Here is a 56868-nt window from a genome sequence, read left to right on the forward strand (position 1 = left end):
TTATCGAGGATAACAAAACTTCTTTAAAACTTTAAAAGTGGGTAGCATCCTTTCATTCCTTCTAGATAACTTTTATTATTTAATATAAGAACACAGGTAACTATAACTTAAGAAGTACCATGTAATATTTTATGACTTTTTACGTTACTACAGTGAATATTACTAATTTCTTAAACCTTATAACAAATTTTTTGACGTTTAATATGTAAACAATGGTAGTTTAAAGGACAAATATATGAGTTCTAGACATAAAACAGAAAGTATCAACTAAAAAAAACACAAACTAATTAACTAGTGTACAGCAAATACTGAGAATTTCCCGAATGTCTATTTAACTTTCTTAGAAGCTATGTAAGATGCAAGACTCTAGAGATAAATCTAATCACATTGGTGAATGGTTTTAATGTATATTTTTAAAATGTTCTTTCTACTGATTTCGTGTAAAGAATATACGTTTTTTTTTTCTTGTGGACCATACCGTTTGTCGTGAGATCACAAATGTATAAGTATATCACAATATTGCAAAACGTTCACATTAATATTCACGGTACTTATTTTTACAACGATAGAGTGACATAACAAAGTATTTAACACATTTTCTATTCTTTATATTGTATTAATGCTACAACCAGTGTCCTGTGTTGTTATATATCAGATGAAACATATAGTTTTTGTTTCATTGCATGATAGAAAATAGATTAATTCTCAAGTAGAAGTGGTTAATAAACAAAGGTCAGTAACACAATCTAACTTAATAGAAAAATATACAGAAAAATTTACACTAATTGTAACGTTCCAAAGTTGTGTGAAAGCTAATTTAGTCTTAGTAATCCAGTATTTATAACTCATGCATGTTTCAGTTTGTGTTATCTATAAATATCAAATATTATGTAGCTTTCAACTTATCGGAGGAAAATACCCTTGGATACATTTGAAAAACATAGCCTAGGTTTTAAAATAATGGGCAATACTGTTGTTTCTTAATCTTTCTAATTAAACACACCTTCAAAGAATTATGATACATATAGATCTTAGTGTACTATATTTTTAAAGTTATATTTAAATGAAAAATATATGAGTTCTAGATCAATAATATCAGAAAGTAGTATCCTACAAGTAGAGAATAATTTCCATCAAATATTGAGAATTTCATGAAGATACATTTAGCTTTCTGTTTTATGTTATGTAATGTGCTTGAATAGATAATTTTGTTTTACTGACTGTTAATTTCACTGACATACAAAATCCATTCTTCATTGTCAGAGAGCATAGTAAATATCAAAGTCCATTAAGAATGTGAACATGTTAGATTTAAAACATGTGAAAGGAAATGTGTGTATTTTCTTCTTTTTTGTCACAAGAAATTTGTAAGATATTGAAACAGAATTTATCATTTATCTGTCACTTTTTTTAGAAATAAATAAACTACTTGTTTTTTCTCAAGCAGCAATATTGCAACTAAAAAACAAAGGTGAAAGCATTTGTCACATTGTTTTATCCTTCCGCATCACTTCCCAGAGAGTTCCTTATATTACGTGTATAAAAGTATTAAATAAACTAACCTATATATATGAGTTACAAGTGTATACTTTGTAGTGAATATTTTTAAAATGTACAATCATGTGATCGTCATTTCCGTGCAATTCCTTTTGGTTAGTGTCTTGTTTATCTGGTTTATTTAGACAGTCGTATAACTGGACATTTAAATGTTCTTCAATTACTACTTTACTGGTCCATTTGTATTACACAAAATAAAAATATATTTCAAATGAAGATTCGTACTGAAGATAGTGGAAACGGCTGTTCTTCTGAAGAAAACGATTTTGTTTGATCAGGATCATCACATCATTAAAAAAAACAAACTATAATTGCACCCATAATTGGAAACTGATATTTATGAAACATAATTTATCGCAAAATACTGAGATAGTTTTGTTTACAATTGTTTCAGTAGGTGTGATAGTTAAGTCTGATAATTTTCTTAGTTTTGTGAATAAATGTCTCAGTACGTGTAACGAATGCTTCATTTTGAATTTGTGACTTTTCACTGAAACATTGATGAATATTTATACCATGTGATCAAAAGATTGTTAATACTTAAAAATAAAAATTAGAATGCTTGATGTAGACTGAACTTGCGGCCAAAAGTATGAACACTTCCCAGAAATTTGTAACTCAGTTATCATCCTTTGTTTAATGAAATACCACATATTTGGCATGTTTATGTCTGAGTAGATATTAAAAATATATTTTAACTGATCTTTCATTTGGAAAATTATTCTAAGCCAATAAAAATTGTCTGAACATTTGACTGATTGCTGTATATTAGGCACAGTATTGAGTAGAAAGTATGCAATAGTTTCATGCTAACTGAAATGTTTCGTCAAATATTGAGAAACAGAAGATTGTGAATGCACAATTAATGTTTTGTATCACCATGTAAAGTGAAAGAACAATGTTTACTGAATTTTGAATTCAGTGACATGCAAAAAGTTTAGTCAAAGTATGGTAAACGTCAAGTTTATCTAGAAAATATATCATTATATAGCGTTTAAATTCTTTTTCAATATTAAATATAAGATAAGGACATAAATAGCGACATTGTATTATAATTATCTCCTTCAACTGTTGTTTTCTAAAAACTTCCGCCATATTGGTCACTATTTTTTTCGTAAAACCGTGAGTTAGATAGCCCGATGTGGCTTTGCTGTAAGAAAAACACAAAGATTTTTCTAAAATTGATTTTCCATGCTGTGCATTTTCTAAAATCAAAGTTTATCGAGTAAGTCAGTGGTTCTGAATAGCAAACACGTGATTCGTATCATGACGTTACAGTATAGATAATATATAATGAGTTATTTGTTGTTTTTCTTAATTTCGCGAAAAGCTACACGAGGGCTATCTGCGCTAGCCGTATCTAATTTAGCAGTGTAAGACTAGAGAGAAGGCAGTTAGCTATCACTACCCACCGCCAACTCTTGAGCTACTATTTTACCAACGAATAGTGGGATTGATTGTCACATTATAACACCCCCACGGCTGAAAGGGCAAGCATGTTTGGTGTGATGGGGATTCGAACCCGCGACTCTCGGATTACGAGTCGAGTGCCTTAACCACCTGGTCATGCCGGGCCTTATGCTATCAATAAGAAACAAACCTCTACCAGACAGAAGTAACAAAAGTAAATGCTATTTATTTACATCGTTTAATCTCAAATGACATTTTAACATAAAAATAATATTCCTTTTCAGATATATCGATTGATACATAGCAACAACGATTTTAGTTGCTACCGTATCTTTGTCTCATAATTGTTAATTATTATTTTTCGAGTCTATTAAAATTATAAGAGGAGATAATTAAACTAAACTTTGACTGACTGTACATTATTGTTTATAAGATGTACGTAATGGAATGGACGTAATTTGTACAGAAGCTAATCCGGGAAATTATCAACTACGATGCTTATGGTAATTGAAGTTTTTATTAAGTATATATGATACTGTTTTTTTTCTGAAGTACCATACTATGCTTTAAATTAACTTGTTTTGTAGAAATCAAAATTATGTATATTCCTCATTCAATTTTTGGTATTTCAAATAAACTGGAAACAGTTACATTTCAAAACTAGTATGAACAAATGTTCAAAATTAGAATTTATCTTGATTGTACATAAACCCCCATATGTGAGAAAAATATGTGAGTACGAGTGTATATATATTCTAACGTAATTGTTTGTGTAATTGATATAAATCTAAGCAAACACAATTAAAACTGTTTTAATCATGTTACATGTTGCTTCCCTAGTTCAAAGCTATGCAATAGACAATCTACACCCTTTTCCCCTCTGGAAATCGAATCCTAGATTTTAGTGTGGAAGGTCCGTAAACATACTCTTGACCCAGCAGAAGATAACACGTTGCTCTTATAGCCCGAGCGCGTAAGACGTGCGACTCGTAATCCGAGGGTCGCGGGTTCGCGCTAAACATGCTCGCCCTCCCAGCCGTGGGGGTGTATAATGTGACGGTCAATTCCACTATTCGTTGGTAAAAGAGTGGCCCAAGAGTTGGCGGTGGGTAGTGATGACTAGCTGCCTTCCCTCTAGTCTTACACTGCTAAATTAGGGACGGCTAGCACAGATAGCCCTCGAGTAGCTTTGTGCGAAATTCCAAAAAAACAAACAAAACAATGCTCTTATAGATTTCTTGAATATGGCAAAAAATCCATTAGTATTAGCTTGGTTTGGAAAACAAACAGATGGCACAAATCCAATGGATGGCTTAAAACTGACTTGCTTTATATTTCTCACACCATTACTCAAGTTTTTGTAAGAACAACGTTTCTTCCTTTGAAGTTTAAGTTTAAACAGGGGCAAAGTATTAAATATATCGCACAGAAAATTTATTAGATTATCTAGTAAAAATAAAATTTAAAATATCTCGTTTATTTGAAAACTTTCATAATGTAAGTAAAACAATCAATTCCTTTTAAATATCCTTCATGAAACTTTGGTTCTCGAACATTTTTTAGTATTCCAGCTTTCTCAAATATTCCAAGATCGGTAGTGAAATTTCCTCCAACATATATTTCATTTTCTATCATGTCTGTTCTGATAGGAAATACTATAAAACCACCTAAATGCATAAAAAAATAAAAAATTAATATCTGGTAGTTGCATATTAGGGCAAACAGAAAAATAATTTTAAAACGTTAAAAAAAATTCAACTTCCAGAGCAACAGTTAAAATACAAATGTTTAAATAAAAAAGAAGACTCTTTGCTTTATAGAAAACGAAAGTATGTATATATATTAACAAGCTTGAGATAAAAAAACAGTTTTATTTAACGGATGTATGAAAAAAGTTTTAGATTTTCATTGCATTTACACATATAATAAATAAAAGTGCAGAAGTAATATTTAAAGCAATGGATAACTTTTCGATTTCATCCTATACTTTAATTTTTGTAGAGCGTACCAACACAGTAAGTTATCAGTCCGTTTGTCCACCAAGGTGAATCGAATCGTACGTAGACTTGGACGTTTTAAATCAGTAAAGTTAATGCTAAGCTTCTGGGGCTCTGATTCTAAATACAATTATTATTTATACTAACAGAGACATCCTTAACATTTACGGTCAAATTAATGTCTTTACTGTAAGAACTTTAAATACAGTGCGCAGACACCAAAATAATAGTCCAGTTATCCTAGGCCTAATATTAGTTAATTTTTTATTAAGTACAATATACAATCGATAAAGATATAATAAATACACAGCAGCTTCTGACTGTGTTTATTTTGACAAGTAAACAAACCAGCATGTCTTTGTTTTGAATTTCGCACAAAACTACTCGAGGGCTATCTGTGCTAGCCGTCCCTAATTTAGTAGTGTAAGACAAGAGGGAAGGCAGCTAGTCATCACCACCCACCGCCAACTGTTAGGCTACTCTTTTACAAACGAATAGTGGGATTGACTGTACATTATAACGTCCCCACGGCTGAAAGGGCGATCATGTTTGTTGCTACCGGGATTCGAACCCGCGACCCTCGGATTGCGAGTCGAACGCCTTGACACACTTGGCCATGCCGGGCCACCAGCATGTGATTCTGGATGACGAGAAACCCACTTGAAACAAAAATATGTCTGAGAACGGCTGGAATGGGTATTAACAGTTTTACTGCTAAGGAGAGAATAACGTTTAGACCTTCTTAAGCCATCTTTAGGTTAATAAGGAGAGAGTTTGCAACTGAACGTTGCCGAGCACATGTCATACCCGTTTACACTCTCGTCCCTAAGACATGTGCAAGGAAACGGTCAGTTGGAAACTCTCTCTTTGTTAACTTGATCTCGGAAAGTCGAAACTTTGTTTTCTGCTCATCAGCAAAACTGCAAAAGTGTTAATTCCCGTACTAACTGCTCTGATGTACATTTTTAAACCAGCACGTGACTTTTGACAAGCTTTCATAACCATCTGTGTACCTTCAAATCATTTCATATTACATTATTAGAAAATTTTTGTAACTTTATGAAATTATTACGATAATAGAACTTTGCAGTTGAAGCAAATAATTATCAATCACGCTATATTACTGTATTATTAGTAATACTATTATCAGTATCACCCAATAATTATATTTATAGGTCTACAAGTCTTGCATCATTTGCGGGAAAAGTTTTGGAAAGTGATAAAAGATACTTTGTAAAGTCATTTAACAAACTTAAAAAGTTTCATTTTGACGAATAGTCAGCATCGTTTCATGAAAGAAAAATCTCGCCTTACAAATTTTTTGGCTTTTTTTGAAAGGGTACTGCTTATGTTGTGAAGGGTAGGGGTGAAGATTTGGTGTGTCAGGATTTTCCGAAAGCATTTGGCTGCATTAAGATTGATACAATGCCAGAGCTAAGGCTATATTCATCAAGATTCAAACTATGATAACGTACATGCATTGTCTTACATTTATTATGAATGAAACCCATTTACCATTCATTCACTCATCTCACTAAACTATTAATTATCTAAATCTTTTTTTGTAAAGCAGTGCATTCTTCTCACACTAGGTTAATATCATCAGCAAACTTAAGTAAGTTATTGACCCTTCCTTCACCTTTGTAATTAATGTAAACAAAAAAGAGCAAGAGTCTTAAGACTTAGCCCTGAGGTATCTCACTTATGACTTTAATCCAGTATGACTGAACTCCACTTATAAGAACCTTCTGTTGTTGTTTTTTTCAGCCACTTTTCTATGCAAGTAGCTAACTTATCTCCCCCACCTATATATATTTTTTTTAAAATAAGCCTTTCATGTGGTACTTTGTCAAATGCTTCCTGAAAATCTAGATGCACTAAAGCTACATCCTTATCCTCATCTACATAAGCAATAACCCTCTCCTATGTTTGTATTTTATCCTGTTTTAAGTCCTAGGTACTGTAAATACATTCTGAAGCATAAACATAATAATATATAGATATAATGAGAACTAATTGCTGAAAGTTATACAGAATAGGTATATTCATATATAGCCAGATGTAAAGAAGTGGTTGTTCACTATAATGTTGGCCTAAACAGCTTCTATTTCTGCTGTAGTTATCCCATTTATTTTCTCAGATTATGAGTCTGGGTGTCTTAACCACCTGGCCATGTCAGGCCTCCAAAATTAAGGGAAACTAATAAAACTAAAATGTTATTATTAACTTTAAATATTCCCAGATGTTTTTAATAGGATTTATTTAGTATATTTGATTCCTTCAATATTGTTTTATAGAATATTTCATTAACTAACAAAGTGTTATTGAGAATTTGCATTTTCAGAAATATTCACCATAAAATTAAAATACATACTATCTTTAATGATGAACAGCAGAACAACAGCACCAACACTGAACATTTAACAGGTGTTCACAGTAACAAACATACAAACTTTATTGCAATCAAAAGTACATACAAAGTTATTCTCACCTGGCTTGCTGATCCGAATTAATTCTGGAAAACTATTTGAAGGATAAATATGGCCATAACCAATAGCTCCACTCATGATGATAACATCATATGTATCTAATACAGATATAAATCAAAAAATAATAATTTCCTGGACTTAACAACAGTGATGTTTAAAAACAAAAAAGGAATAATACGTGTGCATTGTTAGTTTCTTATATTAATTATTTACAGGGTTAATTACACTTTTATTAGAATGATTGACCTATGTTAACAGTAATAATAACATAGTGGCAGTTGCACTCTGCAGCACATTTAATGCTAGTTTATAGTAGATTCAACATTTCTTGACACCATTTAACTCCTATGGTAGCTAAATGCTAAAACTAAGTTTAAACAAATTGAAATGTTAATCCAGATAAAGTTATGAGGCCCAACATTTGGAAGGAAGGATACTTTCACCTGCTCTATAGAACTGGGAAAACTTGCACACCAATGTGATTAAGACAGAATGAGGCTCAAACACCAACCCCAACCTATTCCTGAGCAATACACTAACAAAAAGGAAAAGCCAAACAGGTAATCAATATCAGTTTTGGTGCTAAGTAGCTCTTCTAGTGTTCCTGTATTTACTTTTTTTATAAAAGTTTGATTGTGAGTAATGTCTTATATTAAAATATTTTTATTTCTATCTTAGAATACATTGGATTTATTAATTATACTACAAAAGAGCTATATTACCTTCCATAATTTTTACTGAGTTAAAAAAGAAAATCCTGTGTTACCAGTTTTCTTTATCTGGCATACAAACACGTTGTTTAGATTTAGTCACAAATGATAATTATTTGACACAAATACTTTTGTTCAAAGATAAGAGTGTTACTTACAAATTTATTCTTATTTTATGTGGTAGTGACATTATTTCATTTAAATATAAAAGTGACGATCCCACAAGTAATTTGGTGCATAAACAGTTATCAAAAAATGGATACCTTCAGAAATTCAGTAATGAAATTAGAAATGTTATTGTAACATTTAAAAAAAATTATATAGCATACAATAATAACAAAATAGTTTTGCATGATATCAGTAATTAAATAATGGTACAATAAAATTACCAGTTATCATAAAGGAAAGAAGTCATCTCATTTTCATACCATAAATTTGGATGATACAAAAATGGTTTGATAAGTGTACAGTTCAGGGAAACTAAATAGTAAAGAGAAGAAATATGTTTTTGTTAGTTAAAATGTTGACTGTTTTTTGTACCCTACATTTAAATAATGATTTAATTATTGCATCTCTATGTTTATAAATGTTAGTGCAACTGTCAAAAATTACTTTATTCTTAATTTTGGAAGTTTAAAGGTAATGTACCAGAAGACTTAAGAATTCAAAAAATGGGAGGAATTGTAGTTCATATTTTAATCCAGACGTTTCTAGAGGATTCTATCTTTGATTGGATAGGGGAAAGAGGGAAAGATTAGCATCACATATGATGAATTATTAGATTAATTCTGGATTTTCTCCAAAGTTTTAGAATCTACACCTATAAATAGTGATAAGAAGACCTCCAGAGAACTAAACAACATGTAGGCCATTTCTTTTCATCACAAGTCATTTTTTTACTTGTAACCAGATATCCAGGTATTATTTTTTGGAAAGAATAAAATCCTATTTCCATGCAGAAATGTGATACTTATGGTAGAGGTGGAAATGTATTGTAAGCAATGTGTCATAATAATGAACATAACAGATGTTTAAACTTCCAAACCAATGGCATAGTTGCTTTGACACTTAGACAAGTCAGATCATCAACCATGATGTAAGCAAACAACAAGCATCTGTAATTCCTGCTTATCAAAATCATGTGACACATGTTCTCACAACAAATAACATGTTTGCAGCATCAAATGGATGCCATTTTAGTTTAAAATCAGTTAAAATAGAGGTTATCCCAAATGTCCCATTCCTTCTGATAATAACTATTTTATTTTTCTCTTTTACTATCAATATGAAAATATTTCTGTTGTTTTATACCTTCTAAAACACTTTCAACTAACTGTTCTCTTTGTCAATTTTATTGAAGGACATATTTACTCAACATCTGATGCAATTTTTCTCAATTTATTTCTTTGTTAGAGTGTGGAATTCCATGTATCTCTACAAACATCAGTTTAAAGGTGACCATATGGGTAATATCAGTTATACTATTATGAAATAATGACAGTCAACTCTCCCCCTTTAATTGCCATGGAAATTACGTATCTCATTATGACTAGTCATTCAGCTTATGATAAATTAATAATAATTTATGATAATTCATGCTATTATGACATTAATTACAGTTTGAAGTTTTTAAATTCTGGATGAAATATAGCCAGTCATCAAAGAAGATATTTGGACTTTTGGTTCACTGTTTATATTGAATCAAGCTACTTTGAACTGGCTACAAGGGCATTACATTCTTATATTGTCATTAGTAGGATATAAAATTGTTTCCAAACCATTGCATAGTTGTTTGGAAACCAAAGCATGCTAGACAATCAACCACAATGTAAGCATATGGCTATTGTGTGTGATATTCTAGCTTGTCACAATCACAATAAACATGCTTTGAGACTGAATAAGATGTTTGCAGCTGCAAATAAATACCACATATGAGTACAATTAGTAAGGAACAGACTTCATAAAATTGGATTATACATCAAATGTTCAGTGAGGTGTAATACAGTCAAATGAAGACTAAAATCAGTTTAATTGCAGTCCTAAGAACACTTCCAGTGAATTAAGAACATGCAGGGATATATTATTTAAAGATGGGTTACTCTTCACTCTATAACCAGACATCAAAGTGTGCTTATTTGGAAAGAATCTAGAATCAGATACATCCCCATTTCTGTGTAAAAATGTGATGCTTATGATAGAGGTGGAAATGTAATGGAAGCAGGAGTAGATATTGGAAGACTTAGTGATCTGTATATTCTATGGAATGGTACATTATTAATTCTGCATATTAAGGGGCCTGCATTATACACCCTTTTGTGCTGTCATATGCTGATATAATCGGCTCCAACTTCAGTGTAAAGGATAATCATGCTTGCTCTGAGTATGCTATACTGCTTAACACATTCCTTGATGAAGAATTAAGGAGTTGATGAAATGGAGTGCCTGCAAAATCACTGGAATTCAATACTATTAAGAATACAAATAATATTCAAGGTAGATGCATTACATTCTGTTATTTGTCTCCAGACAATGAAAATATCTTGGAAACTGTTTCAGAAGGATGGTTACGATTATCTTGCCATCTCATCCACATTTTGATTTTAAGTGTAAAATACCAGTGCAGCTGCTTTTATTGTTTTTCATAGCATTCTAATGGATTTAATATTATTTTAATATCTATGTTTGTTTAAATTTAATGTGTATTTGGAAATGTTTGTAACTGAAATATGTATTGTGAAAGTACCATCTGTTCTCTAAATTTGTAGAAGATTTTTGAGGGTAAGAATCAACAACACATGTTTTATAAAAGCATATCCTCAAATATTGTTGCCAAGGCGCTTTTGAAAATGTTGCCTTAAAATTTATAAAATATAAAATCAGCACGCTGAGAAAGAGTTAGAAATAATATTGTTGATCTCCTACAGTCAGTGTACTATAAACCTTGGAAGCTATAATTGTGACAACACTTATTAACTGGAAAACTACAGATATTTGACCAGGAACATTTATAGATTTTGAATAATACAGACTTTTGTAAATTAACTTCAGACATTAGTATTTCTATAAAGACATAATATATTTCTCTTAGGAATAGAGCTAGCGAGCATTCCTGTCAAGTGAAGTTTATCTGTGTATAAATATAAAAGTAATTTATGCCATGTGAACCATTGAAAATGTATTGAGTTCCATACCAGATAGAGGAAAGTAATATTGTTTGTGAACAGTAAATAAAATATTCAGTTCCAGACCAGAAGAAAACCAAGTATTGTTTGTTAGTTTGTAAAACTTTTGTATATAAATTATTATGTGTAATAACTATTATTATAAATTGTATTGTTGTTTGTATATTAAAATATACTTGTGTTAAGAAAAAAAATTGTATGTATTATTCTTGTTGGCAAATATCATGAATTTGATAAATATTGACGCTCAATTAACTTATAAATTGAAGTTGAAATATCCAGTTATTTGAAGTCACAGTGCATAAAGTATGTAACATGATAAATCAGAGACCTAAATATAACAGGCACATGTTTGTACCTTTGAACAATCAACAGTGATGCAAATAAAGAAAACAACTGAGGCTACAATAATCATAAATTTGACTTCAGATACAGCTTTAAAATTTTTGGTTGAATGTTTTAAGAAATTTAAGTTATCTCTCATGTTTTCATTTAAAATAAATCAGTATAAGTCTCAATGATTATGAACTTTACAAATATATATATATATATAGATGTATATATCATGTTTAGCAATAACAAGGGATCTGTTGGTCCATCTCAGCTGTTCCATCATCTAAACTAAAGTTATTAAAAATAAATAAAAGATCTTAAAGCCAGACCTTATAATTCATATAGTTATCAAGTTTCTTATTAAACTCACTTAAATTTCTTGTCTCCACAATATCCAAAGGCAACGCATTCCAGAGGCCAAACACTCTGTTAGAGAAACAGAACTGCCTTAGCTGAAGATGACTCATACTTTTTTATTATTTTAAAATGCTGGTTACTGTTTGAAAAGGATTGTCTTCAGATATAATTGATGCAATTTATTTATGAGAGTTTAAAGCAAAGATTGATAAATATTTGAATAAAGTCCTGGCTTTGATAGTTAATTTATTTGCATGAATGGCATAAATAAAGGAATGGTTAACAGGCAAGTTTGCCAGTGGCATTAAAGTTTTTAGTGTTACTGGTTGTGAAGAGGATAAGGATTATTTGGTAAGTTGAGTGGATAAATAAATGGCAGATTATTTTTGATTACAATAAATGTAAGGTAATGCGTGTAGGATATAAAAGTTTGAATTATGCGTATAATTTTGATGGGAATGACCTTAACAGTGAAATGGAAGAAAGATACCCATTTTTGTGGTTCATCACTCTCTTAAGCCATCCAAGCAATGTGCTGTTACTAATGGCAGGGCAAATAAAAGTTTAGGTTTTATTTATAGCATTATTGAAAACAAGTCTAAAGAAGTATGAATAAAATTGTATATTTCATTGGTTAGGCCATGTTTGGAGTGTTGTGTTTAGTCTTGGTCTCCTAGTCTTAAGAAGATACATTGAATTGTTGGATAGGATTCAAAGGAAGGCTACTAGGATGAGTGGTAAGTGTTATATTGAAAAAAAAGGAGTTAGAATGGATTTGATTGAAATGTTTAAGGTTGTTAAGGGACTTGATAATGTTGATGTATCATCTTGGTTTTCATTTATAATGGTGAAAATTGCAAGTCTATGGGACAAAAATATAAATTTTGGCAGATAAGAAGTCATCGTCATGTAAAACAGCTTCATACTTCTAACATTGCAGATGGTCTCTGAAATGAGTTGACTTTAGATGTAGTTGTTATGCAGTTAACTTAAGTAAGTTTAAAATAAAACTTCATAAATATTTGATTGATAATGACTGGCTTTCTCCCTTTTTCCTTAAGATTTTAAGTGTATCTTAATAGATAATATAGCCCAGATGATTCAGAATGTTCTTTAATGTTATGTTATGGGTCATGAGAAAGTGAAATCTTTCCATCTCTGACAAACAAAAATTGGTAAAAGTGTAGTGAAAAGTTTACCTGACTCTAAAAGAAAGCCCAGTATTTATGTTTCAAAAACCTGAAGTTACCAAAAGGCACTTTTTTATTACAGGAAAGTCAAAACATTGTTATCCCACTGTCTTTCTTTCTCTTAACTTACTTTCATATGTCTTATGTTCAATATCTTTTAAAACAGTTTCAGTGCACTAACATGTTATAGTAGTATAATTTCATAAATCTTATTCCCCTAAAACCACATTTTAGTATGCCATTTTCTCCACATTTATTATTTATTGACCTAAGACAAAATGTTTCTTAGAGTTTCCTAAAAAAATGCAGTTTAGGATTGATCTTTTTAAGACTTGGGGAAAAAAGAACAATAACTTACTAACTCTATTATCTGCTAAATCCACACACAAGCATACAGAAAGTAGACTTTTGGCATTAAATGACATTAAAAGTTATTAGTGCAAACTACTTCAGGACATTCTAAAAGAATAATACAATACACAAGAAAAGAATGTTTAGTGACATAGAAATATAAGGTTTAAACAAATAGTAATGATAATGTAACAAAACTAAATAAAATAGTGAGAAGCTACTTATTAAAACTGAGGAAATAAAAATCATTAAGAAAATACTTATAAGAAGAGGTTTAAAAAGGTAAAAGGTTTAAGTTGGACAATTTTTAAAAACATAGAAGAAGTAATGAAAAATGAAACAAATTGTATTTACTTGATATGTAATTTATCAATACCAAAATGACTTATAGAGCCTATTATAAAAAATATTTATTTCACTTCTGATTCTTTGGTTTCTATTTGGGGAGGTTAACATGTCATATAGAACTATTTTAAGATAATAAATGGATTGGCCAGAAATACATTAATCAAAAGTGTGGAGTTTTTTTTATCTGAGCTTATGTAATAATAGAACCTCTATTTTATTACATTTCTTGAAGATGAACTGAATTTTAAAATTTGAAGGTAATTCAAATTAGGTAAAATTTGAACTAACATTTTGTAATTTTATGATTAGACATGAGTAACAGCTTTTAATAAGTTGTAAATGTATTATGCCCTTACTGTCTTGAATAGGTAAAGTACATCCTTCTCCCAACAATGAAACAAAATAGCGTTTATAAATTTTTTTCTCTTTAGCCTTTTCCAACATTTCAGCACAACCATCTAAACTGTCTATATTCTCATAACCAAACTTCTTTACCTAAAAGAAAGTGACAGATAATATTAAAGTTACCAGAACAGAATCAAAATGGTTTATATGACATAAAGAATAGTAACCAAACATTTTTGTTATAAATTATGTTAGATATTCTGGTATATATGTTCCTAAACATTTTCTTAAATAAGACATTATTTCACAAAGCATAACATTTGTAGAAGTGACAAAGAGGACCATGACATAGGATTAAAAACAGTATTATGACAAATCTAGCAGTTTAATTCCTTTTAACCCTGAGAAGATACAATATTTTCCATCAAAATATTTGTCTAAATTATAAATAGCATAATAAATGCATATAAGTTAACAAAAACTTATTTAAACAGACAAATGTTTCTACAAATTGTGAATAAAATGATACACTGACATTTCTTAGTTACTAATGGCAATTTTATAGTGTTAAATTACACACACACTGGTTACATGAAATTTCGTTTAGAACTGGAGTTCTTACTCATTATAATTTCAATATATTTCCTCAAAAAAAAAGTTTGTTTCAAAATATGAATGAAGTTATTGATGACATTTTTATAATAAATTAATAACGGAAGTATGCTGATGATTCACAAAGTTAAGTTTAAAGATAATCAACCTTTAACTGACAATTTTTCATATATTACATACATATTGAAATACTTTTATAGGTGCAGGTGAGCAATAAAACTGTCAATTAAAATTATTATAACCTCTTAAATTTAGTAGAGAACAAAGATAGTAAAATATTTTCATACTATTACCGAGAAAGACACAACTATCAACATTATGAAGAATAAAATAATTATAATACCATATCAAAAGCAGTTAATTACATAAATCATACTTAGTATTAATTTGTCCTTTATTTACATGAGATAAAGTTTTGATAATAAAAAAAGAGCATCCACACACCTCTATTCCAAGAAGTCCTGTTCCTGCTAAGAGATCCAGTATTCGAGAATGTTTAGCCAGTTGCAATTCCAGCAGTGCATCTCTAGTGTAGTAATGACCCATATATCCCCATGAGAGCATGTTCTGCCAAAAGAGTAAAATATCAGTCTCATTTGACCCTCAAGTATTTGATCAGTAATCTAGCTAAATATAAAAGGAGATAATATTCTTTATGAAAATTATTACTTTTCATGGTAATATTCCCTAAGAAACTGCAAAAGCCATTCTAAAATTATTGGTTTTAGCAATGATCACTATTCATATGCTTCCTTTGGCAATATATATAATTATTATACAAATAGACTTAGCTCTTCTATAAGAAAGCTTCAGTACCTCTGTAGACATGCTATAAATGTTCTATAAATGGGCTATTTTCCTCTTATGGACAATGTAGTCTTTCTTTGTAGAGTCTACACCCATTCTGTTGGTATGCTGTAGCTAGATCTGTATTTCTTCTTAATTTATTCTAAATGCAGGAAAGCATTTCATGCTAGGATAAATATTATGATCAAAAATAAAATGTAGATCCCCATGATTAGAACATAATCTCTTCAGTGTACAAACAATGATAAAGCTCATTCTGCTCATTATTTCCAGTGTCTAGTTCATCATAGTAAAAAAGAAATTAAAAGCTTTTAGACTAAAGACAATCTTTCTTGTCAGAAGTATTGCCTCTCAATCATTCTTCCCTTCAATCATTTCTCTCATGATTCCAAGACACAGTTTTAGCCATGCAGTAAGTATATCCCTGTTACAATTGAGACCTTATCAGAATTCAACTGGCACCTCTGTTATTGCTGGTCAAACAGTTGTTGAATAGTTTTACACAGGCTGTTAATGATCAGACACTTCTTCCTACTTTTCAGCCAGATTTTGCTTCCTTCATTGCAAATATTAAATGGTTATTTCCAAGCTACTTTCATTTCTGCAATAATTATAACTGTTGCAAAAGCACCTGTAAAATATCTTCATTATAAGACTTTGGAATCTCAGGATGTTCATAATATTCTCAACTCTCATGCAGCTCCTTATTGTGATTTCTCATCTTAAGGCTTTGCGGTGGAAGACACAAAGCCTACAGGCTCATAATGTGCAACTTAAATGGTATGTTAATATTAGAACCTTTCATTCTTTCATTCCTGAAACTGATTTGAACCTAATATTGTTTATCTTTTCTACTTTGTGTAATTTATCAACTCGATCACTTATTTCTTTCTACTTGCCCTTTATTTCTGCACCACTAAGTGGAATGTATTCATAATATGTTTTGTCAGAGACTTATCATGTGAAACATATGTTTCATTTTCATCAAATCATGTCACATTCACCATTCCATATGAACTACATGGGACCTTATCATGTAGGAAATTTTGTTTTCTTTTTTTTAATTTTATTATCTCAATGCAGGAAGTTTTGGATCAATCCATAATGAGATTGCTTACTCTACTCAGCCTTCTTCTTACAAATCCTTTCACCTTAAAGTTCCTTGGTGAGGTGCCAAATGTAATTAAGCTACACTAAAATGACAGGCTTTTCAGTCTACAAATCATCAATTTACAAAATGCTGCATTGAGGTCTTACCAGTGTATCAAAGTCAAAACTTAGAAACAAATTCAAAAACAAGGACACATCTGTTAGTTCATTGAAAAGTTCTTATAGTCTACATCCTTACCTCAGTAACTTGAGTTGGAAATATAAAATATTTATACTTGTTACAACTCATGAGATGAGCAATATTTATTCTACCTATTTGATTTTCCATTCTTATTGGCTGTTTTTCATATTACTTTCTTCACTACAGATGAGCTGTCTGAGACCATCCACAATGCTATTGGTGAAATATTTTCTGTTTTTTTTAACTCCATTTAGCACTTCAACTGAACTGGACTGGATAGTATAATTTATTCCACATCGGCTAATCTTGATTCATGAGCCAAACAGTTTTCATTAGATATATATATATATAAAGACTCTTGGATTCTTGTTGACCTATTTATTTTGTCTTCTAACATTTCACTACTCAGTGTATTTGTTATCTTAAATACTATGAACTTTTATATCCTCTTCAAGCTGGCTTTCACAAAGGAAAAGGTACTTTAGATTGCTTGTTACAATTGCAGAACTCTTATCAGCTAACCTCAAGCCAACCAGGGATATGGTGTTATCTTCCTACAGATCCAGTCCATGTCTGATTGGATTACAACTTGTGTCATTTTAAAATTGCATGCTTTAAGATAAAAAGTTCATTTTCTAAGATGGTTCAAAACTATTTGAATGGCCATTCCTTTATCAGTCAAAATCCTAGTTGTTTGATCAATGGTACAATCCTTCAGTTTTGGGTACCCCATGGATTAAAACTGAGTCCTTCTCTTTTTAATGCTATGCTTAGTTATTTCACAGTGAGGTCAACACAAGGCTGTATTTGCTGAGAATATTGCAATTTGAAAATAGGATCCTAATTTAACTTTCATTGACCATTCTCTTCAGGAGATATTGGATTGTGTCCAATGTTGGGTATACAATTAAAGATTTTCTTTTGACCTATTAAAAGCTGTATAAATGGAAATTACTAATATGAAATTAGAAACTATTCCACAACTTTATGTCAACAATATTAGTATTTCTTTGGCTTTTGAAACCTATCACCTAGGAGTGACAGTCATTGTATTTGGAAACCATGTTTGTTGTTTGGTTTCTACATATAAGAACCACTTGAGTTTTGTTTATGAGCAGTGTATAGCACTTATTGAGACTGATTAGCATACTTTGATGTTACTATACCATACTTTAATACATTCAATGTTGGATTGTGGTTATCATACTGCCCTTCCTATGTTCTTTATAAACTTGCATTCTTCAACATGCGCTGTCAGTTATCTATTTAAGAGCCAAAAATTGCACTTCATGCTGTGCTTTAGATATTTTGGTTAATTAAGTTTCTCTTAACCTTTGTAAGTGATATTGTTCTGGAAATTAGGGCATTAAACCGATCCTGTATGCCAGAAGTAGTATAGAATCTTTCTTGATAAATTCTTTTTCTACCTTAATTTTTAGGCCCAGCATGGCCAGGTAGTTAAGACGCTTGACTTGTAATCTGAGTGTTGTGGGTTCGAATTCCTGTCACACAAAAACACACTCTCTCTTTCAGCTATGGGGTGTTATAATGTGATGGTTAATCTCACTATTCATTGCTAAAATAGCAGCCCAAGAGTTGGCAGTGAGTAGTGATGATCTAGCTGCCCTCTCTCTAATCTTACATTGCTAAATGAGGGATGGTTAGCACAGATAGCTCTTGTGTACCTTTGTGCAAAATTCAAAACAAACAAAACTTTAATTTTTAATTATGGAACTTTTCCCATTTTTGAGTTTTAACAGAGATTTTGCTTCACGTTTTGTAGCTAACAGTCTTTCTCACTTTATACTGGATCTATAAGCTTTGTCACAATGTTAACATGCATGGCCTCTTGCTGAAGTTAATGTGGAGCCTTACATTGTAGAATTTTCTCATAAAATCAACCCTATTCATGATTGTTTATCTTATATATTCAAATTATGTGGTCTTTTTATGCATATACAAGTTGGTGTCTAAGGGCATTTTTGTTGTAAATATTGCATGTGCATTTTAAATTCTAATCTTGAATGTTTGCTTGTATTATTGTCTGCCAAACCTTATAAGCAGTTTTGGTGAAGAGCTCCTATGCCTTATCTTATTCTGTTTATCTAGTGTGGGAGCTTTAGTATATTCTTTTACAAATATTGGTATTTCTACTTACTCTTTCAGTAAAATCTCAAGATTTGGGAGTGCATGTTGGCTTACCTTGTGAATGTTTAATTCTTTACTACAACCTTTTGAAAGTGATCTTCAAATTTGCTGCATTTTGATTCTTAGCTACTGTTGCATCTCTAGGAATAAGTTGACAAATCAGGACATCTGAATTTGGTTAAATTCACTTCTGGATCATTATATGCATTCTTTGTTTTCATCACGAATGAAACTTTTAAGCAGGTGTTCCTTCACTGTCATTATATGCAGTTCTTGACACAGTTGAAAGTGACCTTTACATTAGAGTGTTTATTATGTGAACCTTCTGTTTCTATATCCAGTTGTTGTTTTTTATAATCACTTTCTTGCTTGCTTCCAGGTGTATCAGACCATGGTGTGCATAAATTCACACTAATTTTCACCATCATCCAACTAAAAACAAACAACATTAGAGAACTTTTTGTCAAGGTATTGGCATGATTTCTGAGTACTAACAGTTATAGTGCTTTGAGGATATATGTTGAGACAGTTAACAAACCATACATTGCAGGAACTAAAATTAAAAATTTATGGCCCTCCACAAATATGAAAATGTTCTTTCAACAACATAAAGAAGCACAGTTTTTAGGATTTAGAGGAAATATATTATATGGATGTACATCCAAAGTTTTTGATGGAGATTAAAGACAGAAAATTAGGTTACGATAAAAGCCAATTGAAAAATATATTACACTTTTGCCTTTATGAAAAACAAACATTAAGATAGTTGCACCAGTTTTCTGCTGCACAGTTACATAAAGCATGATAACGTGCTCTGTGCAAGCATGTATAAAACTTTCTCTAGTATACTGAATCAAATAGAAAGCAAAAATAGCAGTTCAGAATTTTTCATTTTATTTTTTAAAACAGAGTATTGTGGTACAATTACAAATTTGCTTATAATGCATTCCTTTATATTATTAATTTTTCAACTTAGGTAATAAAAAATGTGGAATGAATTTAAAGCTGCATGCATTTTTAATGTGATGGAAGGAAAGCCAATTGCACCTCACATTTTCAGTAGAATGTCATGTTCGTTATTTATTAAAATTTAATCTTAAATACTTTTACATCACTAGTTTCTAAACATTTTTGAAGAAATTTAAGGATATAATTGAATAAGAAATATCGTACTGCAAGTTCCATAACATACATAGAAGTATTATGCTACAATTAGAACAACTAGAAACAGGTACGCTGTTGGAATTATGGAGTCTCGTCTCGGAGAGATTTTACAAAATAAGTCGTTCATTAAGAAGATCCCAAATGGATGTCATTACATCTTCGCATCTGTTCAAATATCTCGATAAATTGGTATACGAAGTAGAACATTAATTTTCCGAATATGAGGAAAACAATGAACAACTGTCAAGATATGAGAATATAAAGGTCGAAAGATAAAGGAAAAGAAGAAAAAATATGTAAGTAGACGAAGGGAATGCTGAGGAGAGTGATTTTTCACTCTCTACTTAATAAAAAGTCCAAACTTTCTTAACAATAATTGACAAACTGTCATACTAGACAAGAGAATCGTGGCCTTCATAACTTCAGTTGTAAATTTCTGTTTTTATGAAACTTAGAGCCTATGCCTGCTAAGGACCTTTACAGTGCTGATTAGTACGTGTCCTATGGACTTAAAGAGTTGCATAAAGGAATAAACTGTTCATTTGTTGTTGTTTTGTTTTTTGCCCTCTGTAAGGCAAAGTTTATTGAAACGCCTCCTGAATCCAAGGACTAAAGTATGCCGAAAATGAGTGATATGAACCAGTCTCTGAAATCAACTTTCCCAAATATCTTTGCGCGAAATTCAAAACAAACCAAATAAAACTTTCCCAAACGTCCTTATAATCTTAAGGATGTACTTGTGCCTTATGTCACACACTTGCTCGGGAAGAAGATTATTTTCAATGCTTAAAAGGATAAAGAGCACACTTCTAACCACAACAAGTCAAAAAAGGCTTAATGCATTGGTACTTTTGTACATATAAAATGACACGTTAAAACTCCTTGAGACCAAATAGATCATAAATGCCTTTGCTACAAAAAGAGCTAGGAAGAAGACAGTTTACAGAAGGCCTCCAACTCTTGCACGTTTTTTCGAATGACGCTGATGAGCCCTGGTCTTCAACTCATGCCAAACGTTTTCAATTAGGTTGAGATCGGGTGACTGCGATGGTCACTCTAGAACGCTTATATGGTTCTTCTGTAACCAGGATTGCACATATTTTGATGTGTGCTTAGGGTCATTATCGTGCTGATGGATCCAACGACGCCCAGGCCGCAAGTTCCGAGCATCATTCTTGATATAAGTGCCTAATATATCAACGTACTCTTCTTTTTTCATGATTCCGTTGACGCGGTGAAGGCTGCCTACACCAGAAGAGCTGAAGGAACCCCATAGCATGATCGAGCCACCTCCGTGTTTAACTGTAGGGACGGTATTCTTTGGCAGATTTCGTTCCCCTTTCTTAGGGAAAATATAACGAACATCATTGTGGCCGAAAAGCTCGATTTGAGTCTCGTCTGACCCAAGAATATTCTTCCAATAGGTGAAGGGTTTATCTACATGTTTTCTTGCATACCTTAATCGTGCTTTTAAATGAACAGGCTTTAAATATGGAGTTCTACGAGGACGGCATGCTTTAAACGCAGAAGAGCGTAACATGTTCGTAACTGTAGAGATGCTTACTTCAATTCCAGTTTTTCTTACCAGTTTTTGTATGTCATTACGTGTTAAACGAGGGCTCCTACTAACATCTCTGAGAACCTTCCTCTTGGCTCTCTCTGGAATTTTGGTGGGGCGTCCGGAACGAGGGAGGTTATCAGTTGAATCTGTAAGCTTAAACTTGGCAATTATGTTTTGAACAGTAGATTTCGGCACATTAAGTTGTGTAGCAATACCGGAAGGAGACACACGAGACTTGTATTTTACAATAATTTGTTTTTTTAAATCACTGAACAATTGTTTCCTGTTCACCATGATGACCAAGCAAATAATGACGGAGATGGTGCTAAATTGCCGGAAGTACATTTTTTTGCTGGCTAAATTCCAATAATTATGAACCAAGTGTCTAATTTTGGAATGGTATAATGTAGTTTATTCGCCAAATAACACATTTTTCAGGGGAATATCAGTTTTTTCACACCTTCTGAAATGTACGAACACTTTCTGCTCCTCCTATATTTGGTTATTTCTTTATAAACAGTTTATGTGTCCTCTAATTTATATAAAAATTTATGTAGATGTGTGTTAGTATAATATTTATAATATATTACACTTCTATTAGCCTACTCGTGATACTTTATAATCTATGAGCAAAAAACCACTCGGGTCGCAGGGGTACGAACACTTTCTGTCGTAACTGTATATACTTGGTAGTATAAATGCAAATTTTCTCTGCGTTAAAGCACCGTTTCTTCTATTCAAAACAACTAGTGCTGTTTATTAATTTGTAGACGAGTTTTACAAATCAGTAGGTATTTGTTTTTCACTTTCTCCAAAAGTAAAACACATCTTGAAGTTTAATTTTTTCCTTAGTCTTTAGTGCTGATCATAACAGGTCTGTCTGACCCTCAATCTGCGTTCAGAAACAGGAGAAGCTTTTAATAAAGAATGTGTTCTTCAATCTTAGAACGAATTATATACTTCGTTTTACATTGCTCACATAATTAAAGTAATAATTTTGATATGGTACTCAACTTGACCTACGAAATTAGCTAGTATCATTCATTGCTGCCCTCTATACGTAAAATCTTTCTTTAGACATACCACAAGCCTCCTGCACACCAACAGTATCAGTGATTACCTGGTAGGAGTTCGATTTACCAATATTCTTCATCAATACCATCCTTTCCTAAATTATTATGGAGTCCTTCAAGTTTTATTGGAAGACTTTGTGATCTCATTTATTCCCCATTTTTCATGTTTCCTATGCCCATTTCCTTCCCTTTGCCTCGGAATCCAATGTCTATCAGAATCAGTTGAGAACTTATTATTTCAGTAGGCCACCATACATATTCTACATACTTTACCAGGTTTCGATTTCAAAGTTTGTGTTGTTTTTAAAAAACTGGAGACTGAAGGCTTGCCATTAGTTTGTCCCACTTCAAACAATTTGTTTAACTGTTCATGCAATTATTTATAGTGCTGAAGTGACAATTTTCTCAGTATTTGTGAATGAATAAGAAAGATGCCACCAGTGCTAATATACACATATTTATCTCCACGTGATCTCATTTGTATCTTCACTTGATCCATCAGGGTAGTTAACCAATTTTGCCCCTTATCTTTTGGATTTGCTTTTGTTCCTTAAGTTTTCTATTGGTTAGTCAGAGTCTTTGCTCACCATCTACATACTCTGGGGCTGCGATTTCACCATTATTTAGATGGCTGGCTTCTTCTGAACTGGAGTTGGACAGCATACTTCCGATCTCCTTTGAGTGACTGCTTAGGTGGGGTGATTAATCAAATTGCAAAAGTCTTTCCTTTGTCCTATCCAATATCTTGTTCAATTATTTTTATCTATTTTCTTCGACACACATTTCAGTCTGGCCCAGTCTTCTCTTCTGTGACTTGATTCAATGGAATTGTTAGTTTATCATACCCTTTCAACTCCCCCACTTTCTGCTCACAAGATTCTATCACTTTTGTTGATGCGGTTTTGAATGACATCACTGATCCTCTTCAGTCATGCACATATGCAAGCCATTCAGTGGTCTCTTCATGATCAATGAAACCTTGCTCGGAATTCTTTAGCAGTTTCGATTACCCTCACTCATACCCTGATGGACAATCTGCTTTGCTGGTTGGAAGAGGCCCATATGTCAGCAGACATCCCACTTCCTCCTCCTCACCTTTTCAGGGCTGGGATACGTGGATCAATCACCAAAAGGCTTTGGGCTACTGGTCTGTCAACAAGAAGTCCTTACACATCAACGTCCTCGAGCTTCTCACAGTTTGTCAGGCTTTGAATCGTATTCTTCTCGTTGCATGTCGTGTTTTATGTGCGTTTAATCTAGTAGTGGATAATCTATTCTATCTCAACAATGGTTATCTGACCAAGTGATATTTAGGTTCTGCATATTCTAGGGTCTTTGCTGTCTGTGAGGCTTCCCCACGTAAATGCATTTGCCAAAGCCCTCAATCACAAATTACCTCTCTTTTGTTCTGGCTATTGGTGCCTTTACTGGAATTGGTCTCATAAATTTCTTTATATTTATCCTCCTATTCACTTTCCTCATCAGTTAGTCTTTTTCATCCATACCACTCTGTGTTGGAGTCTTTCTGATCACTCCTTAATTGTGGTTTCCACGATTACAATACAACAACTTTTCACTCCAGTTTCCCTTCCCTTGCTTTTCTTCTTCCTTCACAAACCTCAGTTACTAGTTTTACACACAGCCGTTCACATTCTTTGTCTTTACGCCTAACTTTCATTTAGTTCTTGGAGAGGAGATAAAATTTATTCAATGAAGTAGCTTTTTGGTTCATTGCATACACTGTTTTTTAATTGAGGTGTATCAGTTTAAATGAAAAGTGTTTTACATTTGATCTGTAACTCAGGGATTCCCCACTGACTGGTCTACTGTGACTGGGTTTCTCACATAGCTTTTTGACTCAGGGTCTTTGATCTCCTTGCTCGAATACTATAATACTATATTCTTCCATATTCTTCATTTCTTTTCACAATACTATTGAGTTTTTGCTTCCCCTGTTCTTACAATATTAAAGCATTCTTTCCAGTTTTGTTGTTCCCTCATACAGCATAGTCCAGTGATAGCGAACCTATGGCATGCGTACCCAAGATGGCACGCGTAAATATTTTGCTGGCACGCAAAATATTAAGTGCTGCCTCCTCTTGGTTCTGTAAACTCTAACGCTAGCCCATATATATATATATATATCTTTATTGCCAAATAGAGCAGTGAATGCTTTTTCCAACCAGGGAGCAATGAGAATTATTTACAGAAGACGTTTCACGCCAGCTTTGTAGTTGCAGAAACGTGTGATATCGGATGACACGTTTTGAATTCCTTACAGGCCAGTGTATTTTATTCAGTACTTGGTATTGGCTTCGCTCTGCTTATATTTTTTTTCTGTTGTTTGTGAGTGAATACTGAATACTTAATGATAATAAAGATAAATATGCATTTAGTTTTTTGCAGTAAGTATATGAATTATATTGTTAAAATTATATTATTTGGTGTGGCATGCGTGTATTATTTAGCAGTTAGCTTGTTATAGATTTATTTTTATACCAATGACATAAATTTTCACCTGGTGTTATGTTGCGGTAAGTTAACTTATCGTATTTAAGTTAATTGGTGAGATATTTTTAAATTGTATTTACCCTTTTCACCTTGTCAGTATATCAGCTCAACCAGGAAAAGAAACAAAAATGTTCAAACGGAAGGAGCAGCAGCAGAGATTTTCAAGAATCGTGGACTAAAAGATTTGGTTTGATCAAAAAGGGTGATAGAGCATTATGTATCTTATGTTTTGAAACAGTGGTGTCCAGGACTTCCTCTGTAAAGTGGCATTATGAAACTTTATAAATGGATTTGTGATAAGAGTGAGCAAGAACAAAAAGAACACATTCTTCGAGAAGTCAGCAACAACAACATGCAGTCAAATGATTTGATGAAATTTGTTTCAAGTAGTTCCAACTTAGTTGCTGCTAGTTTTGGTATTTCAGAAATTATTGTTCAACATGGAGAAACCACTTAGCGATTTGGAGCATATTAAAGAATCATGGCTATCTTGTGCTTCTTTCCTTTTTGACGGTTTTCCAGAAAAAAAAAATCAACGCATTAAGGAATTGCGAGTGAGTAGAAACACAGTAAAAGATAGGATATTAAAGATGGAAATAAATATAGCAGAACAGCTAACAAAATATATTGGTTCATGTAAATTCCTTTCCATTTGTATTGATGAGAGCACTTATGTTACATAATCAGTTAGGCTAGCCATTATTGCTCGGTTTTGTAGGGGTAATGAAACATGCGAAGAACGGATTAACTTGTTAACATTTCCTGAACATACCATAGAGGCTGAAATATGTAACGCAGTAGCAAACGAATCATCCAGTCGACAGGCTGACATTTCAAAGAAAGTTTCCGTGACAACTGATGGTGAGCCCAGCATAATTGGTAAAGAGGCAGATTTTGTAAACCTGCTTGCAAAATGTGTTGGACATCCACTGGTAGACTTTCATTGTATTATACACGAAGAGGCTTTGTGTGCAAAAGCTGGCCAGAAACTTGAAAAAGTGATGGAAATTGTAACCAAATTAGTTAATTTTATTTATACACACGGTTTGAAAAAAGACAATTTCAGAATTTACTGAGAGAGGCGAATTCGATGTACACAGGACTATTTATGTATGATAATGTTCTTTGGCTAAGTAGAGGTTATGTCCTTAAACAATTAAATTAGTCTGTTTTTGACAAATTAAAAATTTTCTTGTCAAGAATTATTTGATGTTGTGTGAATTTGTAGAGTGATGTTTTTAATAGATTTCTCCTCACATTTAAACGACTTGAACACCCAATTACGGGGATCTAACAAAACACTTGATGTTATGTTTCATAACATAAAAGTTTTTGAAATTAAACTCAAAATTTTTAAATGTGATGTTACAATGGCACTTTTAAATATTTCCCAAACCTAACAAAAACACATGACAGATCTTGAAATTCATGAAAAAATATGTATTCGGAGCTTGTAAATGCAATTTTAAAGAATCATTAATTCGTGTTTTGAATAACTTTCTTTAAGATTTAACAAGTTTAGCTTATTTGAAGAAACTGAAAAATTCATAAAGTTTGCAGACAATGAAGTATTAGACAAACTGAACTTAGAAATGTTGCAGTGGATTGACTTGGATAATTTTGAGATGCAACCGACTGATTTGTAAAGCAGTTCAATTTGGAGGCAAAAAATTTGTCAACTTAAGAGCTGAACTAGAAAATACTGAAAGAGATCAGTTAGTAACTGGAATTACTCATAAATTTGCAGAAAATGAGATTCTGAAACTCTGGAATTCTATTCCTGAAATTTTGACTGTCTGAAAAATGTCTCAATTGCAGTATTAACAGTATTTTCATCTACATATTTATGCGAGTTATTATTTTCAGTGATGAACTTTGTAAAGTGTAATTATTGGAGAAGACATTACTGATGAAACAAGTGCTGTATACCCAGCTTTCAAAACAACCAAAAACAAGCCTGATATAAAACAATCTGTTATCGTTGGTGCAGCAGCAAAAGCTTCACTAATAGTAAAATATGCTTATTTTCCTTTCCTTGTTTTATATTTCATGTTACATAATATGAACCAAAACTTATTATTTCACGAAATGCTTTCAGTTAACAGTGAAACAATGAATAAATGTAAAAAAGCAAGAGTACTCCTTCTTTTTTCTTAAAATAATGGATTTCATTATTATTGATAATAATTAATTACTTTTATTTTTTGTGAATCACTATAATTATTAAAACACATAACTCCTATAGCTGTTTCATTTAAAATAATTCAGAATTATAATAAATGATAGCCTGCTGTTAAAAATTACCACAGGCGCGCGAGAGAATTTTTCAGAAGATTATTTCCAATTTGGGCACACATTCTCAAAAATGTTCGCCATTCTTGACCTAGTCTTTCACACTGTAATCTTAAAGGGTCCTCTATTCATTCCGTTTGAAACCATTTCGAATCACCATCACACCAAACATGCTCGCCCTTTCAGCCGTGGGGGCGTTATAATATGACGGTCAATCCCACTATTATCGTTGGCAATAGGTGGGGATGATGATGACTAGCTGCATTCCCCATAGTCTTACATTGTTTAATCAAAGACAGCTAGCGCACATAGCCCTGGTGCAGCTTTGCGCGAACTTGAAAATAAGGTAAAGGTACCTCGTACACTGGTAGAGGTTTTCTCAGGCTATAACTGAATATTTTATTGGTGGTCGTATAACTTCAGAATTTCACCTAGCAACACAGCTTTCAATTTACAAGTGGACGTGGGTGACCATAAACCTAGAAATATTAGAATGTAAAATCAACATCGAGAAGTTCTTGGAAGTGTTCACATATTAATAAAACGCACTTCAATTTTACCTTGGATCTTGGGATATTATTTTACTCTATTCTCACAATATCATGTGTAACAGCTTGTGACAGCATAGCCTGCAGTTTTAAAAGGCTTATATTTAAAAAAATGGAATAAAATGGCACAGTGGTATGTCTGCGGCCTTATGCTGCTAGAAACCAGGCTTCAAAATTAGTGGAGAGCAGAACACAAATATAATTTTGTATAGCTATGTACATAACAAACCAAACAAACAAACCAACACTGGACAATTTGAATTCCGGAAAGGGAAAAAAAAAGCATTTTAAAATTTCTCACAAGTCACGCAAGGCATTATATATTGCATATAAACAATACACACGGTACCTATAAAACGTTATATACTACATATAAAGAGTACATGCAGTACGCATAAAATATTATATATTACATATGAACGATTCACACCGTACACTGGAAGCATTATACTACACATAAACTTCCACTGGAAACAGTCCCCAGTTGGTACAACGGTAAGTGTATGGATTTGCAAAGCTAAAATCAGAGGTTGAATTCCCTCTCGGTGGACTCAGCAGATAGCCCGATCTGGCTTTCCTATAAGAAAGCACACACCCATTAGTAGCTAAACGTTTAATTGTAAAATATGCAAAATTATCTGTTGTTTGTTTCCTTCCAAAAGTTTTTGGTAATCTCATAGTCTCAACCTGTAGGTATCACAAATAATTAATTCTGATTGCTACAATTTGATTCTATTTCCCATTTCCTCTATTCATTGAAAACACCTAAGAAGTTCTGCAATAAATAACAACAAAAAAGTACGAATTTAAACTCAAAATCACATTCTAGTGTATTGATACTTAACATAGTTGTATACCGCCAATCCACATGACAATGGACTTGACTGAATGACCAAAACCACTACCTTAAAGAAAGCGATACCTTAGAACCGCCTAGAGAAACATTGAAATATTAACCAGCATTGTATACATCCACACCTTGAAAATATTATAAACACTACCTTGAAGAAAAGTGATATTCCAATTACATCTATTGACACCCCGTATCACGTTAGCGAAATTAATTTATTTATTAAATCTATTTTCTTTTCAAAACAAATCCTATGAACAAGTAAAGAGTGTAGCTATGAGAACCAAAACTGGAACCTCTTGTGCTGTCCTTTTGTTGGTTATACTGAAGACTGGACGTTTCGTAATTACATAGGTGCCCCCCTATCCTTATATTATAGGTATACTGATGATGTATGGTAAAGTTACCTTCACTGATGTCGAACTCGATTTTATCTTTCGTTTGTTAACTTCTTTCACCCATGCGTTCTGTACACGCTCTCTGCTTCCAACCAACCAGTCTCATTTTCTCACACAAACATTTCCACAACTAATAGCAACCGCCTCTCCAGACTTTTAATTTACAAATCGTTGGACACAAGAGTGCCAAGTCTACATGAAAAACTATATTCAATCTAAATATACGAAAACTTTCTTAAACAAAGTCTGAACATATAAGTTTACCACTGAGGGAGCTCCATAATTCCATCACTCAAGTTCGTGGATCTACGATGTAACCCTATAACATAAATAGTGCGTAACAGTAATTGTGTGTGTGTCTTGTTATCTGCTGCGTCCAGCGAGGGGAATCGAAACCCTGATTATAACGTTGTAATTACGAAATGTGGATTTGTTTATTAAGTAACTTTAAAATATGTGATAGTGTTTATAGTGTCTGTATTACTAATTAGATATAAATTATGATACTTACGTTTTCGTAAGAGTCTCTTGTATTGGCATATTTACTAACTGTTGTTTCAGAAGAAGATTCAACGGCGAATATTGAAAGGTCCGGATCCAGAAACTCTAAATTATAAGATACATTTCCTTCCATGCTATGTATTGATTCCTTAAACGCCTTAACAAAGAGGATAAAAAGTGCCGAAAATATGAAGTCTTCAAACACTTATAACACAGTGTTACGTTGCGTTTTCTTAACAAATGCTCGTCTCATTCCTAGCTCTTGCGGCTCAGTTTAATAAAATTCGTTTATTACAACCTAGCAACAGTTCAAAATGCAAGAAACAACCCCTAGTGAGTCAACAGTGGGAAAAAAATTACGACGTATAAGTACTCGGCATAAGGCGCGTGCGTGTAACTTGATAAGCCGGATGTTGACAGCATATGTGCATAGGCAAAATTCTCACGAATGTCACGTTCAGAATGCCCGTATCGATAAGTGTAACAGATGTTTTGGATTTTTTTTTGGAACAAAACTAGCTAAAATGTGTTTTTTTATAACTAAGTTACATAGGGCTATGTTCTGTGTCCACCAAGAGGAATTGAACCCCTGATTTTAGCGTTGTAAATTCGAAGACTTACAACTATCACACCGAGGAACTGAAACTAGCAAATCCGAAATAAATGGTAAATTTAAAATAGAAAAAAAATGTTTTTTATTCAACATCAACTGGCTTTGCCCTTTTCTGTTTTCATATTTTTTTATGTTTTAAGATAACCACTAAATCAGATAAATTACTCTGCTAAAACATTACTAGGTAGCATACCAAATAAATTGGAAGTATAATACTATATAATTTTTTTCCAAAAATAATAATATCATTCTACAATTTGCACTTGAAATAATAGTTCTTTTGTTTATTTAATTTTTTTTCTCTCTGATTAACTAAAGAAAGAACACATCTGTATTGTATGACGTCACCTCTGACATAACTACATGTGTGTGAGGCTACAGATGTTACTGGATTTTCAGTTTTTATCAGTGTAACCAACAACGAATCACCTGTATACACGGGAATATTAACAAAAAACTTTGAAATAATTTATAGTTTTCTGTTGCACGTTCCAGTTTCTAACCACAATCCTTGTTGTTATTGTTGATTTTTTTTTAAATACATATTTATTTAATTTGTTTGTTTGTTTTTTGGAATTTCGCACAAAGCTACTCGAGGGCTATCTGTGCTAGCCGTCCCTAATTTAGCAGTGTAAGATTAGAGGGAAGGCAGCTAGTCATCACCACCCACCGCCAACACTTGGGCTACTCTTTTACTACCGAAAAGTGGGATTGACCGTCACATTATAACGCCCTCACAGCTGGGAGGGCGAGCATGTTTGGCGCGACTCGGGCGCGAACCCGCGACCCTCAGATTACGAAGCGCACGCCTTAACGCGCTAGGCCATGCCATGCCCTATTTATTTAATCTTCACGAAATTATGTTTCCGAGGGAATCGATATTTCCAAGACTTATATATATATGTATATTCGACAATATTTAGTTGTTTTCTGTTGTGCTAATTAGTTATTAGTCAAATTACTAACTGTAATAGAAACATTTTTCCTTTTCATCGGCAATATAAAACTATTATTAAAAATATATATTTGAAAATCGGCTTTCGATACCCGTGATGAGTATATCACAGATAGTCTATTGTGCAAATTTGTATTTAATTGTAAACAAGCAAACAAATCTCCAAAAGTGTCAATTATCAACGTAGAAACACATTATATCGGCGATATTCAAAGCCTTTATCATATTTTATCATGTAATTCCTGAAAGTTAGTTGTAAAAATAACAAACATAACGCATGAGTAACTCACTTATAAAAACAATAAAACGAGCTCGAAAACAATGAGAACCAAAGCGCGTGTCACAACGTGGTCAGTTAGCTGATGCATATAAACATCCAGGTTTCACGGCAGAGAACACAGATGGCAGCACACACACAGTTTCTTTATTGTTTTTTTCCCAGGACTAGGGGGATATTCGTGATGACGTTCTTAAGATATTCGCCCGGCAACAGTCAGTTTCAAACTCTCTTTGTTAACCTAAGGATGATGTAAAAAGGTCGAAACGGTGTTCAATACTCTATTTTAATCAAAGTTTTAACACCCATACGCCGTCTTGAAAACTCAGTGGGGATATTTGTACATGTCGCAATAGAGGGTATTATATATATATGTAGCTGTGTGGTAAGTCCAAATTTCGCAGTAAGTGGGTATTAATGTTTATTCGGACATATCCGAAATGCGCAGTAAAAGTATTAAATCATATCAAAAGAGTAAATTTATTTCTTTCTCGAAAATACCCTCTAAACGACTCAGCTGTAAGTCTGAAGACATATAGTTGATGGCCCAACATGGCCAGGTGGTTAAGGCACTCGACTCGTAATCCGAGTGTTACGGGTTCGAATTCCCGTTACACCAAAACATACTAGCTTTTTCAGTTGTGGGGGCATTATAATGGGACGGTCAATACCACTATTCGTTGGTAAAAGATTAATCTAATAGTTATCGGTGGGTGGTGATGAGCGCTGGCTTCCCTCTAGTCCTACACTGCGCGAAATTCAAAACAACTAAACCATTAAAAACATTCATACTAAGGTGGATTAACTAAGAGTTCAATATAATTCAAGAAGAAGAATTGTTTAAAAAATGGTGTCGTCGTTATCGCACTGGAGACATCTGCAGGCATAAGAAATTTATTTTCTCTTTGAACCTAATTACGAGATTAATTCACGTTTACAGTTGAAAATGTAGAGCAAGTTCAGCTGTCTCACATCGTGAAGTATTTCCACCTGCAAGTTGACACTCTAGTTACTTTAATATTTTATTATTATTATTTATTTGATACGTAGTCATATTTTGCACAAAATTTTATGGAGGCAGTGTCGATATCTAACTAACTCCCAAACAATAGGAAATCTTCAAACGTCGTGACACTGGGAATGCTTTTTAGGCAGGTTTTGAATATATTAAGTTATGAGACCTTTTATTTTTATACGTTCTATTAGCTATACCTTTCAGCACAAGCAGTAACAAACGTGGGGTGCGCAAATACCCAATTCAATTTCATTATTCATCAGCATCTTTACAAACTAACCATGAAATTGAAATTATTTCAGAAAATATTAGAGTAAATTTATAATGAGACCGTGGTCGTGATCAAAGAAAACTATCGAAAGGGTTTGACGTCTGAATCGAAAAATATAAAATATTTCAAATTAGTCGAGAGATGACAGAGCTATAAATCAAAAAAATTATACTTGAAAAACACAGAGCCATTATAAAATCCGCTATTTCGCAGTTATAAAAACTAATTAGATAGACCTTAGTCCGGTTAGAATTTACAATTTGCACAACAAACCATGCTGATTTCCCTTTTACCACCTGACCTCACTAAACAACTTCCAAGTAGTGAGGATAATTATCTTATAATCTCCCAGTGGAATAACGGAAATTTTGCAGAGTTACAAAGTTAGAATTCAGATGCCCTTAGAGGGGAAATCACAGACAGCTCATTGTCTGTCTATTTTCTGAATTTCAAAATAAATAGGTCCGAAACAGCCAGGCGGTTAGTGTGCTGGACTCGCAATCTAATGGTCGTGGGTACGAATCTTCGTAACACCAAACAAGCTCCCTGCTTTAGCTGTAAGAGCGTTATAAAGAAATGGTCATTCCCACTATTGGATGGTAAAACAGTAGCCTCCGTATTCGCGGCATGTAACTGTGACTAACTGCCTTTACTCTTGTCTTATACTGTTAAATTAGTTCGTTAATATATGTAGTCCTTGTGCGGCTATGCAAAAAAATTGAAAACCTATTTTCTGCTATATGCTTACTTGTAAAAAGTCAACGATTTTATGGCCCGATTTTTCCACAAAAACGCCAAACTGCGAAAATCGCTTTACGGATTTCGATTCAGAAAAGAATATGCTGATAAATTTTATCTGAGGCGCTTTTACGAGTTAGAATGTCCGATGTATCCACATAGCTTGTAAGCGCGACAGTACTTTCAAGTAACGTTTTCCGGTACAGTGGCATGGTTGGGGACTTACGCTGCTAGAAACCAGGCTTCAAAATTAGTGGAGAGCAGAACACAAATAACCCTTTTTTGTACAGCTTTATACAGACCACACCAAATAAACAAACCAACACTGGACAATTTCAATTTGGAAGGAAAAAAAAGCACATTAAAAATTCTCACCGTTCAAGTAAGGCATTATATATTACATATAAAAATTCACACGGTACACATAGAGCATTATATACTACATATAAACAACACACACAGTATGCATCACATAATATATTCTACATACCAACGATTCGCATAGTACATTGAAAGCATTATACTACACATAAACTTCCATGAGAAATAGTGCTTTGCTGGTACAACAATAAATGTACACATTAACAATGCTAAAGTCAGAGGTTCAGTTCCCATCGGTGGACTCAGCAGATAACACGATCTAGCTTTGTTACGAGAAAACACGCACAAATTAGAAGCTAAACGTTTAATTGTAAAATATGTTCACATGTGAACAAGAAGGAAGCAATCTAATATCATTTCTTTACCTCAAAATTACAAGAACCGACACACAATTTAAAACAGAAATCCACCAAAAAAACACCCATACTGAACTATACATTCCTTGGGACTCAGCACATAAAACAAAACAAAAACTCCACATACTAAGAAACCAAATAAACAGAGCCATAAATCTATGCTCACCAGATAAAATTGACGACGAATTAGACAAAATAAAGCAATACTTCATCAACATCAATAAGTATCCTCCACAAACCGTATAAAACATTATACTCACATACTTAGACACAAAGCAAAGTCAACTAAGAAAAGTAAATATATCTCACGATTTAAAAAATCACGAAACCATATACTTCTGCATACCATATATTCCCGGCATCAACACAAAAATAACCAACATTTGGCAAAAACTAGTAACAAAATATGACATTAAATTAATACCAAATTTATTCAAAAACAAACTACACTAACAAACACCACACTTTGTTTTTGAATTTCGCACAAAGCTACTCCAGGGCTATCTGTGCTAGCCGTCCCTAATTTAGCAGTGTAAAACTAGGGGGAAGGCAGCTAGTCATCACCACCGACCGCCAACTCTTGGGCTACTCTTTTACCAAGGTATAGTGGGATTGTCCGTCACATTATAACGCCCACACGCCTGAAAGGGGCGAGCATGTTTGGCGCGACGGGGATGCGAAACCGCGCCCCTCAGATTACGAGTCGCACGCTTGGCCATGTCGGGCCAACATCACACTAACATTATTTATAAAATACAATATGATAACTACCACGACTTCTATATTGAAGAAACAAGTAGAAAAATGGTAACCAGATTCAAAGAACAAGAAAAAGTCATTTTCATATGTTTTCGAACACTGCAAATAAACACGACATTACCATAGAAAACACTCAAATACTAAATAGGAAACAAACATAGACAAACGCAAAATTAAAGAAAGCTTACTTATACAACAACTTAAGCCCAAAATAAGCCAATACAAAGGAACACCTTTATACCTATATTAATAAATATAATAAAACATCTAAGCACGCCCTCTACATTCCTACATTCAGTTACACAACCCCCTTCAAACAAGTGGTCAGCTATCGCTCAGTTACCTCTTTCTTTATTTGTGAACCTGACGATGATATAAGAATAATCGAATTTTATTACCTCCTAGCAACAGTGTAAAATGCAAGAAATAACCGCTAGTGAGACAAAAGAGGGAAACAAATTACGACGTAAAAGTACTAGACATAAGGCGCGTGCTTATTACTTTATGAGCCAGGTGTCGACAGCATATGTGCGATATTATAGTACATTAAAATTTTCACGAATGTCACGTTCAAGATGCCCGTATCGATAAGTGTAACAGATGTTTTGGATTTTTTTTTTTGAAACAAAAGTAGCTAAGGTGTGTTTTTCTATAACTAAGTTACATAGGGCTATGTTCTGTGTCCACCAAGAGGAATTGAACCCCTGATTTTAGCGTTGTAAATTCGAAGACTTACAACTGTAACACCGAGGAACTGAAACTAGCAAATCCGAAATAAATGGTAAATTTAAAATAGAAAAAAAAAATGTTTTTTATTCAACATCAACTGGCTTTGCCCTTTTCTGTTTTCATATTTTTTATGTTTTAAGATAACCACTAAATCAGATAAATTACTCTGCTAAAACATTACTAGGTGGCATACCAAATAAATTGGAAGTATAATACTATATATTTTTTTCCCAAAAATAATAATATCATTCTACAATTTGCACTTGAAATAATATTTCTTTTGTTTATTTAATTTTTTTCTCTCTGATTAACTAAAGAAAGAACACATCTGTATTGTATGATATAACTACATGTGTGTGAGGCTACAGATGTTACTGGATTTTCAGTTTTTATCAGTGTAACCAATAACGAATCACCTGTATACACGGGAATATTAACAAAAAACTTTGAAATAATTTATAGTTTTCTGTTCACGTTCCAGTTTCTAACCACAATCCTTGTTGTTATTGTTGGTTTTTAAATACAAGTTTATTTAATCTTCATGAAATTGTGTTTCTGAGAGAATCAATATTTCCAAGACTTATATATATATGTATTTTCGACAATATTTAGTTGTTTTCTGTTGTGCTAATTAGTTATTAGTCAAATTACTAACTGTAATAGAAACATTTTTCCTTTTCATCGGCAGTATAAAACTATTATTAGAAAAATATTAATTAACTTTAATCATTACACTGCGCAATTAATTTTCAGGCTCATTCCCCCAAAGTACCCTCCCCTTCAGTGTCACAGCGGTATGTGCGCGGATTCACACTGCTAAAAACCGGGTTTCATTGTGCATAGTGCACATAGCCTATCATGTAACTTTGGATTTAATTTTAAACAAACAATCAAATCCCCAAAGTGTCAATTATCAACGTAGAAACACATTATATCGGCGATATTCAAAGTTTCTATCATATTTTATTATGTTATTCCTGAAAGTTAGTTGTAAAAATAACAAACAAACGCATGAGTAACTCACTTATAAAAGCAATAAAACAATCTCGAAAACAATGAGAATTAAAGCGCGTGTCACACACAATGTGGTCAGTTAGCTGATGCATATAAACATCCAGGTTTCACGGCATAGAATACAGATGGCAGCACACACACAGTTTCTGTGTTGTTTTTTCCAGTACGCGAGGGTATACTCGTGATGACGTTATTTTAATTTAGTTTTAACATCCATATGGCGTCTTGAAAACTTAGTGGGGATATTCGTACATGTCGCAGCAGAGGGAAATTATATATATATATATACGTGTGGTAAGTCCAAATTTTGCAGTTAGTGGGTATTAATATTTATTTGGACACATACGGAATATGGAGCAAAAGAGCTAAATGATATCAAAACAGTAATTTTATTCCTTTCAGGAAAATACCCACTCATTGACTCAGCTGTAAGTCTGAAGACATATAGTGGATGACCCGGCATGGCCAGATGGTTAAGGCACTCGACTCGTAATTCGAGTGTTATGGGTTCGAATTCCCGTCACACCAAAACACACTCGCTCTTTCAGCCGTGGGGGGCATTATAATGGGACGGTCAATCCCACTATTCGGTTGTAAAAGAGTAGCCCAAGAGTTGGCATTTGGTGGTGATGACTAGCTGCCTTCCCTCTAGTCTTACACTGCTAAATTAGGGATGGCTAGCGCAGATATCCCTTGTGTAGCTTTGTGCGAAATTCAAAGCCAACCAAACTTTTTAGATAACATTTGACTGCTGTTAATAACTTACAGTCAAGTTAGGAAAGTTAATGAAAGTAGTAATTAGTATTATTTCAAGAGAATTTAAACATGTATTAAAGTACGAAGGATTTTCAAAACTGTAATTACAGTGTTGAATAACACTGAATTATATATTTTTAATATAGGAAGTATAAAAATTCTTCTGCTTGAAAATACTCTCACATGAACACATTAGTTGGGTGACTGAAATAGATCACACGTGCCACAAGCACCTGTTGTTTGACACAGCTGGCCCATGTGGTTTTGCTCAACAATAAGGCTGTATAAATACATCCTTTTGAACACAGTGCTTTTAATGGTCAGAAAGACCCGTTTAGTAATTCTAGGTAAATGTTATTTTGTGATTTCTAAGTATGAGATCCTTAGCTCATAACTATTTATTAATTTTGGGCTTATCTCTTTTAGTTCTGTTTTCAATCTTCGTCTACAACAGATTAGTGAAAGACAACCGAAATAACCTGATAACCACTTCATTCAAACCCAAGGATAAGAACTTCTCGTTGAATTCTTCTGCAAAACTAAAAAACGTTTTACAAGTAGCATCATCTTTAAGAGCGTCTGTTACAAACCGTAGTTACGTGATACTTACATGGATATATGAAAAAGAACTTGTCACAACTTTTCGTTCAGCTTTAAAACTGGACAGTTTCTACATGAAGGGACAGTTTAAAAATTGTACCTTCAAGAATTGCATCATAACGGAAAATATGTCAAGAATTGACGATAGTGATGCGCTACTGATTCCTTATCCGGAACTACAAACGCTACCTAAGATAACTCAACGACCTATTGGTCAAATCTGGGTGTTTTGGGCTAAAGACGGACCATTTATCCCTCGCCAGCACTCAGAGTGGAAAAGTAAAAGGATTATTAGTTTTTTTAACTGGACTATTAGTTATCGAAAGCAGTCGGATATCGTCTATAAAGGATATGGATATGCAAGAAAGAAAACTGATTTAAGTGGTCTCCCACGACATAATGAAATCAACTTCGCTTCTCGTAAAACTCGCTTGGTGGTGTGGCTTGTGTCAAATTGTCAAACAAAATCCCGAAGAGAAAAATTCGTAGCACTGCTCCAGAAGTATATACCGGTGGATATTGTCGGTAAATGTAATTATTCCAATGTAAACATTTCTGAATGTTCAACAAACTTTGGATTTAGGTGTTTCCAGTGGATAAGATGGCATTACAAATTTATTCTCTCCTTCGAAACTAAGATCTGTAAAGAATATATTACTGATACATTTTTTTATGCTCTGAAACAACATGTTGTACCAGTTCTAATGAGTGGAAAACCTGAACTTTTCGAAATTCCTCCAAAGTCGTTCATCAGTATACGAGATTATCAGACACCAGCCAAATTAGCACGGTATTTAATTCTTCTAGATAAAAATGATTATTTATATAACCAATATTTCAGATGGATAGACTATTATAACGTTATTGGACCAACAATCCAAGAGCACAATTATATGTGTGAGTTATGTATGCGCCTCAATCGTCAAACTATCTTTCGAAAAATCTATTTTGATATAAAACGTTGGTGGGAATACAATTCCTGTGAAAATCCTTGGTGGTGAATTTTTTAAACAATTGGATTTGTGGTGAAATATCTATTTCTTGTAAAAGAAACAAAACTGATAAATGATATTTTATATTCTCAAAATGTCTAATGACTAGAGTAGAAAAATTCATAAGTTCTTGTATAAGTACACTTAATAATAATTAGAATACTTTTTAATGGCTGTCCCGAAACTATTAAAAACATAATTGTGTATTACTATATGTAATTATATAAATATGTTTTAATATCCGTATAAACATGAATGTCTATTAATACGTGTATTAACTTAATCGTGTATAAATATGTGTAGAAACTTCAAACCTTTCTCTGGTTGTGAATGCGTATAGAATATATTAAGCCTAGTTTGAAGTTCCACAACCTTTACAAAATTCCTAACATCCAGAAGGTCTACTGATAAGATTCACTACTATATGGCCGACAAGTTATGAGGATTTAAAACATTTTTTTGTTGTTGTGGGGATTTAGGATTCCTCCTAACAGAACTGTGGTTTTGTTTACTGGTAAACGCTTAAGATGATACAACATTAGGATCGAAGTAAACCACACTTGTTCCGACATCTTCAGGGCAGTGTCTGCCTTAATATTCTTACACTGTGTATAACTTCGCTGCAATGTTCGACATTGTAAGCTCTTACACGTACCGAACACCCCCCCCCAGTAGCACAGAAGGATGTCTACGGATTCATACTGCTATAAACCGGGTTTCGATACCCGTGATGAGCAGAGCACAGATAGCCCATTGTGTAGCTTTGTGCTTAATTCCAAATAATCAATCAATCAACTTACCGAACAGATCGGTGTACACAAGTAACACACTCCACTCGTTTTAAGCTAACACAAAAAAAAAACAACGTATATTTTAAATGTTATTACCTCAGTCAAACATTTGTATGGGTTTTGTAGTCTAGTTGTAGGTCACCTGATGAGATGTATGTTCTTAAAATATATATTAACAGAAGATAGATACTTAGGTCTATTTCTATTACGTATGTAGTAGTGATCAAGCTCACCCAGTAAATCATTTTAGTGTCAGTTTTTCTCAAAGTAAATTGGAAAATTGTGCAAGAGTCTATTGCCTATAGTTTGTGCGTTTGCGTAGTTGTGCATAAATTTTGTTTATGTGTTACAAGGGACTTTAAATGCTGTAGTAATTGAGTTTTGTATTGATTGTAGTTTATTTATACGTTTGGATGGTATGCTTATCCACGTGGGAGTCATGCATATTTAATAATGGACCGTATATATGTTTTTTTATATTTTTATGATATTGTCCGGTAAGGTTCCTTGGTTTTTACCGAATATATTTCTTACATAGTCTCTGCGTTTCCTAAGTTTTGTGAACATATTCTATTTGTGTGTTTTACCCACATTAGCTTTGGGTTGAAGTTGAAGGTTAATCCTAAAAATTTTACCGAGGTTGTGGTCTGGAGAAGTGTTCCATTTACGAGGTCTGTTCAAAAAATACGCGGACTGACGTCATAAAACAAAATGTACTTTATTTAGAAGTTACAGGTCTGGGACCCCTTCAAAGTACTCTCCTCCCCAACGCACACACTTATCCCAACGGTGTTTCCACTTGTTGAAACAGTCCTGGTACGCTTCTTTTGTAATGTCCTCCAGCTCCTTCGTCGCATTTGCCTTAATCTCGGGAATCGTCTCAAATCTTCTTCCTTTCAAGGGTCTTTTGAGTTTGGGGAACAAGAAAAAATCGCAAGGAGCAAGGTCAGGTGAGTAGGGGGGTGAGGAAGAACAGTGATCGAGTGTTTGGACAAAAACTCACGAGTTCTGAAGCAGAAATTTCGCAGCAACGCGGTACATCTTCAATTTGTCGGTCAAAATCTCGTAACAAGATCCAACTGATATCCCACACTCTTAAGCAAGCTCCCTGAAAGTCAAACGTTGATTTGCCCGCACCAGGGTGTTGATTTTGTCGACGTGTGGGTCGTCAGTTGATGTGGAAGGACGTCCAGGACGCTCATCATCTTCAATGGACTGTCGACCATCTTTAAAACGTTCATGCCACTTTAAACATGCCGTACGCTTCATAGAAACATCACTGTAAGCCGTGTTAAGCATAGCAAACGTTTCAGTCGCAGATTTTCCAAGTTTAACACAAATGTTTACAGCAAGTCGTTGCTCCTTCAGGTCATTCATTCTGAAATCCGCCATACGAAAAAATCGCACTTCACTTAAAACCGCGTAGCTAATACACAAATGAAGATATCTGCAATCGGGAAATGGCGTCGTAATCAGCTGATCTGTGCAAACCTAGCGACACCAAGCGGATTCCCCTGGAACCAACTGGAGCTGCGCAATTCAAACAGTCCGCATATTTTTTGAACAGCCCTCGTATATATAATTTTGATGGGTCCTTTTTATGTTTTGTTTTACTTGTAAAAGTTAGTCATTGGTTTCGGGAGAACATTTATTTTTATGTGATGTTTTTGGCAGTATTCTTGTATATTATTTAACACTGGTTAAAGGTTTGTGCTGCTATGGATGGAGTGAGGGCGCCTTTCCAGACCACAACATAATCCGCGAAAGGTGATACATAACCCAAGTTTATGTCTTTTAAGGAAATATTGATTAATAGATGAGGAATAGAATAGGGCTAACTACCCCTCCTTTAGGGATGGCTGCCTCTACAGTAAAGATTCACTACTAAAAGTTTTTATTTTTGCATTTCCCGCAAAGCTACACAAGGGCCATTTGCGCTAGCAGTCCATAATTTAACAGTGAAATACTAGAGAAATGGCAGCTACTCATTACTAGCAACTGCCAAAATTTGGGCTACCTTTTTCTAATGAATAATGGGATTTACCATTACATTATAACGTCCTTACTGCTGAAAGAGCAAGCATGTTTGATGGGACGGGTATTCGAACCCACGACCCTAAGATTGCGGTCGAGCGCCCTAACCACTACTAGAAGTTTTAGAATGATTAGGATTTTAGAAAACTGTCTTTCACAATCGTAGTTTAACAATGATTAAAGTAATTAGAAAGGGAAGTAAGTTTTAAAGAGAACACTGATGTCCTGTCCTCATATTAATTGTACACACCTACAGTGTTTAAATGATGATGGTTTAGCGAAACCAAAAAAAATTGGAATGCTAAATAGAACATATTATAGAAATGTATTAAGTTATATTAAAGACAATTTGGGGACCTCTTTTCATCGTTGTAGTCCATGTTGGCATGTCTGATCAGGTTTTGTTTGATGCTGCAGCTTGGCAACAGCTCAGCAGTAGATTTTTACATTGCAAAAGGCTCCGCCGTACGATTTTCATGTACAAAGTACAAAGCTGGCTTCTTCTAATAAGTACAAGGATGACGGTTTACAAACGGCTGTTTTAATATTCCTGTTGCACAGTTACATATAGGATCTGTGTTCTGCAACTTGACTGGTATATTTCCGTATAGAAGAAAGTGAGTACCATATTCATTCTCCTGTTGCTCGAAGTATGTGATGGTTAAACATATATATCATGGAAATATCTGTGTACACAAGACTTTTGTCGCTTTTCCAGACGAACATCCTTTTTGGTTATGTTGCGTAGTGTTGCCGAGAGAAAGTGTATGACTCTTGTCTTCTTTGTTGTCGCCTGTTGCTAGGTGCCATTCTTTACTTACCACACCTGGAGTACAATGCTAAATACAAGGGATATACCTGTCCTGGAAATTCTAAATCTTTAACCTAAACACTTCTCTGTGACCTGAATGTATGACATTTTGTATCAGAAACCTACGCAAAACTGATCAGTTTTTGATGACATCGTACAACCTTTTAAACGTCAAACGGTGTCAGAAGTGTATTTCTAATACATTTCGTTGTACCATGACTTTATATCTGTAGTGGTTGTTACGTAATATGATTTTAAAAATTGTTTTAATGTAATAGTATTTATATCTGTACATTTATCGGTAAGCACGGAAGTGCTTAGTACGTAAGAATAGGAGGGTTAAAAGCAGCAGACGCATATTAGTCTCAAATCTCTTTTATAATAATCTAATAGACTTTTATATTTATTTATCACTGTGAGTTAATCCTATGTCTTTTTGGACACTTTTTAGAACCGGCTTGATAAATATGTATCTTAAGTTATAGTTTAGTGATCAGGATAGTTTTTAATAAAGAAACCTTTAACAATTAAGTAAAAATTAAAATAAAAGAACAATTAATAAAATGTCGGAAATTATAAATCAGAATCTTATATTAAACGTCTCTCTATGAATAAAAATAACTATTCGAAGTTTATTTTTTCAGTGAGTTTCTTTCAAAGGTACGTTGTGGAACATTAAGTGTAATGTTGCTATTAATGTTCCGTGTCACTTGGAAAACCATCACATTTTCTCACTCCTAGTTCAAAAAGATAAACTCGTTGCTTTACTGAAATGTTCCTTCTAAAGCTGTTTGAGTTCTTTAAGACTTTCATGTCTATATTGCAACTACATCGTAGCATGTTATTTAATACTCGATTTGAAGAGTTGTATATTCCGCACGCTAATTTCTAGCCATCTAGTGAGTGGAAGATAGAATTACAAATAGGATAAATAAATTTATATATAACGCTAGATGTATGTGGGTGTCCAGAACCCTTGTTTTTAAATTTAAAATAATTAGTCTACTTTTAAATACGAAAATTATTCTCAGGTGCATCTGAGGGTAGACTATATGAAAGATATTATATAATTGTTTTCTTACTAAAAAATTACATATTTTTCTGTGAAAGATAATGACATTGACATTTGATAATTTTTGCAAATTTATGGTATGTTGTTTCGGTACCCGGACTTCTAATTATATTATTATATTTCTATCTTGTAAATAGAAAAGCCATAAGTTTCTCAAAAATTTTTAAATCCTTCATTTTGTTTATGAAAATGTTCATACATTTTTATGATTTTTATAAGATAGATGGTCTAATATTTTACAGAATTGCAACATAACAGAAAAGCACGTTATTGTATTTATAAAACATGTTATTTGCAAAAGTCAGTATTGTACGTAGCTTTGGATTATGGAATACGTAGTTTTTGTCATACACAGTTTTTACACAGATTAATGTTGAAGGAATAAAGATATTTGATGAAAAATATTTTTATCAAACAAATATCATCTCTGAAACTGAGAAAAGTTCTACGTACAACTGTATATTTACAGTAGCTTTACACATTAGGAAAAAAAATAGGTACAATCTAAATAACAAAGTTTCTGTAGCGTGATAAATAATTTATGACAATATGTTCTAGGACTTGTTGGCAAAAATACTTGTACAAATCGGTATAAGTCTGGGATTTTTTTTCCCAATGATTCTTAATTTGAAGAGTTGGTAATGTAAGTAGCTATGTCTTTCTCATATTTTCAGATGAAATTTATCATAATTTTTGTCATGCAGACGTACTTGAAAACCGTTCTTTTCACATAAGCAGGCAGTATAAGTCACAACAGGAAGTAGCTAGTCTGTCAGTAAGTAAAATACATTACATATAATAGTATGTGAATAAAGATATTTGTAACTGTTCACCTGTGTTTATTTTTCATCTAATACCTTTTTGCGATTTATTTTCTACATAACATTACCTGAATCTGTGTTTTTTTGGCAACCTGTCGGATATTAGTGTACCTGTTTACAACAAAGTCTACATATACCTTCAGTTTTTTAAGATAACATAATATAATTAGGGTATAAGGTATTTAGTTTATAATATGAAATTCACATTTAGTTTATTTCTAATTATATATATATATGTGTGTGTACGTGTTTGTATATATAAAAAAACTAGTTTTCACATTACAGAGCATAATATACGTGTGTTTAGAAGTAACTGTGGGATCGGAATGAGTTTGACTTGAAAACAAGACGTGTGTCGATAGCAATAGAATGTTAAAATGCTTTCTAAAACATATAATCACAAAAAACACTAGGAAGTAAATATTACTTATTATATTACTTATATTAACTAAGCACTAATCAAGTCCACGAGCCAAGTTATTAATTTCAATATTGTATAATAATATACGCTGCCTATTGTGACTGATAAACAACAAGCGTTTTCAGTTCATAATTCTAAACAGGTATATAACCATTTTTAAGCATACAATTTCTTTGATATATAATTAGATCTTAGAACGAGACCGGCATGTATAAGAACTACAACATAGAGTTAACATTTAAGTATATTTACTATAACGCATATAAAAATTTAAGTGTAAGAATATATTATAAAATATAACGTGTATATGAAAGAAATCTAGGAACAAATTACATTTTAGGTTAATAAATTCTCACAGTCGGAAAGTCGAGGTTTTGGATACTTATTTAGGAACCATAGTTTGCAGTTTTCCCCCATTCCTTTCTTACTAGACCCAGGCTGTGCTCAGTATAAGAACCAGATAGCAGTGGAATAAATACAGCTGGGTTTTGAGTGACTGTGATCTGTTGACATGCAAATGATAGCAGTGGATGATTACAGCTGGGTTTTGAGTGACTGTGATCTGTTGACATGCAAATGATAGCAGTGGATGATTACAGCTGGGTTTTGAGTGACTGTGATCTGTTGACATGCAAATGATAGCACTGGATGATTACAGCTGGGTTTTGAGTGACTGTGATCTGTTGACATGCAAATGATAGCAGTGGATGATTACAGCTGGGTTTTGAGTGACTGTGATCTGTTGACATGCAAATGATAGCAGTGGATGATTACAGCTGGGTTTTGAGTGACTGTGATCTGTTGACATGCAAATGATAGCAGTTGATGATTACAGCTGAGTTTTGAGTGACTGTGATCTGTTGACATGCAAATGATAGAAGTGGATGATTACAGCTGGGTTTTGAGTGACTGTGATCTGTTGACATGCAAATGATAGCAGTGGATGATTACAGCTGGGTTTTGAGTGACTGTGATCTGTTGACATGCAAATGATAGCAGTGGATGATTACAGCAGAAAAGTGGTAAAAAAGCCTTGAAGAAGCGTGGAGAACAGGCGTTTTACAAGTGAAGGATACATGATCTACAGGTGCTATACATGGGAAGACATGTGAGCCTGTGGACGTATTACCCGTAGCACTGGTTTTAAAATAAAAATTATTTTAATTTGATTATAGTTATTTTAGTCTGTACTTTTGACCAGTTAGTATTAATTTGTCCTTAAATTTCCAATTCTGTGTGTGTTTTTTTCAATTAAGATCAAATTTTTAATTCTTTTGGTTTTCTTGTTTTCAACTAGCTACTTTTAGTTTAATTCCAGACAGTTTTGTATCTCAAACCATTAAAACTATAAGACCTAGAAGGAGGATATAGTAAAAATCTTCTTATTAGATGACTTTGAGAATGTTCTTGAGTACCCAAAGTATCTAAGATCAATTTCACATTTAGCTTTGTGAAGCACATAACTTGAACGTGTTGCTGGATGACAAATTCACCATGAGGGATCTGACCAAGACTAACAATGGAACCACCAGCCCTGACCGCATAAGGGTCACTCGGCTCTGTGCAAAAGAGATTTTGTTTAACTATAAATAAACAGCAAAACCGTTTCATATTATTCCGAATGTACGTATTTATATTACGACGACGAGTTTTATTTTAAGATTTCATAATTGTCAAAAGGTTATTTTGCTTTATTTGATAAGAGGCTATTTTAATCTGTTTTATGCAAAGTATAAAGGTTTATTTCGAGTTTTGTATTTCAAATTAACTGCTAAAGGATATGACTTATGAATCTTCTGTTTTCTTTATTGAAAAAAGTTTTCATGTATTTTTTATTTGAGTGTAAAAGGCTTATTTTATAATTTTGACTTAATTTGTCTTTCTATTTAAAAAAATGGTTTCTAATGATAATTTTCCTTTTAATGGGTTATTTTAATGCGCGAGGGTTTATTCTTTTAATCACGAGTTTATGCTATTAGTGTTATAGGGTTTATGTTTTATATCTTGTGTAGTCTCTTGTAAAGGACTTTATTTGGTTTATTTGCGTTTTGTTAACCGTCTCTGGCTCATCATTCTCGAAGAACAGTCTTATTAATGTTTAGTGTATTATCTCAAGATATTTTTGTAAAGTTTGATTGTATTGTTTGTTTTTTTTAATTTCGCACAACGCTACTCGAGGGCTATCTGTGCTAGCCGTCCCTAATTTAGCAGTGTAAGACTAGATGGAAGGCAGCTAGTCATCACCACCCACCGCCAACTTTTGGGCCACTCTTTTACCAACGAATAGTGGGATTGATCTTCACATTATAACACCCCCACGGCTGAAAGGGCGAGCATGTTCGGCGCGACGGGGATGTGAACCCGCGACCCTCAGATTACGAGTCGCACGCTTGGCCATGCCAGGCCCATTTAATTGTACATGTAGTAGCTTATGCTGTTTTCAATAACCTCGTTTTGTTACGTTTTTCAGCTGTGATACAATTTAAATATTATGATGGGTTATGAAAATTCATTCCAGTTTTAATATTGACGCGTGGCTTATTTTAATTATTTTTAGGTTTTGTAAAACTAGGAATGTTCATTCCAGCCTGAAAGTAAAAGGGAGAAAATAAGTTTGTTATGCAAGCATATTGTTCGTATTTTAACCCCACAATTAATTATATGCATGTATATATATAATACAATTTTTTATATATATGGAATATTTTTGCACCAAATATAGAAATTCAGCAAAAGCAGTAAAGTTTTTTCTGATCTAGTTACACGAAAACTATGCAGTAGGAAAGATGGCTGTAACATAGCACATGTGGTACCAAAGCAGGTAGTGATTTTATTTTACCATGGCAAGTCAGGTGATACTCAGGTGTGTGAGCAATATATGTACTCTGAGAGAACTGGTATTTTTATATGATGTTTTGTTTTCTTCGTCTGTAACAACTAAACCTGCTAGAGCTTCAACTCAACTAAACTTCGAACTGTTGAGAGTTTAACTTAATATATATCTTTTTATTAAAGATACACATTAACATTGGTGTTTCAAACTTTGTTCCTATAAAGTAAGATCATGTTACTGTTTACAAACTTTCTTCAGTCTTTCTTTTGCGTCAGACTACGTTAAAGTCAGGTGTATTAAGGAAACTGCCTTAGAATTCACTATATTAAGGACTTGGAGTTCATTTTCTGCTAGCCTTCATTTACCATACGGTCTTTAGCCGATTACTCTCACCATACTTTTATAATAGCCTATCAGACAGTCAGATAAAATAAATAATTATAGTGTGCTATATGTTACAAATAATAATGGAATACACAGAAAATATATAAACATGAAGAACAAATTGCAAATGTGTATAAACAATATGAACTGTTTTATAAAATACTTATTTATAGTTAAAACATCATATATAACATTATAGCATCATATTTAGGAAGTATGGCCTTGGTCTAGCTGTAATAATTTGTTATATTATTATCTTACAGGTTGCTACTAATGGTACAATGGTATGTATTTGAACCTATAGTGCTAAAAATCGGGTTTCGAAACCCGTGGTAGACATAGCAAAGATAGCCCTGTGTGTAGCTTTGTACTTAATGAGAAACAAAAACAAACAACGTCCAACAGGTAGATGTATCTCCATAAAAGAAGTTTCTAGATAATATGTGGATGTTCAAGATGAGTAGCTTTGCAGAAAGAAATAATGAAAAACACATAATATATATATATATATATATAACAAATAAACTTTGTAACAGCAACAAGGTATTATACGGCGCAGTTAATAAAATTTGAATGTGAATAACAGAAGACTATACAGAATTATACATGGTCTTGACCAAAATATCTGGATAATTTGTAAAAAATAAAATAATAATTACAAAGATGGAATACATTTAACTCTGTCAAACTAATAAATACATGTTACATTAAATATTTACATATGTAACTTGTATAATAAGACAGGTTCTGAGGACATCACGAGCAATGTATTAAAAAATAAAACAGTTTTATCAGACATCTGGAGAAGGTTGTATAAGTTCATCTATCACAATAAAACATAATCATAATATGTATAATGATAAAGTATAACATAGACTTGTTAAAAATAGCGTCTGTAACCTTATATCAGTTCATATTAAACGTTCGGTACGTCGTTGGTCCTCCTTCACTCTAATAACCTCCGCAAGGCGACGTTTCATGCTCTTCATGAGGTTATTGATGTAATTCACTATGATTTCATCCCAACATGTCACTAGAAGGTACTGCAACTCTGTTACAATAGCTGATTTAGGGTCGTACTTATAATCATTTTAACTCTTCAGTTATTTTATTCCAAAATATGTGTACAGAACTTATTGCCCACAACTCTTTTAAAAATGCATTTCTGTTTTTAACCAGACAACAAAATATGATGCAGGTGACTTTATAAATCCAATGCTTAAGTGGTAACAATAACGCAGGTTATGGAATCTGTAAAAGTCTTAAAATGTTAACTTCATAGAGTAATACAGTGCACTGTTGTCTGCAATTTAAAAAATCCAAAATTCTTACGAATTTAAAATTTTTTATTGATGTGTATCCATTTAGCTTTAAACTTAACTTTATAAATTGTAAATTAAAACTGAAATACGGTGTTCTGTGAGCATACTTTAGCGCAACTAACCTAAAATTAAAATCAGACGATGTGGTAGTGAGGCATTTGTAGAGGCCTTTGTTCGGTTCTCATTTTTATTTCTCGTTTCTTCCTCTCCGTTTATTTCTATCCTACACACTAAAACAATTCACTACTCCCTAAGAAGTGTCTTTAGAACTTAGAGACCTATGTCATCCACAATAGGTTAGTTATAGCCCAAACTACATACAGTAATACATATTGTTTAATATTGCCTATTACACATATCGATCAATAGATGGGGACACCTATGAGGATCATGGTATATTAAAAAATGAACAAAACTAGCATTTAAAATTACAGTAAAAAATTGTTGGGATGTAGGGACGAAAAATATCAGAAGCTAGAGACCATTTGAGATTGAAAGAAAAATCCACAATACCAATTTTTGTATTCCACCACCCACCTCGTGAGTGTTTGAATTCAAAAATGGGTCAGGCAGTTTACCTTCCATCTCAAATGCTGTCTTTTTCTGATATTTTTCCCTCCCTACATCTCAACAATTTTAGAATTTTATCTTTTACTAATATATAATAAAATTTGCTTCTCTTTTCCGTCGTTAAACACAATGGATTATTTGAACTCTGCCAACTGTGATTATCGAAACCTGTACTTTAACCATCAGAATTACCAGTGAGCTATTGAAAAAATGTATTATAAATACATACAGCAGCTTATTAAGACCTAATAAAAATTATGTTTATACCAATTTATATTTAGTCAAAACTAAATATTTTTCCTTCTGACTTATTTCTTTTAATACTTCAAATTAAATCTTTATTCAACAGTTGTTCATTAATTAAAAAGATTACTTCTTTCCAACTTAAAGGTATATTCAATTTAAAACAATTTCGAATAAACTTTTAAATAAAAGATACCCATATGCATAAATATCTGTTTTTAAATAAATCTGTAATTGTTTAAATTGAAAAGAATTGTCTAAAGATCATTAAGGCCTCTAGGAATAAATACGTTTAATGTTTAATTAACAGAGTAGATTTATATTCTCAACTATATATTGTCCACTTGTTTTCTATTATAAAGATATTTTTAATTATGTAAGTTGATTTCTTCTTACATCGCATTGCTCGGTTTTGTTATCATGATTTCAAAATTTTCAGTGACTAAAACATCCGTTATGTTTAAAATTGGTCAACACACATTTAATTTATACAATCTTATTAAAACTGTATTAATGTATTGTTATAATATATTTTAAGGAATTTCACTAAAGTTTGAGAACATCAAATGGAGAAGTAAAACATACACGTCAGTCTCGACTTTTCACATATGGTAACTGATTTGATTCAGGTTATTTTTTTCTGATTCACAAATAGCGTACAGTATTGAACTTTCAAATATGCATGTTAGTACTTGTACAATCAAGTCGGCGAAACCTCACGTAAACATGGTAGAACATTAGCTGCTTTATTAGTTTTATAATTTTTTATCTTAAGCTATTAAAATGCTTAATTTCATATATTCTGGAGTTAATAAAATAAATCAATTTATATCACTAAGTACCCATTTTACCTCTAAAATGTTTATCATAAACTATTACTGGAACCTCTTTAGAAAGAGTTATGTGGATTCTATTGAAAGGTTTGTTAAATGTATGCACAATATTTTATCAGTCTGTGGGTTTGTTAATTTTGAAATAATTTCTCATTCTCTATTTTAGTAGGAATAAAATTTCATGGGAACTTGTCTATGCCTAACTTACTAAACCTATTCCACGCTTTCTTTAAATTAGTTTTCGATATTTTAAAGTAATTATTAAATTAGTTTTGCTCAGAATTTTTATTAAAATATTCTTATTCACTTTAGATTAGAGATACTATTTTGATTACTTGCATTACATAACTTATATTTTCCCGAATATATTTTAGCAGTTACTTCGTCATTTTTTTATTTATTAATCGTATTATTTTCATTTCATGTTTATTTCATAAATTAGTTATAAAGTTATAAATATCAGTAAAACTTATTTTGCAAAACAATACTCGACTCTACATTCTCAAGTTCATTTCTAAAACTAACTTTATCGTATACACTATAATCATGGACTCATTTGCTTTTTTTTTCAGTATAATTAGATAATTACTTCAATGGGAGGTTATTACGTTGAAAAAGTCTTTTGGTTTTTGTAATTATTTTGTATTCTACCTGAGTAAATTATTACATGAAATATTGAGAGAACCAAAATTCCACAAATATACCATTTTCTTTCTATCTGTAAACGATTAATAAAACCTGTAAGATTATTTCTTTAGCTTTAATAAATAATTCTTATAAATCACATTCATTATTTACATCGATTTCTCCAGTTCACAAACTACAATAACCAATTATTCAGTTCGTTATTTAAACGAACAGAGTAAGTCAGAGTTTTCCGAAGAGAAACCCAACTAAATGCCATTGATTGGTTGGGTTCTTTGCTTCAATAGTTTTTAGTGTTTGGCAGATGGTTTTATGAATAAAACAAAAATATAAGTTGAGGGCAAAACTGACGAAAACACGTCGTATTAATCAGAAGCCTGGAAAATCATAAAACGCTCATCACACATAAACTAATATTCGTGGGCCTCTGGCCCGGCATGGCCTAGAGCGTAAGGCGTGCGACTCGTAATCCGAGGGTCGCGAGTTCGCGCCCGCGTCGCGCTAAACATGCTCGCCCTCCCAGCCGTGGGGGTGTATAATGTGACGGTCAATCCCACTCTTCGTTGGTAAAGAGTAGCCCAAGAGTTGGCGGTGGGTGGTGATGACTAGCTACCTTCCCTCTAGTCTTACACTGCTAAACTAGGAACGGCTAGCACAGATAGCCCTCGAGTAGCTTTGTGCGAAATTCCCAAACAAAACAAATCGTGGGCCTCTACCCTTTTTTTTTTTCTAAATGGTTCGATAGGTGTCTGTTCAGTTACGGAATCGAGTAACTTATAACATGTTAAGTCTTATACGAAAATATCTAAGTGATATTTTATAAAAGTTCTTCGATGGGACAACTCTAGAATCTGAGGTCCGATTTCCGGCTGTAGAGACAGCATCTAGGCCGCTATGACTTTGTTTTAAAATAAATGAAAATATTTTATAAAAAACGAAAAATTTGGCGAATCTGTTCATTTCTATGATTATGTCATTTTTCTATGCATTTTATCCATGAATGTTCTTAACAGCATCTATTTACTGTATATTCCTAATCTGAAGGATACTACAAAATAATGTTCGTAATGAAGGCTTCTGCGTCATTTGCACCAAGAGACTGTTCCTTCTTTCATCGTAATTTCTTATTAACTGTTCTTGTCATTGTTCAATCTCAATTGTAAAATAATTTTACCCGTACGTTCATTTCTACGTTACAATTTATTTTTATAAGTATTTGTTTTTTTATTTCCGAAGACTGTTATTGTTGACGGTTATTGATCGTATTTTTCATCAGTGAATTACGACAAACTAACTATCTTTATCAAGAGTATTGAACTGTTTAAAGCCTTTGTTTTGTGCAACCAAATTTGATAGGGTATTGCCATCTTATTATTGTTCCTTTAACTTATATGATTTTCGCTAAAATTTCAATGAAGATATCAATAACAATATTGTTTTACTTCAGCATATTCAGTATTAGACTTAATCTAAGAGGCATTACTTTAATACATTGATATTTTTATAACGTAGACTTTGTATTTCTTGTTTAAAACTTGGTGTGTTAAACGAATCTTATTGAGCTTAGTCAATAAGGCTTTTAAGATAAATTAACATTTAATCATTCTGCCCGCTCCTATTTGACACCGCCATTAAAAAAAGACAATTTCTTTACTCCTCTCAAGAGTTTTGCTACTGGTATTCTCTAATGTTTACCATCATATAGTAAAGTTAGAGAATTTTAGTTAGGGAAAAAATTATAATACAACTTAGTTTTTCTAAACACCAAGAAACCTATTGGTCCATCTTAACTTTCCAATTTTGTAAACTAATCTAAAACTGAGTAAAAAAATGCAGCTCTTATTATTCAAATAATTCTCAAGCTCACTAAAATTTATTGCCTCAAGAACCTGTTTCAAATGCCAACCACCCTGTCAGAAAAATAACACTGTCTTGGCTGAAGGTGACTCATATCCTGCCAAAATTTATATTTATGTCTCCTCGTCCTACCTTTTTCATTACTAAGTATGAAAATGATAGAATGCATCAACGCTACCAATTTCCTTTAAAATTTTAAACACTTAAATCAGATCCCCCTCTAATCCTTCTTTTGTTCAAGAGAAACAATTTCAGAGATCTTAATCTCTCCTTGTATGACAAACCCAGGTACCATTCTAGTAGCCCTTCTCTTAATCCTATCCAACGATTCAATGTCCTTCATAAGGTAAGAAGACAAGACTGAACACAATACTCAAATGTGGCATAAACAGTGACCTATACTATGAAATAACATTCTTTTTAGATGTTTATTCAGTATCTATGTAGATACAACCTAAAATGCTATTTGTTTTACCACTAGCAATAACAGTACATTCCTTGGATGGCTTTAAAGACGAATCAACTATTACAACAGATCTCTTTCTTTTGAGACACTGTTAGGGTTATTCCTACTCATATTATACTTATGATTCTAGTTATAATAAACCACATGCATTAAATTGTAGTTATTATAATTAAAACCCATCTGTCATATATTTGTCCAACTCACCAAATGATCTAAATCCTTTCGTAAATAAGCAACATCCTCTTCACAGCTAGCAACACCCAAAACCTGAATGTCATCTCCAAATTTATTGACTATTCCTTCATTTACATCATTGATTTAAATAAAAAAAGAATAAAGGTTCTAACACTAAACCCTAAGATACCATGCTTCTGTCATTATTCCAGTTTGACTGAACTCCATTTGTAACAGCCCTCTGTTTTCTTCCATTCAGTCATCCTTCTATTCATTTAGTTAACTCTTCACCCACACCTATATATATAAGCTTTTATGCAGCACCTTCTCAACTTCTTTCCAAAAGCCCAGCTGCACCAAAGCTACATTCTCCCCGTTATTTACATAGGAAGTCATCCTCTTAAAAAATGTCAAATTATTTATAAAGCAAGATTTTCCTTGATGAATCCTTAAGATTTTCAGTAGAATTCTAAACGTTGTTTGGCTTGGTTTGTTTTGAATTTCGCGCAAAGCTACACGAGTGCTATCTGCACTAGCCGTCCCTAATTTAGAAGTGTAAGACTAGATCGTGTGTGATTGTGTGTTTCATTATAGCAAAGCCACATAGGGATATCTGCTGAGCCCACCGAAGGGAATCGAACTCCTGATCTTAGCGTTGTAAATCTGGAGACTTACCGCTGTACTAGGGGGGGCAAGACTAGAGGGAAGGCAGCTAGTCATCACCACCCAGCGTCAACTCTTGGGCTACTCTTTTACCAATGAATAGTTAGATTGTCTGTAACATTATAACGCTCTCACGGCTGAAAGAATAAGCATGTTTGATGTAACGGGGATTCGAACCCTGAACTCTCAGATTACGAATCGAGTGTCTTAATCACCTGACCATGCCAGGTCTCTAAAAATTGTTAAGTGACTTTGTTAACAGCTTTTCAACATATTTTCCCACAAGTGATGTGAAACCTTTTCTCGTCTATCAGCTGTTTAAGATAAAGAATATTGTTTAAAATCTTCATCAGCAAAAACAGAAAAAAATCAGAATTCAATACCACAGCCATCTCATTATCGTCCAATATGAGCCTTCTTTCACCATCCCTCAAAGTTGCCGTCCACATCCTAGCATCTTTCGTATTATTAATGTATTTAACAAAGTCTTAATGTTGTGTTTTACTTTCTCAACCAACATTTTTCATGCATCATTTTGATATCCTAATTTTCTGTTTGACCAACTTACTTGATCTTCTATAATCCTTTAACTCTTCCATCATATCAATCAATTTATCTTTTGTGAGCTAACTTGTTTTTATTTGTAGCCACCACTTTTCGTTCTATGAGGAGTATGTTTATTTTAAGTTGTTTTTTTTTAATATCTTTAAAATGCTTCCACATCATATCATTGTCCCCACATAACTCTGCTGCCCAATTCACAGCAGATAATTCTTGTCGCATACTTTCACAATTTGCTTTTTGAAATTTATAATAAAAGTATGATTATTCTCGATCTCCAAATGCAGCAAAACATTGAACCTAATAGAACGGTGATCATTTGCACTCTGATGTTCCCCAGTTTCCACCCTCTCAAATCATTTCTCTATTAGAAAATAACAATAAATCGAAAATAGCATTTTTCCTAGTAGGGTCTGCTACTGACCTGATCCCACAGGTCCAACCAGCCAATCCGCTCATTCCTACATATTAACCTAACCAACCAGCCAATCTGCTCATTCCTACATATTAACCTAAGTCTAACATTCAGCTCTAGTCACCAACTTATAATTCCAACCCCACAATTAATTCTCGGCAGTAACTCCAGCACAGTTATGTTATGACCTCTTTATCAACCCTTGTACTTATCAAGTAGTTTCTCTGACCTACCTTTCCCCATTTCATTAATCCTTGTATACATAACAAAGACTGCATCAGTTCTAATCCCTTTAGTATATCTTCTGATCTGCCTGTTATATCCTTCACAGACTATCCTGTCCACATGTGTTGTCGAATAATTAAGTATAACATCCTTAAGTTTCTCATCTATATCATTTTCTGTTCCTTCCCTTCAATAGCTTCACCTTTACACACGGGCTTCCCTGAAATCTGTTTCTTAACAGAACAA

At 33.0% G+C, this 56868-nt stretch overlaps 2 protein-coding genes across 3 annotated transcripts; one reads left to right on the forward strand and one right to left on the reverse strand.

Moving 5' to 3' along the window:
• Positions 1-4272: 4272 nt before the first annotated feature.
• LOC143247712 (methyltransferase-like protein 27) lies at positions 4273-30398 on the reverse strand. 2 transcript variants are annotated; one of them, XM_076496133.1, is made up of 5 exons: positions 30036-30398; positions 15326-15448; positions 14281-14419; positions 7456-7551; positions 4273-4634 (listed from the first exon to the last, which is right to left on the reverse strand). In XM_076496133.1, the coding sequence occupies exons 1-5, from the start codon at positions 30156-30158 to the stop codon at positions 4444-4446; spliced, it is 672 nt and encodes a 223-aa protein (XP_076352248.1). In that variant the 5' UTR covers positions 30159-30398; the 3' UTR covers positions 4273-4443. The 2 variants fall into 2 exon arrangements, with proteins under 2 accessions (XP_076352248.1, XP_076352256.1); XM_076496141.1 differs by having other exon boundaries at positions 4424-4634; positions 7442-7551; positions 30036-30396.
• A 7865-nt stretch (positions 30399-38263) lies between these two features.
• LOC143232406 (glycoprotein 3-alpha-L-fucosyltransferase A-like) lies at positions 38264-39490 on the forward strand. Its single transcript, XM_076467830.1, has one exon. The coding sequence runs from the start codon at positions 38264-38266 to the stop codon at positions 39488-39490; it is 1227 nt and encodes a 408-aa protein (XP_076323945.1).
• The last annotated feature ends 17378 nt before the right edge of the window (positions 39491-56868 follow it).

This window comes from Tachypleus tridentatus, chromosome 1 (genome assembly GCF_004210375.1).
Source record: "Tachypleus tridentatus isolate NWPU-2018 chromosome 1, ASM421037v1, whole genome shotgun sequence".
Lineage (NCBI taxonomy): Eukaryota > Metazoa > Arthropoda > Merostomata > Xiphosura > Limulidae > Tachypleus > Tachypleus tridentatus.

What these genes read in the sequence shown, in the direction of transcription:
- LOC143247712 (XM_076496133.1), bottom strand. Translation starts at nt 30,158, where the DNA reads ATGGAAGGAAATGTATCTTATAATTTAGAGTTTCTGGATCCGGACCTT. An exon ending in CAAGAGACTCTTACGAAAAC is followed by an intron (nt 15,449 to 30,035) that starts GTAAGTATCATA and finishes CTCTTTTGGCAG; the next exon opens with AACATGCTCTCATGGGGATA. An exon ending in CAGGACTTCTTGGAATAGAG is followed by an intron (nt 14,420 to 15,325) that starts GTGTGTGGATGC and finishes ACTTTCTTTTAG; the next exon opens with GTAAAGAAGTTTGGTTATGA.
- LOC143232406 (XM_076467830.1), top strand. Translation starts at nt 38,264, where the DNA reads ATGAGATCCTTAGCTCATAACTATTTATTAATTTTGGGCTTATCTCTT.